General features: G+C 41.5%; 3 protein-coding genes across 6 annotated transcripts in view; all 3 read right to left on the minus strand.

The window, feature by feature from the left end:
• Positions 1–105, minus strand: part of cnpy3 (canopy FGF signaling regulator 3) — a 5,768-nt gene extending 5,663 nt beyond the window's left edge. Inside the window, exon 1 of the mRNA XM_028982756.1 lies at positions 1–105. This exon is cut by the window's left edge and continues 102 nt beyond it. Coding sequence (XP_028838589.1) covers positions 1–4 — 4 coding nt within the window. The 5' untranslated portion in view covers positions 5–105.
• A 4,595-nt stretch (positions 106–4,700) lies between these two features.
• trpc5a (transient receptor potential cation channel, subfamily C, member 5a) lies at positions 4,701–52,688 on the minus strand. The gene is made up of 11 exons (XM_028976560.1): positions 52,489–52,688; positions 39,828–40,222; positions 36,094–36,615; positions 20,300–20,636; positions 18,281–18,420; positions 15,958–16,280; positions 11,559–11,754; positions 10,866–11,075; positions 9,854–9,895; positions 8,174–8,263; positions 4,701–7,879 (listed from the first exon to the last, which is right to left on the minus strand). The coding sequence occupies exons 2-11, from the start codon at positions 40,212–40,214 to the stop codon at positions 7,019–7,021; spliced, it is 3,108 nt and encodes a 1,035-aa protein (XP_028832393.1). The 5' UTR covers positions 40,215–40,222; positions 52,489–52,688; the 3' UTR covers positions 4,701–7,018.
• A 9,101-nt stretch (positions 52,689–61,789) lies between these two features.
• The window catches only part of rpgrip1 (RPGR interacting protein 1), a 26,193-nt gene continuing 15,893 nt past the window's right edge, over positions 61,790–72,089 (minus strand). For 2 of the 4 annotated variants that reach the window (XM_028983800.1, XM_028983792.1), the window contains exons 19-28: positions 71,960–72,089; positions 71,405–71,574; positions 70,701–70,931; positions 70,472–70,556; positions 68,634–68,731; positions 67,390–67,579; positions 67,212–67,296; positions 66,608–66,729; positions 64,113–64,196; positions 61,790–62,289 (exon numbers count right to left, since the gene is read on the minus strand). The exon at positions 71,960–72,089 is cut by the window's right edge and continues 216 nt beyond it. In XM_028983800.1, the coding sequence (XP_028839633.1) occupies positions 62,033–62,289; positions 64,113–64,196; positions 66,608–66,729; positions 67,212–67,296; positions 67,390–67,579; positions 68,634–68,731; positions 70,472–70,556; positions 70,701–70,931; positions 71,405–71,574; positions 71,960–72,089 (1,452 nt within the window). In that variant the 3' untranslated portion in view covers positions 61,790–62,032. Of the gene's footprint in view, positions 62,290–64,112; positions 64,197–66,607; positions 66,730–67,211; positions 67,297–67,389; positions 67,580–68,633; positions 68,732–70,471; positions 70,557–70,700; positions 70,932–71,404; positions 71,575–71,959 lie in introns of those variants that run through there. The other 2 variants (XM_028983809.1, XM_028983816.1) reach the window with 2 other exon arrangements.

Here is a 72,089-nt window from a genome sequence, read left to right on the forward strand (position 1 = left end):
CCATCTTAGCCCTTTTTTTAAAAAAAGAAATAAAAAAAGAAAACGGCTACGGACCGTGCAACAGAACCACAGACATGCCGCTAAGGACGCAGCTTATTTTGGTGAGCGTCTCTCACTTCCGCTTTAAAGAAGGCGTGGCCTCACAGCTGTCAGTGAAGGAGCCAATCATATACGCAAAAGTGGCACAAAGCGACGAATAGGAGAAGAACATGAGGGCGGGGCTTCCTAACCTACGGTTCACGTTCACTCGTTTGTGCTAAAATGTGACCATGTTTATACTGTTTTAGACTTTTTATACGAGGCGCTCAACTCACGATATTCTTTCCCACTGACTTTATATAAATTAAATTCAGGCAGATTTCAAGAAACCAATCTGCACATCTGGATATTTTGTAGAACAATTTAATGAGTTAAACAGGATCATAAAACCGAGTGGTTGAAAATCATATGGGCGTAAGCGATATTTTGGGCAAAACAGAAATATACACATATTAAATAAAAGTTTTTTATCATCACTTTCTTAACAACTTTACTGTTATTAAAAAAAAAAAAAAAAAACAGAAGTAGACGAGTTGGTGCCAAAAAAGACTTTGAAACTATTGTTTACAAAGTTAGATCAAAATATGGTGTTTTCTCGCCCGTCGACAAGCCAGTGTTGGTGTTATCATTAAAGTTACACATGACCCGCCATTAGTCACTTTTAACCAGCAGGTGGCAGCAAATACAAATGAACATTTCAAGGGGCACGAACAGATCTGATATTTTATGAATGTAGAGTCCCTAGTAGAGTCCCAAATATTGAGTTCATTAATGTCCCAGTGAATTTACAGAATAAAATATATTCATTTTTAATTGGTTATTATTTATTTTCCCTATTCAAGCGGGCGATATAGTATCTAAGGCGTTGGCTGAACAGTGGGTCTGCAGATATGGCACCACTTGTTCTGATTGATACAGACTGATCGGGGTAGAAATGTATAATTTCATGTTTTTAAAGACCTGGCTACCGGGTGCCCCCTTCCCTCCTCCGGGGTTTGCCTCTGGCCTTTTCTAGTTGTGTTCACATAATCACAGGATTTAGACTTCAGAAGGTGTTTTGCACTCATGAAATGATGACCTGTTTTAAAAAGGATTTCAGAAAAAAAAGGACAAATAATTTTAACTCACGGTTAGTTAAGGGACTGAGACATTAACTCACCCACTACTATAATTCATTCTTGTTATTCACACACTCATTCATACCGCTTATTCATTTATTATTCTTACACATGCAGTCTTTGAGTCAGCATGAATAGTATTATGAATCTTTTTCTTGCAATCACTCATATTTTTAAAGCATTTTCAGACCCTTGTTGCTATGTGCTTGGTGCATTTGGAAGCAAGGCACACAAGGATACAAGTATGTATTATAGGCAGACTGACGTGGTCCAATAATTGTGGCATGCTGAGAAATTATGTGAGCCAGTGATCTATTTAAGAAGCACAGTAAGAAATACTGACGAGAAAAATCACAGGCTGAATCACCGAAGAGCAGACAGATTTAGAGGCCTACATATATTGTGAATCAAAAGATACATACAAGGTCCAACAACATTAAAACAGTCTTATCTGATAATATGCTAAAATCTGAAAGCAAGGGGAGTTTCTAAAAATGACTGGGTCTTCACTAATCCCATGCAAACGTACACCCATCTGGAACAACCCAGACTACTGCAAAACAATAATATGATAAACCTCTCAAGTTTTGGATATTGTCATTGATGTGGGGGTGTGTATGGGCTTGGGGCATCCGGGGCTTCCCTGGGGGGTTTGGTGCTGGGGCTGCGGTCCTGGCTGGGATGGTGCTCTGGAGAGTCTGGGGGGCTTGGCCTGGAGGACCGCCCCAGTCTGGATGGGTCTAGGCTCTCTGCCCTGGGCAGATTTCAGGAAGTGGGGGTGTCTATGGGTGTCAGCAGATGAGCTGGCTCTGCAGTGGGTGCCTTGCTCGCCGATCCTTTAGGTGCAGGGGCGTCGCTGGGGTTCAGGGGAGGTGTTCCTCCTCTGTCCCCTTGTGGCCACCTGCACTTCATCACAACTCATTACTGACTCTGTCATTATACATACATGTCATTATATATACATATAGAACCTTGGGTGTGAGCACATTGAATGGCATCCAGAGGGCAGACTTTCCTCTAGTGCCAGTGCCCACTTCTCAATTTTAATTGCACATAGTGATTCTTGCACTTAGTGATTCAGGGTTTGGCAACTCAAATGCCTCCCTTGTTTTAAAAGCATTTTTAGAACAACACCACATTTAAGCGGATGAGGGGAGGCATAGGTTCTTCTCACTGCCTTGCGCTCTGTTTGCCCTCTGGGGCTGAGAGGACAACCTGGCCACCCATTCGAGGTTTGGGCTGGTGGGTTTTCTTGCTGCTGCGGACTCACTGGCTCATTCCTGAGGATTGCTTGGTGGGATTGGGTCCATCCTCCACCCCTGATGCATCCCCCTGCCTGTAGGGTGAATGTATAATCTCCCTTCCCGCTAAAGAGGACCCCAGTTCCACCAGGTAGTCACCTGAAATGGTTTTCCAACAGTCTTGAAGTTCCTTCAAGAGGTGTTTACCAATTGTTGGCCCCTTTGCCTTCCATTGCAGTCCAGCTCACCCCAATCCATCTCAATTGGGTTCAGGCCTGGTGACTGTGGACGCCAGGTCTCCACTTTTTGTTAAGTACATAACTCCACATGTGTTCATTCATAGTTTTGATGCCTTCAGTGAGAATCTACCAATGTAAATGGTCATGAAAATAAAGAAAACTCACTGAATAAGAATAATAAATATTCTATACATAATAAATGTTAGTATAAATTATGGTTTCCTTTAACACTTCTTGGAGTACATATTTAATATGCTCCAGTCTCATAATTGTTCCATGTACTGAATTGCGAGCCACCTCTGCAGGACAAACATTATTAAACTCAGTTGGGGTTATTTGTCATGGATGTAAAGCACATGCCACAGGCACCCCAGCAGGCAATTTGTTTGAAAGCGTTTACAGCAGGTCACTGCAGTGGTGCAGGTGTAATGCCCTCCAGCGTAATGGAACAAACACAGCTCACCAAATGTGACATTAACTGAGATTTAACTTTAACCCGATATTGTGAGGGAGAGGGGGGAGACCAGAATGATGAATGTTGAAGAGTAAAACCCTTTGGAAGGATTCCATGCTTGACTTCTGTTTGTGAACAGTAGGGCTCATCATATATGGATGTTTTATGAATAATGGCACTTATCTGTTTAATTTTGCATTGCTAATTACAAGTGAACAGTGCTGTTCTACAAAGGGATGATTCTGTGTTTTGCTGGTGAGGCCTTGAAGCTTTAAGCAAGAATCTTGCAGATCCATCGTCACACCTTGCCCACCGCAGCAATTTTCCACTGCAATGCAGGGACAGATCTACCAGAGGAACAGAGAGAACATGCTGAAAATCACCATTGCACCAATTCTTAGTGTTTTTTGACTGAAGGTCTGAATAGCCTTTCTAAACCTTAAACATCCAAACACATTCCTTACCAATTATTTATGTTTTAAATACATTTTGCAACCCAATTTTTAAACATTACTCAGTCTCTGTAACCATTTATCCTGAACCTCCAGAGAACCTGGAGGAAACTCGCGCAAACATTAGGAAAGCATGCAAACTTCACACAAACTGTTACCCACTAGGCGAAGAGCTGAGCATAGACCCCAGCCCTGTGAGATGTGAGGTGAGCATGCTGCTCAAGTTTGCATAATGGCATATTCTAAAAACAATCAGGTGGCTGCTCTCCATGGTGCTGAATAGTGAGTTCAGACTACTATTGGAATGACACCAATTGCTACACCTTGCAACACCTTGACACAGATATCAGACTTAGCTAGAGCTTACATAGACTTTATTTGTACTGGAACAGGACAGGAACTGTACAAAAATTTTATTGCTAAATGCAATAGGAAAAAAAGTCAAAGTAAAAAAATAAATGCATACCTTTGACCAGTATTGGTTTGTACATTACTTTTTAACAAAAGCAGCTGTTGTTTACTAGATATCAGCAAGCACTTCGCCAACACTCAATACATCTCAAGTAATGATTTTATATGCTTCTGTAAGAGAGTGATAGACCAATTACCACCTTATGCTAGAATGCACTTCTATCCAACAAAACCTCCATGTCACCATCACCATTAAGCATCTCTCTCACTGCCATTCCACCCCCATCCTCTCAAATCCATCCATCTAATACTACTCCCAATTACAAGAGCAGGCTGCAGAAAGTCGACGACCAGGACTGATGATCCAAAGAAGAAGGCCTGCAGCACTTCATTTAAAAAAAGTTGCCACTCCAGGAAAAACACCCCCCTACACCCCCCCCAAAAACAAAACAAAAAAAAACAATAAAAATAATAATAATAAAAAAAAATATTTGAGTTGTGCTAAGGCCTTCTCCTATCATCTCACTTCCAACCACAAAGATTCATTTTCTGTCCTTGAGGGAATGATTCACATCCTATACTTAGATCAGTGTTAAGACAAACACCAGCATACACATGCAGAGGAATCTTGCCAGGGGCTGAGGGTGCATGCATTTGTACGCATGTCTGTGCGCCTAGCAGAACTACATGTGCATTATATCACTCTTGACCTGTGGTCATGGGAACGAATACTGAGATGTCTGAAGAGGCTGATTTTATCTCACCACAAAATGTGCAAACAATATTTGGGTATATGTGTAGTGTGTAGAGCCAGTGTGTGAAGCGGGTGGTGTGTAATGAGAGATTCTGGTCAACTGGGTGGATCAATATTATACTCTGCTGGGAGCCCTAAAGGGAATGAAAAGGAGTGAGGGAGAAAAGAGTGTGGAGTGAGAGAAAGAGAGAGGAACAAGGGGTAATGAAAACATACAAAATGTGAAACAAACATCAGAAAGTGCTAACATAACAGAAATGACACACTTAATCATCGGATCCCTCTCCTTAATGAAATTGATCATTTTAGCACTACTCCTTTACTGCATACATTTAATACTTATAATGGATTATGTATTGTGAACCCATTCTTGTTGCCAGAATACATACGTAGGCATATGTAGGCATCAAACAGTAAAAAAAAAAAGTCAGACAGAGGATTATTTGTTTAATTCAAGTTTTATATAATCAGTCATATGCATGTCATTTATAGTTAGCATTCTTTTATCGTTGCATGTGGAGCTGCCTTGCAGTAGTGGCACTGATCAGTAATTATCCCTGCATCTCTGGCCTTATTAAATGTCTTTCAAGGAACAAAATAATAATGAAAGAAATATATTATTCACAGGAGCACTGTGAAACTCAGTTTCACGAATTCTGGGTTGCAGGCCATATGTCGTTATTAGGGGACAAAGCTAGTTTTTTAAAAACTATTCAAGGTAGTTTAAAGACAGTGTACATATCATCATTATTCACATTCCTCATTCCCAAGACAGTTCAGTAATGAATGCAGCACTGTTCAATACTCCAGTAATGAATACACAACCATTTGTTTGCAAGAGATGAGCAAATGCACATGCATCTTTCAGCCCTGCTTTCTCACTCTGGCCTTGCTCTAGCAAAGAGTGGAAACAGACTTCAGGTCTCACAGATCTCCCCGGACCATTTTGCTGGGTCTGAGACTTTAAAATCTAGATGGAGTGTCCCACTGACCATTTGCTACTTAGGAAGGACTAAAATGAAGAAACATTTCTGTAAATGTTGTAAGCTTAATACAGGGATCTCAGAGGGATGCATGTAACACGTATTTGTACATTGTGTAAAATAAAGTTGCTTTATTCCAATTAAAGTGGATGATTACATCTGAAACACTACCTCTGGAACGAAAAAATGTGCTTTTGGAGCTCACTTGCTCTGGTTTGTTAGCAGAATGCTGAAGGTGTATTAAAATGTAATGAATTTAAAAGTAGATCTGCAGTCACTGCTGATTCAGCTCTGCAGCTCTCTGCAGCAAAGAAGCCAAACAAACAAACTGCACCATATGGACACTGTTAAGGCCCAACTGGTCACAATCCACAGTACAAGAATGGGAAACAAATGTATCCAATGGATAGACATTGACAGAAATTGGTGTTTCTGCTGGCAGATTGTAGGGGAGGGACCTCTTTGAATAATGCATGAATACTGCAATACTTTTATATATCTTCCGATATGTCATGGATCTGCTACATTTATTAATATCTCTGCTCTCAAGCTCTCTCTCTCTCAAACACACACACAGTATTGATCCTCCTGAGGCTAATCTGATAAATATTATTTTCATTAAACACATTCTTTATGCATTTGGTAAAAATGAACCAGCATATGGGTGATTTTGCACAAGTTGTAACCTTCAAATTATAGACCAGTAAGGTCTCAGGCAAATGAAACCGTGTATGCAAGCGTGTATAAAGATTTGGAGAAACAGAGGAACTCCCTTGGGTCCTGGGGGATACTCAACCTGGAGGCAATATCAGTGGTAATATACATAAATAAGTGTGACAATCCTATTGGAGGTCACAGGTTAAAAGACTTGTAATACATGGTAAGGGGGAGGTAAATAGGACTGATTTATTGTGAACATGGGAAAGAGTGTTTCCTGTTCTTAAAGTAACATACGTGTTTATGTCAATGTGTGACTATTTTTTTTCAACCTATAAATGTCTTAAATGAAAAATGCTAACTGTCTAAATGTGACACAAATGCAGTCTGTAATGGATTGCAGATGCTGTGTCTTTTTTTCTCCTCACAGCCAGTTCAATTTCCCATGAGCCCTTGTGTTTATTGACATGATCAGTTTGTATTCATGGTCCCCCATTTTAGGAAACTTTTCGAGTTTGCCATATCAACTTCAGGTATTAAATAGAATAATAAAGATGATTATAATCTTGAATAACAGATTATTAGTCCTTATTATTATTAATATAATTAAGGGTAGTCTTATTATTGATGTTGGTAAAGTGCTTTGACCATGTTGATAGCTGATGTCTCTCTATAATTGCGTTGTTACAGACTCTTCCTGCTCTCCAGCCCAGTAGGCGGAGTCTAGTCCATCACATGGTCCCACCCACCCAAGGAAGACATCCTCATTGGAGTCCAGGAGGCGAGAGCTGGATGCAGTGAAACTGGAAGCACAGTGTAGTGAAGAAGGTGGGCAGATGGCTAATGGGTCTCTCCCATTGGCTCTCAATGTACCAGTCGCTGTATTAACCCCTCCTGCTGCCTCACTGCTGTCGACGCCCACTCTGTTAAGGTGAATCTCACTGCGAGTCACCTGACTGGTTCCTGCAGCAACCCTGAGGTCCTGCCAGGTGCCTGTTGATGTTTGGGGGAGGAGTCCGTCAGAGATGGTGTAGGTTGTCATCGTGGAGACATGGGTGGGCTGTGGTAGATGACTGCTCATGCGTGAGAACAGTAGTCCCAACTGTTTGAATGAGCCTTTCTTGGAACTGGAGAACCTTTGAAGCCGGTTCCGTGTTCTCGACAGAGTTGACACTGTCAGTGGAGAAGAAGAGGGTGGAAGCTTCCTAACACCATTGCTCTTTGGTTTGTCTTCATCTGCTATCAATGATGGAGTCGCCCCGATCCCGGAGATTGAATGGAAGAGGGCAGAAACACCATAGTTGGACTTCAAGCCTGCCTTCTCATTGGTTGATGTAATGAACGATACACCCTTAGCCCCATCTCCTTTGTCCTTGGAACGGCGGTTGTTGGAGAAGTCGCCACTGTCATCACTTGCCTCGTCACGGACAGTGGCCTCACTGCTGGTGGAGTAGCTCCGACGTGGAAGTTTACGGTTGCCCAACATGTCTAGAACCTCATAACGGAAACTAGAAATATCCTGTTTTAGCTCCTGCAGATAGAGATGAAAATAGAGAAAAATCAAACTAAAGAAATCACTGTTGCTTACTGCAAATTTTGACACACAACCGGCTACACAAAAACATAGCTATCCCAAATTCACAAGGACAACTTTTGCTAAATCCAAATCCACATGCTGCATTGCTTTCAACATGAGATGAACCCACTTGTGGAGGCAATGTCTTTCAAGTTATATTTTGTCTTCTTGGAAATGTAGCACAAAGGGCTGTCCTGACTCTTCCCCACCTCACTTTTATACTAGTTCTTTAAAAGCAAAAAAAGAAACCTTGAAGTTTTCTTCTGTTAAGCCTTCATCCGTCTTTTTACTGCGAATCATGGCTGCGATGTATCTCTTCACAAGGTTCCGGATAACCTCCTGAGCAGAGCAAATGACAGGAGGCAGAATATAAAAAAACAAATGGTGGTGGATGAAAGTAAACAAACTGTGGAGTTTAGGTGGTCCTGAGTTATCCAGCCATTCACATGTGTGCTGGGTTCTGTTGGTGGCTCTGTTCTGCTTGTAGAACTTAAGAAGCTGAACCAACTCTTGCTGATTCTTTTCTTACTTCCTGAAATTTGGTTTAGAGTAAGTATGCAACAACTGGGGACTTCTGTTCCAAAGGAAGTGGACCCGTAATCAGAAGGCTGCCGGTTCGAATCCCGAACCACCAAGGTGCCACTGAGCAAAGTACCCTCCCCTTACACTGCTCCCCGGGCACCTTTCAAGCAAAAAGTTTTTTCAATTTGGATACAATATTCATTCATTTTGGATCCAAGTCTTGTTTATAAAGCTGCCTACAGACATTCAGCAAAAAAAAAAAGGAAAGTTGGGACTGAGGTGCACAGAATGTGTAAGAAAATATTAGAGAAGGCATAATGTAGTTTAGCAGTTTAAAAACGGAAATACTTAATTACGAATATACAAAAAACAACTTCAGCTAAGTAACAAATTCTATTTGCTGTCCACCCCTATAATTAAACAAATGAATAAAATAAATAAATCAGCTGAGGAAATAAAGATATGGACAATACACAAAACAATCTCTGACTCACTGATGGGATTTCACACAAATCCCTCTTTGAAAGTGAACTCTTGAACCTAATTATTCCACAATGCATCAGCACACATATATTTTACTGACAAGTGCAGGTTCAAACAAACCATTCATTTTCTTACTGCTCTTATTAAATCCTGCAGCAATCCTTGTTATTAATGTTGGTCCCCTGTTTTTTTAATAAAGCTTGTGGGTTCATCTTCAGAGGTGACTCAGATCTCTGAGAACAAGAGCTATGGGCAAATTACTGATGCCAAGTTTGCCCCGAAAATAAACAGATGCCCATTTGGACGATTAGGAAAGGTAATTTAAATGAATGCCTGTGAGGCCTCTCTTAAAATAGGATAAAAAAGCAAAGAAACTGCTCCCATGTCTGAGGCTCATGCCCAACGTCCTTCACTGTAGCCTCAGATCCCTCACTAATGATGTTTTTCCTGTTGGCATACAGTGTGTGTGTTTGAACGCACATGATGATTCAAGATGCAGGGGGGGGGGCATGAATGTAAAGTACATTCCCTAATCTACTTTATTCACAGATTGAGCATCTGGATGTTTTGATGTAGATCTCTCATTCATTCTGTGCTCCATCAGTGCCTCTCAATTTCTCCCTCTGACTGCCTCCATGTCTTTTCCTCAATTTCTCTTGCTAAACACAATTTAAAGTACCACTGAAGATACATCACTGCATCTTCACTGTTTCAATATCAGAGTTAGTCAGAGTAAGTCTTTAAAAAAATCTAAATATGACAGAAAAATTAAATTACAGCTTGAGAGTCATAAATTGGGGAAAATAATGGTCATTGTCAGTAAAAAGACAACAATGGGGAACAGTAATCCTGTATCTCACATGTACAAAACAAAAAAGGAACAAAGTATAATAAAGATATAATTTTTTAGATAAAACTACGTACCTGATAGTGCTGATTTTGGATCAGCCTGTCCGCATGCCTCTCCTGCTCATTGAGAGAAATAAATAAACACAAACAATGTAAGTGTAGGACAAAAAAAATGTAGGACTGAACCGCACACCCATAAATTTGCAGTTCGTTGAAAGCATTGGAATGGGATCAAATGTAAAGATAGCTGCCTACTGTTTTTTCCCTTGTCCGTTCTCTTTAGCCCCTGCTTCTGCTTTCTAGGCCTTAAGGTAGGTTCTCTTATGTAATACCAAACAGGTTTGATCTCAACACACACCAGCATGTGTGTGGGAGTGTGTGTGTGTGTGTGTCCATGTGGGGTATTATAGCCAGAAAAGAGAGCGAGTGAAGGAGCTCTGGAATGTTGTGCAAGGGTTGCATGGCAACCCTGGACAGCCGAACACAAGTATGAGCCAGGACACCTGTCCTGAGGCTAGGATCAGACTGAATCACACCGGAATCAAACCACCACAATACTGCTGCACAGAAAGTTGTAACACTTTTCAAGATAATCATTACAGATGAAAAAAGGTAGCAAGAGGGTATCCACGGTTTGCATCGTAACATCAGTTCACATAACATATTTCCTGTTCATGAAATATATGTTAGTGGATATATAGTGCACCCTCATTCATATTGAATGTCAATCTTAAACTGGCACAAATTAAACAGTTTAAGCCCATTGTTGCGTCTTCATTCATATTGAATGTCAATCTTAAACTGGTACAAACAGTTTAAGACCATTGTTTTGTTTGTTTGTTTGTTTGTTTTTAGCTCCGCCCCTACCTGCATTTTGCCACAGGGGTTAAGTAGTTTGCTTGTGGCTCTCTGTCAACTCTCTGTCTCTCCTTGGGTATTTAAGTTCAGTCCGTTATATGTATTTGCTCAATTTTTCTCTGCCTGAACAGTAAAAATACTCATCCCAAAAACTAGTTCTTGTGAAAGTAGACTGACTCAACATGTGTGTGTCAGTGTAAGTCTGTATGGTTAAAGTGGCCACTCTTACAGTAAATTCTTTAAGGTTGTCATGTTTGTGAGAGTCTTCAGGTGGGGTCTGTCCTCTCCAACACACTCGGCTATGGACCCACAGGCACAGACACAACACAGACTTTGGGCTGGGGATGACGTTGAAAGGAGGGGGCAATGTCCCCCCCTCATCAAAGTAACTCATCCATAGTTTTGTCCGAGCAAACTTCCACTCGATGTCTGCATGGTCCTGAGAAAACAATGATTGGGAAGTTTCTAGCATTAAGTACAGTACTGTGTAAATGTAATACCATCCAGCCCTCCAGCATTACCTTAACCACATGTGTAAAAGCTAAGAATATAGTACTACATTTCTGACGTGATATGCTGTACCACATCATGCGGTGTTACAGTGTAACAATATTTTGTAAAATGAAGGATGACCAAATGGGGCATCTATTTAAAATCCTCAATTCATTTATTATTCATTTGTGACTTTTATTGAGTTTAGTTCAGAACACCTGGTTGAGCTTAAGTGACGAATTCTTCATTTAAACTGACATTTACTTACATGAAAACGTCAGGACAAATTCAACAAAGAAAAACATTCAAATATTACCTATCAGATCCACACATTGCTGAAATGCTCTGAATGACAGACTCAGCATAATGCGATGGTCTATTTGTGTAAGAATATTATGGGAGTTAACGGCGTATGTGTGATTATACTCACGGCAATGAGCTGGTAAGAGTTGTTCATCATGGCAATGAGCATGTTGAGCAGCACCACCAGTGAGATAACATTGTATGTGCCAAACATAGTGGCACCTACAAACTCTGTAAACTCGTGCCGAGCTTTCACGTTCGTCACATACAGATTCAACAATCCGAATATCGACCAGAACAGAGACTGCAGGGTCTCAAACAACCTGAGAAAGAAAAGAAGAATAAAACAAATTTTAAAATATTTTAAAAAGCCATGGGACAATACATAAATGAATTATTATTATTAATAATAATTGATTTATAGCCTTTTGAAAAACATTTATTATTCTACATTATGCGGTATGCGATATAACCGCTCCTCGTGAAATTGACAAAATTGCGTCACCTGCCTGAAACCAGCCTGAAATGTCTACTGGCATCACAAGATATTAGTTTTTTGGCGTGAGCACAGAGCGCACGGCAGTACAACATTTTTAAAAAAACTAAATTTAAACTAAGTTTAAAAAAGGCCTTAAATATAATTTTTAAATAACGAATTATCTGAAAAATCTTAAAAATACTGCCGACCCAATAAATAAAATAAAACAAGTCTTCAATCTGTCATTAATCCTCAAGCACTGCACACATCCAGGTTTACTACATGCAGCACGCTGTGACATGGTTGGATTGGCTTCACCTGAAGCACAGAATTCCACAGCAGATGAGTGCGGGCGGGTGGGGTTGGGGGGGTTCCGGGGTGTGAATGACCCTGCAGTGATCCCAGACACCCGGAAGATGGGTTTGCTGTGGGTGAGTGTGTGCACCACCCACCATGCACTTCCTGACAGGGCAGGAATCCTGCGTCATTCCCCACCACTTCTGGGTCTGTAAAGAGGTGAGCAGCAAGGAGGAGGAAGATGGCGACGTGGGGGTAAGCTGGTGGAACAGGGTGACAGGGAGTTGCCAACCAGCAATTGTGGTGCTGAGCCATCCTCACTGGGAACTCATCCCTCAAGTTCCAGTGCTGGAATCCATGTCCCTCTGCCCAGGTGTCCCCCAGCAGGTTGGTAGCGCAGCACCAGTGTCCCCGCCAGCTGCAGATAACTCTCCCAGGCAGCCACCCGTACCTCCCGCATTGTTCCCGCATTGTTCAGCCGGGGGGGGCTCTCTCAAAGTTTTTTGAAGGGGGTCGCAGCACGGGTTTGGGGCTCCTCCCAATGGGGGGACTGGGTGGGGAAGTGACTGTGCTGGACCCTACGGCAGCCGGTAAGGAGGGCGGGTACATAGGGGCTGAGCACCACAGAGCCCCCTCAGTGGCATGAGGGTTCTGCCGGAATGGGCAGGAAGAGGGCCTGCTCATTCCAATGGACGCAGAAGGGGCTGAGCCGTGAGGTGTCCGGAAAGCTCCCATACTGACGGAAGGGACGTGCAGTGGAGGGACTGCACGTCGCCAGAAGGGACCACCCTGTAGTATGGCGGTGAAGGGAGTGATGCAGGAAGCGTCAGAGGGCATATGCAGAGACAGGGCCTGCACGTACCTGGTAGGTTCGGCCCTGGTACTTCTGTGCAGGTCGGAGGGGCTGATGTCGGGAGGGAGGACCACTAGCAACAGCAGTGCCATATATACAGTCTACCATGTATGGTTACATTTATACTGTAATAAGAATGTTATGCCTTATCGCAGGCCCTAGTCAGAATTTGAGGGAAATACATGAAAAATAAAAATAGTAAACCTGAAATAAATATAGAAATATGAAACAAAAACCCTAAAACAAATTAATTACGACTTTACATTAGCTTAGGCATTTATTCGTGCATCTATTGTCTATTTTATTTATTTCTTGATTTATTTCATAGCAATATTTATATAGAGGGCACCTTATCAAATATCAATGAAACATCAATGCATAAATTTAAGATCTTAATAACAATAAATGCCAAATATAATATAATGAATGGAGCCGTCATCTAGCATGTAGACATCATGGGACATTCTTTGACAGACAGTGAAATTATGTACAACCACAATAGTGATCACCCTTCATAGAGTCCTCAAAAAGACCCATCAGAGGATGTACTTCCTGAAGCAACTGGGGAAGTACAGTCTTCCATAGGAGCTGCAGATCCAGTTTTACACTGCGGTCATTGAGTCTGTCCTGTGCTCCTCCATCACCGCCTGGTATGGAGCAGCCACTAAACAGGACAGGATCAGACTGCAGCGGACTGTACAGAAATGATCACCGGTGCCCACCTGCCCTCCATCCAGGACCTGTACCTCTCCAGATCCAGGAAAAGGGCAGGGAAAATCATCTCAGATCCCTCACACCCTGAACACAGACTTTTTGACCTGCTGCCCTCTGGCAGACGTTATAGAAGCCTGCAGACCAGGACCAGCCGACACAGGAACAGTTTCTTCCCCCTCGCCATCTCCCTCCTAAACAGCTCAAACTGTCACACTGCAAATGACCTTCAACATTGCACACTGCACTTTATGAACAATCTGTATATAGGATTTAGTTTTTTGCCTATTTATACGCAGTAGATCTAGTTATTTTTAAACAGTACAGACAAATTCCACAACTTGTACAATAACACTTACACACATCCTTGCACATTGTGGTTGTTTTTTTCTACACTGTACTCGAGAGACACCATCTAACAGAATCAAATTCCTTGTATGTGCTTGTACTTACTTGGCCAATAAATACGAATTCTGATTCTGAAATACGATTCTGATTCTGATAGTATAAACAAAGTATGAGGAGTAGGACAATTAGATGGGGAAATAGAATCTATTCACGCCATTAAAGTTAATAATCCAAAAAATAATCAGCCAGAAATATACAGTCTGTATATTTTTCAGCCAAGTTCCAGTGTAGATTGCCATTGTGTTCTTTCATGTAAATCAACAGCATAGATGTGACATCAGCCATGTTACATCAGCACTGCTTTTTAATGTGGACATGGGGCAGGAATCACTGTTGGGCTTGCGTCAGAGCTTTGTCTGCCTCACTGTCTGCTTTCATTTCTCAGCTACAGGATCTGCTAAATATTTGATGAGCCTTGAATTGGTTGTAAATTCACAGCATTTCACACAAACATCATCACAAATGCATACACACACACACACACACACACTCACACACCCACGTATGTTCAGACCCTCATTAATCTACCTGTCATTGCCATGGAGACAATACAGGAAAAATCACAGTGGTTCTAAGTGGAGCATAAAGGTACTATATGTCCCAGATGTGGGGAGGTCTGACTGTGTGGGTTTCAGTGCATGACACAAAGACACATCATATGTCTGTGATGCACCTGTGTGTGTGGGCATGCACACTTTCATATTCAGTGATTTGTACGTAGAGATGCGTTGTATTTGCCTTCTGTTCCTGCATTCCCCATCACAGCGTGATACTTACTGTACAGTATGAAGTATACAAAAATATTTTATAGTCTCTCAATCACCAAGAAAATTACTTTCTGAAAAAAAAATTCAAGGAAACAAAGAACACAGAGAGTGGGATCCCAGTGTAGTGGGATGAAGGCGGATTTGTAAATGGTTCAGAAGATGGGTAAATCCTTCAGAAGACAGGTGATGGCAGATAAAATATTACTATGGCAGGAAGGTTCTCATGATGGATAAAAGAAAGAAAGAAGACACGAAAGAGAAAAAGACCATAGTCCATTCTTTGCTTATATTTCTTCTTCTTTTTAATGTTATAATCTTGGTTTTAAAATTCATTGAGGAGCTCCTGCACCCTTGCAGACTCTTCTGTCTTTCTCCTGCAGAGTAACCTCTCTTCTCTTAGAAATTATATCATGCTAGCCATATACTCAGTGTCATACTCCATCTTGACACCCCCTGAACTCGCACCTTCTAGCCTCGCCATGGTTACAGCAGCCTTCATGTGGCCCTTTAAAAGCTTCAGATCTCCAGCATGATATACAGTTCATGCAAATTGTTCTTTGCTGACATTTTCTTTTTCAGCAGGAGAAAACCGAAAGCTCTTTCTCTCTCTCTCACTCGCTCCTCTCGTTCTAATCATAAATATTCATAGAGCGCTTCTTCTGAGGTTTTCTTTTTTTGCTCCAGCAGAATGTTTATAACCACTAGAGACAGACCTCCATAGATTATCGATGAAGGTGTGGTGTTTGAGGGAGAGGTGCTAATGCCAATCTGCACTTGGCTGATGCACTGCAAAATCAGCACTTGGCTCTTTGTGTGTGTGTGTGTGTGTGTGTGTGTGTGTGAGTGCTTCTGTGTATGACAGCGGCATTGTCTGGTGTTCTCTTTGCATACATTTAGAACACATATGGATCAATAATGTCGGACAATAAACAGTTATTATTTAGTTTTTATACATGATGATATTGTGTGTATTCATGAACATGTGCAGGTGGTGTGTGTATTGAAGACTCACGTGGAAAAAGCGTTGTTCTGTTTCTCACAGCGGATGCCCTTACAGTGATTGGGCTCATCAGCAGCCTGTGTCTCATAGTAGAAGTAGAGCTGGTTCAGCCCATTGGCGAAGGCCAGCAGCACCAGGCAGTAGATGAAGAGGAACTTGAGAATGTCTAGCAGCATGCGGCCCAGTGAGATTTGCAGCGGACCCAGGTGAGAGTTGGCCGTGAAGAGGGAGATGAGGCGCAGTGAGCTGAAGATGTTGGCAATGGCAAATAGGGCTTCAGCGATCAGTGTTGGGTGCCACATCTCCCATTCTTCACGTGGCCGAGAGCTGTTGTACTGGGGAGATGGATGGGTGTATAGGAAATATTTAAATCAGAGAGAACATGGACAATTTGGTGAAATTGAAGTGGTGGAGGGACATGAAAAAAAGAGAAGGATAAGAAAAAAAAAAGAAGTTCAAATGAGATCAGTATTCCTTCAACAAACGAAGCACAGCAAGTTAAAATGATTATGAATATTGCAGTGGCTTTGGGAAAATTGGCTTTAAAAGACTATTCTTAAGCTTCTGATGAACCTAAGCATGGGATCCAGGCAATGACATTACAACACATTCCGCTATCATTACAACCAATCATTCAAACCCCAGGAATCAGCACCATAGACAGCACCTCTTTTTATGCTAATTGAGTAATTAAATGGGAGTCTAGACGCCACTACATCCACTGTGTTCACTACATCCACTGTGACCAAAATCATATGCTGGGTCTGTCCGAGCATTCAATCAATAGAGATAATTACCAGCCACCTAATACCAACCTTTATGTTAGAATTGCACAAGCAACTAAAGTGCTGCTAGAATGTTTGTTTTCCATTACAATATCTGCATAAATATGAGATTTGAACACTCAAAGCAAATGTACCAAATTAGAAAACACATTACATATCAGTCAATGGAAACAGCTTGTAAACCTTTCCTTACAGTATCTGGTGTGACTCCAGCTTGCACCAACAACAGACCTAATAGTTATCTGTATCTTAAGAAATTAATGATCCACAATACACAGTATTTACTGATGCTTTTAGGAGGAGACTGATGATTGACAGCTACTTGTGCATTCTGGATGATTCAGACCCATGCCTTTCATTGTTTTGTTTACTTCTTTTCTTATCTATTTATTAATGTAGCTCCAGAGGAGACCTTTGATCTCACACTAGTAAAAAGCCCCATATGCAGGCTATGGTAACTGTTGGTCAGATATGCAAATGTTATTGAAGCAATTTAAGCCCATTCCACCATAAAAACAGCCTCAACACTTTTTACACAAATTTTTAAACTAACTAATACTATTTTACTAAGCTGCAGAGCAAAATATGTGGCAAGACATACCTGGTCACTTATTTTTGTGCCTGAATCCTCATTTCAGTCCAATAAACAACATCTTCATACTCAACAGACAAATCTGATTTGACTGACAGGGTATTATTGCTGCTTGTGTTTTAACTAAATAAATCAGTGCTGCATTAAACCTCCTCTCCTATTCATAACAACAGGACATCTTTTTGGCAACTTGGATCATGTCACAGCAAGATTTCAATATCTGACTCATCCAACATGCATAGAACTGTTCCATATAATAGGTCTAATTGTTCTATTTGCAATGGTTGTTGTCCTAAGAATACTGTGTAGTGCACTGAACATGTCTTGAAGATGTGTTCATTAACATTAAATTTTAATACGGGGGATCTGTATCTCATGCAATTAGAACAAGAGGGCACAATTTTTACTGGAAACTATTATAAGTATGTGTGATTTTGCTACCTTAACACGTTTTATAACACTGATCAAAAAAAGGGTTCATTAATCCTCTCTCCCGCTCTCTTTTTCCAATCTCTCCATCAGTCTACCCCCTCTTTCTTTCTCTGTATGGCATGGGTGGTTTGCCTCACTTGAAATTCTGCCAGTGTTATTCCTGCAGATCTTATTAAATGAAGACTACGTTCCCCTTTGCCTCGAAACCACCGATCCATGCATGCGAGCACACACACGCACCAATCTTACACACACACACACACACACACACACACACACACTCTAACAAAATCCACTCAGTTTGGAGCTTAGTGCAGTGTGGTCAAGTCAAACTGAATGACACACAGAGACACTCATATGAACATACTAATAGAACATACTCATATGAACATACTAATAGAAGCATGTGCGTCAGTGCTAACAACAATCCTACATAAATATACATTGTATTCTTTTCATTTTCCCACATTAAAAATGCTTTTACTCTGACTTAATTTCTGGTCAGTAAGGGTTAGATCAGGCTTACCTTTACATAAGCCACTATCTTAAGTGATATTGTGGCCAAGTACAGGGAGTTCATGGCAAAGTCCATCAGGTTCCACCAGTCATGGACATACTCATTAAATCCCCCATCCCACATCTCCTTAATCTCAGCCCAGATAAAACCTGTGGATAAGAAACATTCATGATGTGGAAGGCACACTCAGACATTTGTATTTGATTTTCAACTTAAATGTCAAGTGGGGTAATTGTTTCATCTTAAAATGAAAAAAGGACCAGATTATGATATCTAGATGACTAGGCTGGACTGGTCTGCAGTGGTTAGGATTAAAAGAAGTCCCATGAGAAAGCTCATCATGGGCAGCCAAGGCTCACTGATGCACAAAGGGAGCACAGACACCACACTAAGGTATATCAACATCTGATCTTCTACTCACATGTCTGTGGGAGTGTATGATATGGCCAAATGATACCATGAGGACTAACAAAACCAAATCTGGCATTTTTGGTTTAAATAAGAGATGTCATGTTAGGATAAAATGGACTACATTTAAGTTCCTGCAGCCACTGACTGTAAATCGCTGAATAAGGGTGTCTGCTTATGTGCAGGACTGAACATTTACAAGAGAGATCCTTAAGGAAAAATAGGACCAAGTACAATTTTTATTACAATATTCATTAGTTCATTAATCAATTCTTCATATACCTTTAGAAGTTGTTTTAGGATATGTATTCTGTAAATGATGCTGCAAGAAAAGACTAAAGGCAAACGGGTAACAGGTCAACAATGCCCAATGCTCAATGATGTATGTAGAGAGTGAAGGTTAGCCTACATAGTCCATTCCACAGAAAAAGCTATTAAAACTTAATGTTAGCCATGCTAGAGAAGTGTCAGAACACGCATAATGCATCTCAGTTCCTATGGGTCTTGTAGATGCAAACCACAGCAGAATACCCATGCAGACCCCTGTCCATGACTGAAAGCACCTAAAATGGGCACAATAATGTCAGAATTAGACTATGGAACATTGCGCTGTGCAATGTTCTGCTGGTCCATGTATTCATGTGATTGTTGCATATGTAGAATTCTACAGACTATATAGGCCCCATACAGTTGTGGCCAAAATGAGTAGCCGCCCTTATGAAATTAGACAACACTCTTCATTCTATAAATAACAATAGGCACAAAGTTTAATTGGGATTATGAGTTGAAACAAGAAACAGCAAAAATGTGACATACAAAATGATTAGTCCCTGGCCATTAATAGTAAATAGTGTACCCTTTCTGAGCCACAACTGACACAATCTACAGTAGTTCTGTATTAGGCTGGCACAGGTCTCCTGAGGGATTTTGGCCCATTCTTCCATTGCAAATTGTTCTAGCAGGTCTAAATTGAATAGTTTCTGAGCATGAACATTCACTTTGAGATCCCGCCACAGATTCTCAATAGGATTGAGGTTTGGGCTCTGTGTGGACCAGTCCAGAATCTTGGTTTCGGTATCCTTGAGGAACCCTTGGACTCAGTTTGATGTATGCTTTGGGTTGTTGTCTTTATGGAAGACCCAGCGACTTCCCAAGCCTAGACTATGAGCAGATTTGTGCATATTCTTCCTCAAAATGGCAACAGAATTTTGTTTTTCATGATGCCATGCACACAAACAAGGCTGCCTGTGTCTGAGGCTTCAAAACAGCTCAAAAGCATGATTCTCTGATCCATAATCATGGTGGAATCCACTACACATAAAAGGAAGTGACAGTTTAAAGAGCAATTGGTATGAGTTAAGACTTCACTTGATGTATATTGTGTGTGGGGGAGATTGGACACCACTTTAATGCCTTTTATTGACATCCAGCCACTGGTAGGTCAGCAGTCAAAGACAGCTGAAGAGGCTTTCAAGAGACTGGCACAAAGTGTGCACTGTATCTACTGCTGCAGCTGTTTCAAGGACAAAAACCAAAAGATCAAATATCCAGACATTTTTCCTGTTTTTATATTTTAGGGACACATTTTGTTCATAAATGATATAAATTTCATACACATACCCAGCACCCAAGGCAGAATCATCCACTCTACCACGGTGGGTGGAGGTCCCTGCATGTGAAGGTTGGTGCGGGCAATGTGCTGGGATGCCAGCAGCAGAAGGAAGAGGAAGGTGAGGTAGGACGCTGTGTGGCAGATAAACTTGATGAAGGGCTTCTTGATGAAAAGGCCCAGAGTGCTCCTGGGCGCCAGCAGGTAGACTATGGAGAAGATGGGAAACAGGAGGCCGATGATAAAGCACATGACCAGCTTGACCACCCAATGGCGACGCCGCCAGCCTGGAAAACCGTCATACCAGAGGGTAGCCAAAAGCTGCTGGCAGTTAGGCTGTGCAACAAACTGCGGGAGAGAGAGAGAAAGAGAGAAAGATACCGATTTATTCATACAGCACAAAAAAAATTTAGACCTTATTTCCCCCCAAGAAGAAAAGAAAGAAAAGAAAAAAATGGAACGGCAAGAAAGTAATAAAAACAGGGATGAGGAGAGGTGATCAAGTTGATAAGTAGAGGACACAGAGCACACTGCTGCTGAAAAAAGCAAACTGGTGCAGAGCAAGAGAATGAGAGGGATGCAATGAAAAAGAATAAAATAAAAGATAGCTCGGCTACAAAATTACTCACATTCCCATGGCAAATAAATTAGCAATGATATATTACCTGGTACTTTCACGTCAACAGTGAATGCTAAACAAACCCCATCAATCAGCATGACACATAACATTCAGTTGGGCTTTTGGGCAAAGCTGCCCTCCCCACCCAAGTCACCAATCCTGTGGGCTCTAATCACAGAGTTCATAATCATTCAGGATTATGGGCCCATATAGGGGTGACGATTGTTAAGAGGATGAAAGAGAGATGAAAAGATTGGGGTAGATTAGAACAAAGGCACACAATGCACTGTCCACCATGGAGTCATGGCATGCCATGATCGAATGTCCTGATGGGACACGGTTGCTAGGCAGCAATGTGCAAGTGTGTTTTTATATGCTGTTATACATTTTTTATGTATATACTTTCTGAGGTTATTGTTTTTGTTAGTATGGACAAACAGATGGATAATAAAGTATAATGTTTCAGTTTAATAACTGCCTACCCAGGTCTATAACTTAAGGCATTATGAGAAAACAATTGGAAGAATGCAATTATTCCAGATGGCATTAAAAATAAGATCATCTGAATTAATTGGAAAATCCATATATTCAGCATATTGTTAAAATGTCAGGTAGTTTAAATAGTGCAAACAACACTATACAACAAGGCAATATATATTATTTACCTTAACTTTGAAAAACTTGCTACTCCATTTGTTTGCATTCTCAGTGCTTTTGTGTTATGCATTTTCATGGGGGATTCTTTTTTTATTCACACAAAGTATATCATTAATATAATTACCAAGACATTTCTTGAGCTTAAAGGCAAAAGGAAAATATTACTGTTCTTAAAACAGTAAAAGTTCTAAAAGTCCTTGTAAAAACAGTTTTGGATGTCCCTTTACACAGCAATACAGAGCATATATCCTGTTCACAAACCATTAGCATAAGCACATTAGAGCAAATGATTACATGCAACTCTGAAGAGTTGCATGTAGAAGAACTCTTAGCCACTTCACCATTGTTAGCATGAAACAGGAGGTCATCTGGCTGATGTCAGATAATGACCATGTCATGTTACCCATGCAGCAAATATATATATAGCAGAGGGCTATGTCAATACTCTGTAAAGCCCCTTCACCTCACACACACACACACACACACACTTTCTTCCTTCCCTTCACTACTAAAGCAACCACAGCCAGCGCAATCTCATTTTCCTCAGATCAGGGCCGGATGTGATTTAAATGCTAATTTGCTCATTCTTCCCACATTCCCCCACTACACCCAGCATCACTGCCTGTGCACCATTTTACCACTGCCTGGAGATTATTGCTGCAGAACATGTGTATCAGAAACCACAGGATCAGACATATTTTATGCCAGTATCAGGGTCTTTACCCAAAGATCAGAGGCTACAGAAACAACGTAGGAACTGCAAAGGCTATAAAAACAGCGGCTTCTGTTCTGGTATCTCTTATGCATGATAAAGAAAAAAAAAAGTCCTTGGAAAAGAAGTCCTTATTCCATCCTCAGCAGAGCAATTCCATCTCACCTATGCAGATGATTTCACACTGCACAGTATAAATATAATTTCATTTCCACAACCTTTCCAAGGGTTCAGCTATCATATAGGGCTGAAGTATCTTAAGATGCATTAGCTGGCATCCTAACCAATATCATTTCCACAGGTCAGATGTTTTGTACTGCATAAGAATACCAAGTTAAGCAAACTCTACTCACACACACACACACACACACACACAAACACACACACAACCACACTTATATCCACTGAAGCTGCCACACACTCTATCAGACCTACACACAGTGTAAAAATAAACTAGTGAAAAGCGAGCTAAGGAAGATGGAGCCAAAGAGATGAACAGAAAAGAGCAACAGAATATATGTTAGCGTAATTGATGATAGGAAGAGAAATGATGAAGGAAGGACTAAGGGAGCTTGGGGATGGTTCTCATTGGGCTGCAAGTTTCTGGGCCATTGAAGGGAAGATTTTTCGCTAAACGATCCTTTGTTAGAGTAACCAGTCCACTGAGACCAACCAGAACAATGCAAAGGAAAAGAGAAAACAACGAAACAACAGAAGGAAAGAGAGGAGAGTGGGAGCAAGAGTCCCAATGTTAACACTTGCTTCTTTCCATTCTGTTAGATAAGAGAGATGGGATTTGAGCACAAAGACCACAACTGTCTTTATCTTGGTTCATGGGCAATAAAAAAAAAACAGTCAGACAAAGATGATTGGATTAAACTGAAATAAAAAATTTAACATTCTTAGCATAATTTTTATATTTTTGGTCATGTTTCAGGGCTCCAGTTGGATATACAATGATGAATTTCATTTTAATTTTTGCGTTGGCTAGAAAAACAAAAGCACAATTAGCGAATTATAATTACTCGCTTCATGAATCATATTCATTTGTACTGCATGATGCTCTATTACTTAAAATAAACCCCCCCTTTCATTAACACAGAACAGAAATGTTAAAATATTATCCCCTTTAAAGCATACACTTGGTGTTTTTAATTGGTTCTCCTCCACCAGTGGGCTATATTTTCTGTGCAATTTAAGTAGGTTCTGGCATTGCAGCTTGAACCAGCAAATGAGTGCTCCGCCACGCACTAGTCCTTATGTTAGCATCACCGTCTTTGTTTTGGCGTTAAGACAAGGCCTTGAGTCGAGTCAGCCAGACATCCATCTTTTGTTCTTTTTTGCAGGTGTGTGTGTAAGTTCCCCGTAATAGCATCAAACTTTCCTGTCCCAGTGTCCACTCCGCCTGTACCAAAGTAGAGGTCTATGTTTGTTCATCCAGTTTAAACTTATGGTGAAACTTACCCTCACCTGGGTTCTCCTCCTTCTGTGTCCTGAAAACCCACCGTTCTGTGCTGTATAACAACACTTGCTAATCCTCAAAGGGATTTTAATTTATTTGAAATTAATATGAAATATTTAGAACATACCACTGGAAAAAGGCCTGCATTTGTCACGTCAACAGCGTGTAACATCTTGCTGCCAGCAGGTAGTGCCCTATCTTTGTCTTGTCTAAATACCCTCATATGTACTTAATTATCCTAATTAAGCCTCTACTTTTCTCTTTCCATTGTTATTCATGGAAAGGTTGCCGGTTTGAATCCCGAGCAGCTAAGGTGCCACTGAGCACTGTACCCACACACTGCTCCCGGGCGCCTGTCATGGCTGCCCTCTGCTCACCAAGGGTGATGGTTAAAAGCAGAGGACACATTTCATTGTCATTGAAGCACAGCAAGCAATCACTTCACTTTCACTGTTTGGTTCATATAATTATCTATTGCAATTGTGCCTTCTGCCTGCAGAGCAGAAGGAATTATTAATGTTTTGGTTATGGAGAACACTGCATGACCCATATAATTAGTTTATTCTCATGCTTATTTAAATGATTATATTATATTTTCATTATTAGAAATGATCTGCACAGCCTTTACTTAACTTAAAGCTGGACACATTAACTTAACCCTTAATTAGTCAGCAGTAAATGTCTAGATCAACACTGGCAACTCATTAGCCAAAGAAAGGAGGAGTACATCCATAATATGAATATTTATACTAGTCAGGGAAATTAGCATATCTGACTGACAGCCTGAGACACAACTTTTTTTTTTACTCTCTGAAAGTGTACACATTTTTTTTTTAATTGAGTCATCCCTTACCACAAAGCTGTATTTATTCTTTCTATCCTCAATGGCCCTTGGTTGTTTTTTTTCTGTCTACATCTGTTCTTTCACACTTGCATTGTTGTGCCGTCCAGCTACAAGACTAGCTAATTTTCTTCCTTAGTGAGATACAAAAAAAATTCACACACCCTGATTTTTGCACAAAAATTGTGAAAGGGCCAGAAACAACATCCTGTTTGGGTCCAGTGGACTGCAAGCACTTCAACTGCGGATCTTCTATAGAGATCAGCTTGGAAATGTGGATAGAGCTGAGACCCTATAAATATATTCTGTTTAAAATACAACCAGTCAGATTAAGTTTGCAATGCAGAGCTGGTGTTTTCAGGTCATGTGCAGGCTGTGGTGAAGGCGTTTTACTGAGACTGGCACAACTGTCTCCTATTTAGCTGTCAGTGATCATCTCTGGAGAAGCAGGGAAGTCCTGGTTAATTCATGAAAAGCATGCTAAAATTCTTGCAGTCAAATATGAATTCAGAGAATGATACAAGCCATGTGTGAAAAACACACACCACACATACACTCACTCACAGAGTGTCTCATCTTGCACAGGATTGGACCAATCCAATTGTGGAGAGAATTAATTTACTTTTCTGGCTATAGAAGATTCAACTTTACAAACAGATTTATGATTGGTAATGACTACTACACTCATCATCTAATACCAGCTTGTGTAATGCTTAACCTTCAGTGACATTAAAAGTAGGCCATGCACCACTTTGCAATGCACAAATAAAGTACAAATCACCGTTTGAGACAATTAAACCTTTTTTGTTCTTTTTTATTTTTTTTATTGTAAGCAGCACCAAAGTGATAAAAAAATGTGCCGATGTGGTTTGGTTACACAAAATTTATATATACTATTTTTGTGTCTAATTTTCTGTGACTTATGTTACGACTATAAGGAAGGAGGGTGAATTTTGTGACCCCACTATGTGCTTTCTCTGCATGTATGCAATGTTGTAATCAACAGAAATCCAATTTAACAACCCATGTAGGCCTGGATTTGGAGTTACACTCAGAATTAAAGGAAATTACCGGGCCACTGTAGCACCAATATACCACTATAACCACATATTTCAGTATCGGTCGTACAGTGCAACCGTCTGCCGCTGCTTCTGTTTGTTTTTCTCCGAGACACGGAATCAAGCGCCCAGACTACTGGCAGACCCCAGAGAAGACACCAGCAAATAAACCCTGGTTCCTGACAACTGCTTAACAAGGACATAGCATGAAACAAACCAGAGGGTCACCACAGCCACCACCACCGTTACAACTACAGCTATAGGGATCTTCAAATGGACCAGTAACATCATTATGGACACGTAATCTAGACCATGACACTGACTACATCCTGGACTTCTCCAACCCTACAACTGTAGGACTTATTATTATTATATTATCCCCAACCCTGCACTGACACCATTTGCAGGCTCACTCTACCCTGGAAGGGGGTCCCTCTCTGTATCACTCCTTCCCAAGGTTTCTTCCTTTCTTTTTTTCTCTCTCCTAGAGTTTTTTTTTGTGGAGTTTTTCCTTGTGTGCAGAAGGGTCAAGTGTGGGGGTGTCAACTGTAGGGCCTGTCAAATCCCAATGAGACATACTGTGTGTGATTTTGGGCTATATAAGAAATAAATGTTGTTGTTGATGGTGGATGGTCACCATCTGAGACATGATGTCCCAGATGTGCTCAATTGGATTCAGGTCTGGGGAACAGGTGGGTCAGTCCATAGCATCAATGCCTTCATCAGACTACCTCTTGAAAGCACATAGAAAGCTGAGTGCCCCCCCAAAGAAATGCCAACCTAAACCATTACTGACACACTGCCAAACCTTTCATGCAGGAGGGTGTTGTAGGCAGCAGAACATTCTCCATGGCATCTCCAGACTCTGTCACATGTGCTCAGTGTGAACCTGCCTTCATCTGTGAAGAGCATGAGGCACCAGTGGCGAATCTTGGTTTTCTCTGGCAAATGCCAAAGCACAATCCCCCCACATATGAACATCGGGCCCTAATACCACCTTCATGGAGCCTGTTTCTGACTGTTTGAGCAGAAACATGCACATTTGTGACCTGCTGGAAGTAATTTTGCTCCTGTTCTTCCTTGCACAATGGCAGAGGTGGCAGTCCTGCTGCTGGGTTGTTGCCTTCCTACAGTCTCCTCCACATCTTCTGATGTACTGGCCTGTCTTGTGGTAGCACCTCCATGCTCTGGAGACTATGCTGACAGACAGAGCAAACCTTGATGTGCCAGTAATGCTACAGTATTGTGGGTTGTAGACTCTCGTGCTACCACTACAGGGTGGGCCATTTATATGGATACACCTTAATAAAATGGGAATGGTTGGTGACATTGAACACATTTAATAAGTGGTCAGAAACTTGTAAATAACTCATGAAAGAATAAAGTTACGTTAAAACCTTGTGAAATTACCAATAAATTTGATGTCACATGACCCTCTTCCTATTGAAAAAACAAAAGTTGGATCTAAATGGCCGACGTCAGAATTACCACTATGGTCACCAGCCATCTTGAAAAGTTTGCCCCCTCACATATAATAGTTTGCCACAAACAGGACGTTAATATCACCAACCATTCCCATTTTATTAAGGTGTATCCATATAAATGGCCCACCCTGTAGAGTGAAAGCATTGCCAGCATTCAAAAGTGACCAAACATTAGCCACAAAGCATAGGAGCAGAGAAGTGGTCTGTGGTCACCACCTGCAGAACCACGCCTTTGTTGAGGATGTCTTGCTAATTGTCTATAATTTCCACCTCTTGTCTATTCCATTTGCACAACAGCATGTAAGCTTGATTGTCAATCAGTGTTGCTTCCTAAGTTGACAGTTTGATTACACAGAATTGTGTTGTTTTAAGTGTTCACTTTATATATATAACCAGCTGACAGAACACAGTGTGTCCATGAATGGTCCATATCTCAACTTGGCCATTTTATAAACATGGATATTTTATCTTGTCATTACATTTTACCTTGTAATAAAGGTCTCATCTAAAGGCAAGCACCACTGTTTGAGGGTCAAAATCCAGAGTGGAAAATGTGGTTTGGGTCCAGTCTGCTATTGTGTAAACATACAGACTGTTATGCCAGTCAAATCCTGGATCTACAGGTATTTAATTACCAGAAAGTTTCCAGAGAGTGTCACAGAAATTTAGCAAAAACAATCACCTTAAGTGCATCCACCATATTAGAATACCCTTTCCTGGTGATGACAGTGATGTCACTTGTTTTTTTTTTAAAGAGAAAGCCTGTGTGGAACTGAAAGCATTGCTAAGTGTGGTGTGCAGTGAGGAAGAGATTGTCTGTTTTTCATTGTTTCAACAGAACCTGTGAAAGCAGACAGGTGCTGCGGAGTGTAGGAGAAATGGATTGCACCATTGTATTAGTCACAAACTATTTGTTTTCCCTGCAGTATGTACTGTAGCACTAGTTCTATCTGTGTTTGACTGCAAAGCTTGTTGAGAAGGAAAACATGAGGTAGAGAGATGTTCGGAAGTTATTTTCTCACAGTGCTCAATTAATGCATTAGATTAATGTTGCTACAAAGACTAATTGCATACTCTTTTAATAATGACTGACATTCAACTGTATTGAGAAATTTGTCGATTTCTTCAATCTGTGCATCAATTACAGTGCATCTGGAAAGTATTTCACATCTTCTTATGTTATAGCCTTATTCAAAAATGGATATGGCAAATTTATTAAAAATAAAAAAAGAGAAATCACATGTGCATAAGTATTCACAGCCTTTGCCATGAAGCTCCAAATTGAGGTACCTCCTGTTTCCCCGATCATCCTTGAGATGTAATATGAATTCACCAGTGATAAAAAAACAGTGGATAGGACCTGATTTGGAAAGGTACACATCTGTGTATATAAAGTCTCACAGCTGACAGTTCACGTCAGTGCACAAATCAAACATTTAGTAATGTAATTGTCTGTAGAACTCTGAGACAGAATGATCATAAAGCACAAATCTGGCTAAGGTAACAGAAACATTTCTGCTGCATTGAAGGTCCCAATGAGAACAGTGACCTCCATCATTCATGGAAGTGGGAGAAGTTAAAAAAAAAAAAAAAAAAAAAGTTCCAAGAGCTGGTTGGCCACCTAAACTGAATGAGACCATGAGAAATCCTCAGGTCTGATGAGACAACTATTTGGTGTGAATGCCAGGCATCACGTTAGCAGGAAACCAGGAACCTTTTATCTCCAGGCCAATACCATCCCTACAGGGAAGAATTGTGGTGGCAACATCATACTATGGGGATGTTTTTCAGTTGCAGGAACTGGGAGACTAGTCAGGATAGAGGGAAAGATGATTGCAGCAATGGACAGAGACATCCTGGATAAAAACCTCGAGAGCGCTCAGAGCGATGGTTCAGGACTACGACCCCCTAAACAGAGTCAAGATATCAAAGGAGTGGCTTCAGGACAACTCTGTGAGTGGCCCAGCCAGAGCCCAGACTTAAATCTGATTGAACATCTCTGGAGAGATCTTTCAATGGCTGTGCATCAAATCCATCCTGATGGATCTTGAGAGGAGCTGCAAAAAGGGAAGGGTGAAACTGTCCTGGGATAGGTGTGCCAAGTTTGAGGCATCATATTCAAAAAGACTCACTGCCAAAGAAGTGCATCGACAAAATCTTGAGCAAAGACATGCACATTTTTTTCTTTTTAATAAACTTGCCAAACATTTTTTCATGTTGTCATTATGCAATGTTGTGTGCAGAATTCTGAGGGAAAATAATTTATTTAATCCGTTTTGAAATAAGGCTGCAACATAACACAATGTGGGAAAATAATAATCTATAATAGTCCCATTGATATGATGCTACTACCAAACATTTCAAGGTAGCTATCACACACAGTCATTGAAGATGAATAAATAAAGACTAAATAAAACAAGCCCAAATGACTTAAGAAAATAATGCAATCAGCCTCAGAGACGAGAAAGAGAAATGACAAGGTTTTTGTGTGATGGGAGAGTCATTGTCTGCTACTGTTCTGCCGCAGAGAATAGCTGAGTTCAGGTTCTTGCCTGAAAGGACATTGATTCCATTGCTGGCAGGTGTATTGGATATGCAATCTACATTGATCAATGGGCACACAGGAAAAAACAAGAATAAAAAGAATGGGGGTGGGGGGGCAATACATCAATTCCAGGACTTCTTGTTCGCCATTACATTGAAGATATGTGTGACCGTACATATCTCTGGACAGTAGATAGGTAAACCTGAGTCCCACTGGTTTACACCAGTTTTGAACTGCTGAACATCTTCCATTTCGAAGGGAAATAATCTTGGTATTTTTTCAAAATATAATGCAGGTATATTCCACATTCCCACATATACCTGCCTCACCATGAAAGCCCTCGGCATAGCAGCTGATCCCACCCACCCAATGCAAACCTTCTTCAGCCTGCTGCCATCAGGGAGGAGACTGCGGAGTCTCCAGGCCAGGACCAGCAGACTGAAGGACAGCTGTACATGTGGCAGAATTGACAATAAAGCTGACTTTGACTTTGACATACTGACATGGTGCAGCCATATGGTAATACGGCATATCTGAAAGTGAAGTGATTATCATTGTGATACACAGCAGCACAGCACACGGTGCACACAGTGAAATTCATCCTCTGCATTTAACCCATAAATAATGTATGAGCAGAAACACCATTTTCATTAGTTTAATATTTATTGCTTTGACCTCAGGGTATCGCTCGCCTCGCCTTCTCCAGCAACGCTGATGACCTGACACTCATCAGTGAACAGGATGGTAACCCACTGCTGCATTGTCTGTGTCATATTGTTTTGCGCATTCACAGCGGTGTCTTTGTGTCAGTGGAGTCACCTGCAACGATCGTCTGGCATTCAAGCCAAACGGTAGAGTCAGTTGTGAACGGTTTGTCTGGAAACCCTAGTACCCTCGCATCTTGTAAATTGGCCTGCAGCTGTGTGGCAGTTGTATAACGATGTATGAGTGCATAAGTCCTGGTTATCATTGTGGTCTGTCACTCGTGGGGCTCCACTTCTGGGTCTTTAATGAACTCTGCCAGTAGTTCTGTGTCTTGATGCTGATGACACTTTGAGACACACCAAGTTCACGAGCAACATCTGACTGCCTGCCACCGACCCAATACACCGTATGACACTGTATGATATCCACTAAGTCTCTCATAATATCCCTCACTTAATGTAAGCAGTGTAAATAGTTGGGCACTAGTGACTATGCATGGATTGCATAGTCAAGAGATCTGGAGATCTCTTGGGGAGAGGGATTGATCACATAGGAATTGACACAATTGTGCCATTGGCCCAACAAAACCTTGAAGCTCAACAAAAACAGTGCTTGCTGATGATGTTAATGCACCAAGACTGAATTTCAATAGAACTGTCACCATGGAACCAGGGAGCACAGTTGCCCACAATTTCACATTATTTCCACAGCTGTTTGCAGGTTAATTAAATTAACTGCAATAAGGGTGCAGGCTGCAGAGTTCACAGACCAATTTGGTGGAAAGACTGTAAATATTTTCATACATTAGGTTGGTAGTAGCCTAGTGGGTAAGACACTCGACTACCGGATGACATCCACATTCTCCGAGTTAGAATTCTACCCAATGCCATGGCCAGCATCTGCATGCTTCCTCTTTTACCTGTCTTGCATCATGTGGATCCACCTTCCTGTGTTCTTCCATTTCCAGTGTGATTGCCAGGTCCAACTCCAGTTCCCTTTCCACAATGCCTAGACCTGCTTTCATCCAGTCCCAGCAGCAACTCCAAGGTCATGTCCAATTCCAGTTTCATGTCACCTGCACCAGTCTTCTGCCATCCCATCCCAGCTGGGTTGACAGGTTGATGCCAGATTCTCTCCTCACTGCTTGACTCTGCCTTCATTCCTGCTTCCAGTCCCCACAACGTATCTATGTCCTGCTTCAATTCCGGCTTCACGTAACCTGGCCTTGTCTCCCATAGTCCTGTGAGTCCCTGTGAGGCTGGCGGATTCACAGCCAGATTCCCCTGCTCATTACCTGGCTCTGCCTTAGTTGCCAGTAATGCCAGTCCCAGGCCCACGACACCTAGTCCAACCTTTTTCTGTTCTTACCTTTCCAGTGTGGTGGTCAGGTCCAGTGGCAGATTCTCCTTTGTGTTTTTTCTCACTTTCTCGTTGTTACTTTCTCACTCACCCTCCATGGTTTGCCTGTCTCTCTCCATAATTCTCTACCCTGTCTCCCTGTCCTCTTACATTGACTCTCACTCTGCCAACAAACCAACTGAGTGCCAATATGCAGTTCTTTTTTCCTTTATTAAACACATTTGTTCCTGTGGAGCGTCAGTGCTTCCCTTACCTACTGGTGTGGCATGACACACTGCAATACACTCTTTGAATGCTGAAAATGTGCAACTTACAGAGCTTAGAGAGAGTATCTAGTTTAAAAGGAATAAAAACATATTACATTTAACTATATGCATGTAACACAGTCTATGATTTTTTGTCTTTTGTGCTGTTTACCACTACCTGTTTTCTCTCTTTTTTCACTCACATCATGAGAAAACTTCATACAGAAAAATAAATGTATCTATGCAACACCAAGTAAATTGTAGAATTCATGTTTGGTTGGCTGTGCAGAGTACACATTTCTGCTCACATAGCCATGCAGGTGGGCTTTTGGAACTGTTAAACATTTTGGTTGACTGATCCAATTCAGTGTAATTATTTTGTTCACCTGTGTCTATGCCTTATTTTCTCTGCTCACCTGTGTTTTGTCCCTCATCCCTTAGGAGAGGACAACCGCCGAGGTGAATCCAAGGTTTGTGCCATTGTGTGGAGGAGGAGGAGGACAATGACTGCAACTGTGTAAGCGCCTGGAGCATTCCTTCCACCATATGGCTGCAAAGTTGGGGAGGTTATGAAGAAGAAGAGAGGGTGGCTCCATGGTTACTCCATGGTTAGCTGGCATGTCAGAGAGTTTTCATGCATGACTCTGGGTTGTTTAGGACGACTGGAATTGCCATGGCTGAGAAGTTGGATGGCCATTAAACCACCAAAGACAACACCATGAAGAAAGTGAAAGCGGACCAAGGCATAGCCCCTCAGTACAAAACCTCAACCACCTCTATCCTCAACCCAGTCAGAACTGATCCCCTGAAACCTGGCTGGTCCTCACCTGCAAGTGCCTTCTCCTGATATGGCTTCTTGTGCAATGTGATACCTACTAGGACATATCTGCTACTCGCAGAAGGCTTCTTTCTTCCTTGAAACGTCCGGCTTCCCAGCCGGCCTATAGTACATGGATGTGGGTGGGTGGTAGTAGCCTTGTGGGTAACACACTCGCCTGTGAACCAGAAGACCCAGGTTCAAATCCCACTTACTACCATTGTGTCCCTGAGCAAGACACTTAAGCTGAAGTTAATCCAGCAGGGGACTGTAAGTCGCTCTGGATAAGGGCATCTGATAAATGCTTCAAATGTAATGTAACCAGCTACATGGAAACTGGCCTGCCTGGCACATTGCCTACAGTCTAGGCCAGGGGTGGGCAAACTTTTAAGCTCAGTGGCCACATTGACTTTTAAAAATTGTCAGTTGGACCAGGCCAGCACAAGATGCATACATATCAGACATAAACATAAAAAAGGCATTGGTGTTTCGTAGAGTTTGGTGTTCCACAAGTTTCTGTTCTAGGTCCGTTACTTTTTTCCCTATACATGTTACCTTTAGGTGACGTCATCCGCAAACACTGTATTAGCTTTCATTGCTACGCTGACGACACACAGCTGTATCTGTCAGCAATGCCAGATCAGAGGCAGCAGCTGAACAAAATAGAGAATTGTCTGAAGGACATTAGACAGTGGATGCTCACCAACTTTCTCCTGTTAAACCCTGACAAGACAATAAGCTAGCTGACTACACCATAACCCTGGATAACCTTTAAAGTAAAGGATCTAGGTGTCATCATTGATGCAGGTCTCTCATTCAATTTTCACGTAGATAATGTCACTAGGATAGCATTCTTTCACCTCAGAAATATTGTGAAAATAAAAAATATCATTTCAATGCATGATGCAGAAAAGTTGGTCCATGCATTTATTACATCAAGGTTAGATTACTGCAATGCATTACTGTCTGGATGCTCTAGTAGGTGCATGAGTAAACTCCAGCTAGTACAGAATGCTGCAGCCAGAGTTCTAACTAGAACTGGGAAATTTGACCACATCACCCCAGTCTTACAATCACTGCACTGGTTACCCATCAAATTTAGGATTGACTACAAAATCCTGTTTTTGACCTATAAAGCTCTAAATGGTCTCGCCCTGCAATACCTGAGTGAACTTTTAGTTCTTTACAACCCGCCACGCCCCCTTCAATCAATGGGTGCTGGTTCCTGACAACTGCTAAACGAGGACATAGCATGAAACGAACCAGAGGGTCACCACAGCCACCACCACCATTACAACTACAGCTTCAGGGATCTTCAAGTGGACCAGTAGCATCATTATGGACACGTAATCTAGACCACGACACTGGACTACATTCTGGACTTCTCCAACCCTACAACTATAGGACTTATTATTATATTGTGCAAATCATCACTAGCCCTGCACTGACACAATTTGCAGGCTCACTCTACCCTGGAAGGGGGTCCCTCTCTGTATCACTCCTTCCCAAGATTTCTTCCTTTCTTTTTTTTCTCTCTCCTAGAGTTTTTTTGTGTGGAGTTTTTCCTTGTGTGCAGAAGGGTCAAGTGTGGGGGGTGTCAACTGTAGGGCCTGTCAAAGCCCATTGAGACATACTGTATGTGATTTTGGGCTATATAAGAAATAAATTTTGTTGTTGTTATTACAGTGTTAATATTCTGCCAACTGTGTTGCTTATCAGCCTTCACTTTGGAGAAAGGCTTGCTAAACTAAGACAGAAAAGGAATTGAGTGAATGAGCAATACGCAAATAGTGGAATGTTGCATGTTGAGATGTGTGTTACATGTTTACACAGTTTAGTGTAGGTGGGCGGTTATGCACAGTCTCCATTGTGTGGTGCCAGAGAGTGAGAGCAGCCACGTTCTCGCAAATCAGTAAGTAAAAAATGGGCATGTTATAACGTTGACTCCGGCTACCAGTTTGTACAAATAAAAAGCTTCTATTCCAGCCAAAATGAGCGCACCACATTATTCAAATGTGCGCATGCAGAAAACTCTTTACTTTGTCAAGAATATGTTGTTAATACATTTTTTAACATCATGGTCAAAGTTGTGCCGCACCCCACACATTGTTTTCATTGCCGGTACAACTAAAACATTGCCAGAGGCTAGAGTAAGTTTCAAAAACGCGCCTCCTCACGTTTTTGCATCTTTCCACTGGTCAAAACACATCACCTGACTGCTCATTTACTGCACAAAATAGTGTTAAAACTTTGGGGTTTGGGCAAAGATATTCAGCGCCATCTACGGCTAATGCGCCACATGGTGGAATGCCAAGCATTACAGGACGAGTTCAAATGAGAGCAGTCATAATTCTTACTTTATTTCAGCAATTTTTGCCAATCTTCAGCGGGCCGGATTAAAAAGACTACCGTGCAGGATGTGGCCACCGAGCCGTAGTTTGCCCACCCCTGGTCTAGGCTATTTGATTCTTGGATCAAATGCAAACACTCTGAAGTTGTTTTATTAATAAAACTATTAATTTGTAAAGATAGAAGCTTGTTGTGCTATGGTTAGTGGAATGATAAAAAGTATTGATGTATTAAGGTCCTTTTTGAAAGCTTAGACATGTATATGAAAAAAGTACTACATTAGCAATAGTACATGCAATTATGACAAATTCAATATTGAAACTATCTGTGTTAGCAGTACAATTATTGTGAGAAACATTTCGTGATGGTTTTGTTATTACTCTGATTGCAACAGTCAGAAATCAGACCAGACTTTCAACAGCACTCAGATGACTGTAGTTTGTAAAAATGTACAATTATGGAATGTTCAGTTGTGTGGTTCAAACTGCGGGACTTTAATAATTGCTGGGTTTAAACTGCAAAATTTGATCAGCAATGGGGTATCACATATGGGATATCACCGTCTTTGACTCCAAACTCGTTTTTTCCTTTCTTTCTTTAATTGAAACTAGGTTTTGCTTTTTGTTATTTGCTTTTTGATCGCAACAATGAACACACAGCAACTTCTGTAACCATGTGTCTCCAACCCAAGCGGGGAAACAGAAAGCCATGCTGAATTGTGCCTCATTCAGATACAGTTTTAGATCTTTGATGTGTGTTTGTGAATCTTAAAAGGTATATATCAAGTGAAATTTGTTTCAAACTACCAGTCAAATTCTATTCTGCATAATTGAATAATAATCATAAAACGCATCCCATTCAAGAGTCAAACACTCAGCAGCAGCAGCTTGAAGGCACAGTTAAATGTGGAAAGATCTGATGCAACTCAAACTAGTAGACAAGTGCCTCATACCTCTTTCTGATGGTACTTGATGGCCAGCTTCAGCTTGGCCAAGTCCCTGCACTCATGCAGGTCAGGCTCCTCGCTTTGGTCATCTCTGTGGTTGAGAATGGTTTCCAGCTCACGAGAGCTACGGGCCTGGTCCAGCAGGTCTTTGCCAAAGAGTTTGCATTGCTGTGATAGCTCCTCGTATTCCTGCCGGAACTCGTTCTCCACCTTGCTGAGCTCCTTCAGCTCCCAACCTAATCGGAAGGCCGTGAGGATGGGGTCCTCACTAGACAGGGCAATGAGAGAAGGTGAGGCCAGGGCCTTGTAGATGTTGAGGCGGGAGCGCGAGTGCCGCAAGCTGTCAACCTCTGAACTGGACACACACTCCACACAGTCACAGCGGATCTGGTGTGGCCGTGGGATGGTGACCTTGCGCTGCACCAGAAGTTTGATGATTTCATAGTTGTTGGTGTGGGCAGCTAGCATAATGGGTGTGATGTCGGGGGTGAACTCGGAGAACTGAGTGTCCATCATCAGGGATGGAACCTAAGGAGTTAGATAAAAAAATATTACAGGTTAATTAATGATTAAATTAAGAGCACTTAGTTTTTCACTTTTCATCAGTAAATTGGGGTATAGTGCAGAACAAGTTACATAAAGGCAGGTCTGGCCTGAGGTGTCATGACGAGAAAGCCTTGTTGTGGGGGTGGATGATGTCTGCTTGGAGAAGGCGGAAATGTCTGTTGGGGCTCGTCCCCCCTCAAATGCTGGGTTCTCCTCCAGTTTCTGGGTCTGTTTATCTCCCCCCCTCTCTTCCCAGGGCCAGGCTCCCTCTCTGGTTCCAGGGTTTCTCTCACTTTCTCTATTTCTTTCTCGTTCCTTTTAATTTGGGTTTTTGTGAAAATTGGTAACATTTTTACATACAATATTTACATGTAACTGCAATAGTAACTTGTAACTTGAAATTTCCATTGTGCCATGCCTCTGTATGTCCAGGTAAGATCAGATGAGTTTAAATACATTGCTAATAATTAATGGAGTCAGATAATCAAGGTCAATGCAATTCTCTGATGTCTACCCCTTCTTCATCACTGGATTCCAATCTTCGGTACCTTTTTAACACATAACATCAAATGTGCAGCAAGTGTGTGTGTGTGTGTGTGTGTGTGTGTGTGTGTGTGTGTGTGTGTGTGTAAATTCGGACATAGATGACTGTGTGAAAGTGGAGATTTCTATTTTCTTTTTGTTTAATGAGTAAGAGAAAATCCAGCAAAGTTCTATTAATGTCTGCTGAATACAGAACTCACTGCTAACTTTACTGAAATCTGAATTCCTTCTCCTCTCGTGTCCCATTTTTTTGCCTCAATATTAATGAGCAAAACAGGCAGAGAGATAGTAGGGAAATTGAAGGGAGATGTACAGTGCTGTAAAACGTAAACAACCAGTTGACCAAGGTGCTGTACAAGGTAATGTGTACATGAAAATTGACAGCTAACAACGAATACAAGTCATCATAGAACATTTAGAACATGAAATAATAGAAATATAAAAACAAGACATAAAACAATACAAGGTACCAAAACTACTAATATGCTAATCAAACGTGCCTGAGAAGGTTGTTTCACAGCTTGGGAGCTGCAACCCCAAAGGCTCTATTTTCACGAGTCTTTAGTCTAGTCCTAGGGATGGTCAAGAGCAGCTGATCAGATGACCAAAGTTGTCTTGCTGGACCGTTGGTGTGAAGAAGGTAACAGAGGTAATAAGGTGCTGACCCGTAAAGAGCTTTAAAAACAATCAACAAGATCTTAAACTCAATCCTAAATTACACTGGTAACCAATGAAATAAGGCCAGAACTTTCGCTTGCCAGTGAGTACCTGTTCTGCACCAGTTGCAGCCGATGGGTTAAGGATTCACTAGTACCAAAGTATAAAGAATTACAGTAATCCAACCATCAGGTAATAAATGGATTACCCATTCCAGTTGTGAACTAATGTGAACAAGGCCTTCAGTTCAAAATTGAACCACAAATTAAAAAAAAGAAGGAAAAAAAAGGCTATGCAGATACAAAGGCACATACTACAAAGAACCGAAACACCAGCCTGTCACCAGTCACTATGAAAATACTTAATTTTTTATGAAAGATGAACATTAGATTTCGCTCGTTATTACAGCCATACATGGTTCAAATGTCACAGTACTGGTCAATGAGTTTGGAACCCTGTCCAAATATGACAGCGGTATTGACACATGTGAATTCTGGATTCTGTACTGATTGCTTGGGACATATTGGGACATGGGACCCAAAAATGCAGCAGGGTCATCCATTCTTCTAAACATCCAGGACTGCACAGCACTCATCAGTAAACAAGGCTGCTTGAAAATTATTCTTCATGAATTTCTGGGGTCACTGTAGCCATTTATGCTAGTGAACAGTGGTAAATAAATGGATAAGTGCAATCCTCTGAAGGATCTACACCTTGACATTCACGAGTCTGAATCAGCCACATATCTCTTTATAGTATGATGCTCACGGATACGTTTTCACACACATAGCACCCCCACCCCTGCTCACATTCTTGGAAAAAGTTCAGGCTCAGGCTTTTTTTTCACCATCAGCCTTGTACTAGTATATGACTCATCACACTCCAGTGGCCAGAGGCGACACTGAGTAAGGTACCATCCCCACACACTGCTCCCCGGGCGCCTGTCATGGCTGCCCACTGCTCACCAAGGGTAACTAAATGCAGAGGACACATTTCATTGTGTGTACCGTGTGCTGTGCTACAGTGTTCCACAATGAAAACTCATTGGTGGAATATCTGCTGTGGCCTTTGCCCCCAAACGTGAGGTAGAGCTGTAATAGGGCTGTAATTCTTCAGCATTCATTTTCGCATCTCTCTTGCAATAATTAAAAGCAATAATTGAAAAAAAAAATTACATTTAAATGTAATATTTGAAAATAATGACCAAAACAAGCAGCGAATCATATGGAAACAATATAGACCAGAAATTTGTGTTTGATGGCTGCTCCTTTAACGCGTGAGTTTGACACATTGCAACTAAAATGATAGAAATTGAGGCCAAACCCACCAAGATTTAATGTGAGGTGTGTTGCATTGGACTGCTGCTTTATGACTAGGGTCTAATTCGTGCCATGATACAACTTTCTTCATGACCCACCTCTTCTATCCAAGTCCAGTGCCATTTATTTCTTATGCTTTTATCAACATCTTTGCTTTCTTCCCTGGCTTTATAAAAGTGCTGTCCATGACTTACGATTTGCTTTGCCAGTATGAAAACACGAAACACATTAGTGGAGGAAACTGCTGGATCTGTACCTGTTTAGACCAGACCAAGGGCCCGCCCCTTCCCTAATCTGATTGGCGCCTGATTGCGCATTTGGATATAGTGTAAGATCACTATATCCAGATCAGGGTGAGCCTGATTTTTTATTTATTACCATAGTGACCATCTTTCTGAGGTTAAAAGAAGCAACAGCTTCACATGCGCTTAGGCTTAGCCTCCAGCCATGTAATGGACAAAACAGTAAAAAAGAAACACACAAACTTGACAAAATACATACACCCCAATCATGTGCCATCTTAATTTCCTGACTTGTTGCACTAACCTTGCACGTCTATCTATAACACACATACAGTGCATCTGGAAAGTGTTCACAGAGCACCACTTTTGCCACATTTTGTTACGTTACTGCCTTATTCTAAAATAGATTCATTTATTGCATACACCAACATACCTGTTTCTCGCCACTTGGCCGTCGATGCGACAACAGCAACTCCACAGCTCCCACCACTTCCTTGCGGATGGCATAAAGGAGGCCATCACCTGTGGCGACTCCATGGTTCAACAGTAACTCCATCACTTCCAGGTTCTCATTCTCAATGGCAATGAGAAGCGCACTCCGTCCGAGAGGGTCCACACAGTTAACATCGATGTTATAATAGACCTGGGCCTCACGTAACGCATGCTGTACTCCTGCATAGTCGCCCTTCTCCACTGCAGACAGGAAACAGCGTTCTTCAGGTGACAACTCCACCTCAGCCCGCACAATCTGCAGTGGGATCCGGTCGCGGTACGGCGAGTAGCTGGCCTTCTTGTAGTACAGCTGTGACATGGGGTTCATCTCAGCAGCTAGTGCAAAAAGATTGAAAATAAAACACTATTATCATGTTAGAATGACAATGTTCAAGGGTTTGGGGTACCCAGTATTAGGCATGATCTGGAGAGTTGATGTGTCAACAGGCATAAGCAGAAAAATAACATCTTTTTAAGTGAAGTGATTGTCGGTGCACACAACGAAATGTGTCCTCTGCTTATAACCATTACCCTTGGTGAGCTGTGGGCTGCCATGACAGGTGCCTGGGGAGCAGTGTGTGGGGACGGTGCTCAGTGGCACCTTGGCAGACAAACTTCTGATTACAGGGACCCCTTCCTTAACCGCTAGGCCACCACCAAATAACATTTAAATTTAACATGTGAGCAAATCACCAAAACCAATTTACAAGCAGCAAATAACATGGAAACAATATAGACCAGAAGTTCATGTTTGATGACCGCTCATTTAACGTGAGTTCAACATGATGCAACAAAAAATGATAGAAATTGAGCCTGAACCCACCAAGATTTACAGCTGTAATGTGAGGTGTGTTGCATTGGACTGCTGCTTTATGACTAGGGTCTAATTCATGCCGTGATACAACTTTCATCACGACCCACCTCCTCTATCCATCTCCAGGTCTTTTGGGCCATTCGCAGTATGATGTTAGTGACACGGTCAAAGCTAAGGAAGCACATGTCGATTAAAGGATTAATGTCCCACAAACAGAAAACATTAATGCTGGAGATGACAGAAACGTTTCAGAATACACAGGGCAGAACTGCTTGCAGTGTATGGGGTTACATAGCCACAAGCCAGTTTAGGTCTGGAGACAGGTCTTGGTCTTAGCCAGTCCATCCCCTATACCCTCACTTTCTTAAGCAAGGCAGTGGTTGCCTTGGAAGTGAATTTGGGGTTGTTATCATGTTGGAATACTGCCCTGCGGCCCAGTTTCTGAAGGAAGGGAAACATGCTCCGCTTCAGTATGTCACAGTACATGTTAGACAACAGGACATGGTTCAAGGAATCCATATCCTTAGTCTTCTTGTTTTCAGAAAACTGTTTGCCGGCATTCTTGTGCATCATCTTTAGAAGATGCTTTCTTCTGGGACAACCAATTTGACGCAGTGTGTAGCATATAGTCTCAGCAACGACAGGCTGATTGCAAACCCCTTCAACGTCAGCAGCAATGCTTGCAGAACTCATACATCTATAGACAACCTCTGGATATGATGCTGAACACGTGCACTTGGTCAACCATTGTGAGGCCTGTGAGTCCAACCTATCCTGTTAAACCACTGTACGGTCAGTTTCAGGGTGTTGGCAATCTTCTTATAGCCTAGGCCTTGTAGAGAAACAATTGTTTTTTTCATGTTCTTTGCCATGAAGTGCAATAACTACAGTGGCCAGTATGAGAGTATGAGAGCAACAACATCAAGTTTAACACACCTGCTCCCCATTCACGCCTGAGACCTTGTAACATTAAAAAGTCACATGATACTGGGGAGAAACAAATGGCTAACTGTGCACAATTTAGATATTTTCACTGGGGGGTGTACTCACTTTTGTTGCCAGCAGTGATTAATGGCTGTGTGTTTAGTTATTTTGAGGGGACAGCAAATTTATTTGTACTGTTATACAAGCTATACACAGACTAGTATCAAATAATTCAAACCACGATCTGGTAACAAATATATGGATTTATGAGCATTGTTTCTTGATCAAAGTGTTCAACCCAAGAATCAAAACGGGATTGATTCTCGTATAATTACATAATCTCAATAGACATTTTGAATAAAAAAATGTGTCTGTAGCAAATATTCAGTTTTCAATAGATTTCTGATTGTTAAATTTAACCAATCAATTAGATTTCATGAAATAATCCCACAGTATTTCCAAAAAAATAAGTTCAAATGAAGACAACTGGACTTATATTTCGCTTTTTCATACGAGGAGCTTTGTCAATTCTAACTGGAATATGGGAGTGTCAAGCTTATAAGCTGTAGCTGTTTGTTGTTGCTTAATGAGCTGATGATGAGCTGATACTACCTGTGAATCAAAAAAGGTGTGAATTAGACTGCATTGTAAGTGCTGGAAAGATCCTGAGGCCTCCCACTCTGTTTCTTGTAGGTCTTTCCTGTTTGACATGGATTGAGTCCTTTCAAACCATCTATCTTTTCTGTCCATTATGTGGACATTGTCATTTTCAAAAGTGGGGCTCTCCTGTGTTGTGCCATGCGCTTGTGTAATTGTTCGTCTGTTTCTCCTATGTAAAAGTCTGGACAGTCCTCCCTGCATTGGACTGCATAAACAATGCCACTAAGCTTCTGTTTGGGTGTCTTGTCTTTGGATGGACCAGTTTCTGGTCCAAGGGTGTTATTAGGTTTGAGGTTTACTGTTTTCAGCTACTGTAAATTTTTGTCCATATTCAGTTTGTCTGGTTCATTAGGACCCCCAACTATGAATATAATTTTTTTATTCACTCTGTTGTAGATTCTGTACACAAGTTCGACAATAAGAGAGTTACAAGTTAATCTAAATATTCTTTAAAGAGGAAGGTCTTGAGCTGCCATTCGAAGGTGCTCAGTGACTGAGCCGTTCTGACCTCAAGGGAGAGTTCATTCTAAAGTGGTGGTAGTAGCCTAGTGGGTAACACACTCGCCTATGAACCAGAAGACCCGGGTTCGAATCCCACTTACTACCATTGTGTCCCTGAGCAAGACACTTAACCCTAAATTGCTCCAGGGAGACTGTCCCTGTAATACTGATTGTAAGTCGCTCTGGATAAGGGCGTCTGATAAATGCTGTAAATGTAAACGGCGTCTGATAAATGCTGTAAATGCTGTGTATCACATGTGATACACAGCAGCACAGCACACAATGCACACAGTGAAATTTGTCCTCTGCATTTAACCCATCACCCTGAGTGAGCAGTGGGCAGCCATGACAAGCGCCCGGGGAGGTGCTTTGCTCAGTGGCACCTTGACGGATCGGGAATCGATGCGTGCAGCTACTGGGAGCCAGTGGAGGGAACGTAGCAGAGGGGCAGTATGGGAGAATTTGGGAAGGTTGAAGATCAGTCGTGCTGCTGCATTTTGTATGAGTTGTAGAAGTCGGATGGTACATAGAGGTAGACCAGCTAGAAGGGAGTTACAGTAGTTCAGTTTTGAGATTACTGACTGAACCAGCAGCTGGCCTGTGTTGACAGATAAGGGCGGATTCGTCTGATATTGTAGAGAAGGAATCTACATGAGCGGGAAAGACTGCTGATGTGAGTCGAGAAGGAGAGTTGGTTGAAGAATCTGCTGGAATGAATATTAGTTCAGTTTTGGTGGGATGTTTGTTTAAGAGGCGCTGCCCCCTCTTGCCGCTGGATCCAGGCGTGAACACCTGAGGACCCAGCAGATGCCATACTAGATTGTGGCATGCTGCAGCTCTTTGATTACCAAAATGTCATCGGAAATGCCACTGGGAGAACAAGCTCTACATGTTCACAGAACTTTAAGGTAATTTGTGCACCATCCAGACTAAGACAGGGGCCTTTAAAGAAACAGTAATTGCATTTGTGGCCAAAAAGAAACTTGAAGCTGTTCATCACCTTCACAGACAGGGGTGTCTGTACTGTGATATCAACACCCCAAATATTTTAATAAGTGATGGCAGTGAAGTAAAGATAGCCGACATGGGTAAGGTGACCCATTAAAGTGAAGTTGCGAAACATATGGCTATATCACACCTGGGTCAGAGGGGGCATAACCGGTAAGGAAGCGGACCCATAATCGGAAAGGTTGCTGGATCGAATAGCCAAACTCCCAAGGCGCCACTGAACAAAACATCGTCCCCACACACTGCTCCCCGGGGCCTGTCATGGCTGCCCTCTGCTCACTAATATGATATGTTAAAAGCAGAGGACACATTTCATTGTGTGCACCGTGTGCTGTGCAGCAGTGTATCACAATGACAATCACTTCACTTTCTTACTCTCTCCTCAAGAAATCGTGAGGGATAGGAAGGGATAGGTCCAACGACCCAGAGGAAGAATCCGAGGAAGACAAAACACAACAGAAATAGCAGCACAACAAACAACTCATCGTAAACTCATACACAACTAACCGCTCATATTTGTAAGTTGTTTTTCTGGATTGCCTTTGTATCACACCGACTGCTTTGTTTCCTGATTACTCTCCTGGATTATTCCTACCTGTCTGATGTTCTGACTCTGATGTTGCTGATGTTTTGTTCTGTCCTCGACCAAGCCTCCCATGACACAAGCCTGAAGACCACGAGGTTGGTTCCACTGGCCCTCAACACCAAGCACTGGACATCCAATGAGCCTCCAATAATTAAGGGCCACCAATTTGCCCACAGTAAACATTAGAGTGAGGTTTAAGGTTTTGTCACTTACATGAGTCTGTTCTTTTATTTTTTTACTTCCACTTACAGAGTTGCAAAATACAGCAGAATTGTGGATCTCTTTTGGGCAGTTAACAATTATCCATTATCATGTATGAAAAGAACATCTTTAAACAAGCAATAAGGACTAGAGCTGGGACCCATAATTACTGTTCTCACAATTACACAATGATATTAAATATGTAAGACTTTGCCTGAACTGTTCAGATAAATAGAGAATTTAAGCAGTACAGATCTGCACGATTTAATTGGTCACAAAAGCACAAGAGCTAAACTGAACTAAGAACAAAAAACTAAACGAACTGTTTGTACTTTTGTTTCTTTGAGCCTTTCAAGTAATTTGACATTATTTTAAAGCCGGTTGTGCTTGGAGGAGGTGGGTTTAGAAAAATACATTTTCTACAATCGGTAAATGGCTTGTTGGCCTGATACCATAAAACATACCAAATCAGAATTCCATAACATTGGGCTTTAAATGAAAACTAGATGAAAAAAATATATTTATTTAAGATTTTGTGATCTGGATTTAGCTTTTCAGGGCCATATTAGCTTAAAGTGCATGCACCAGATTTGTGTTGCGGGTACTGGTGCTATACAAAGACAGCAAAGTGGAATTACTCAGACGTGCCTAAAAACAGCTCCAAAATCTATCTAAAAGCCATTTCATGTATGCAAAGTGAGCTACATGGAGAAAGATACATTTCAGCTACCATTTCATGCAATTCAACAATGTACGTTTCTACATTGTGGCATATTTGTGTGTATTAAACAACACACTAGAGGTTAAAATGGACATGTATTATTAAGTCAATGCAGATAGAAGGAAGAAAGAGAGATGTGAGAGAACGTTTGTATGTGCATAATATCATGAGTCGTGACCGATCAATTGCACTCCCTTCCTACCCTCCTCTGTTCTTTTTCCTTATGTCCACTCTTCCTTTCCCGCATCAACTTCTCCACTTCTCCTCCTGCCCTCTGTTTTCCCAATCCTATATCCATACCTTCACCCTATCTTCTTCACTTCTGTTTTGAGCTGTGGCCTCCATTGCAATCGTCCTTTTGCTTTTTTCCTTTCTACTGTCCTGAACTTGCATCCCTTATCCCTTCATTTGCATCTTTCCACACTTTTCTTCCTTTTCTCCCCTACCCCCTTCTTGATTAAAGCCTTGGTAATTATGAGATGAACAGTAATTGAATTCGCCACGCTACATCAGCCTTCTTAATTGGCCTCAACTTCCTTAGAGAGAGAGAGCAAAAGAAATAACAAAAGGGTGCAGATCTTTTCTTCTGCAGAAGCTGAAGTGAGAGTGAACGTGTGTGTGTTTTGGATCTGTTAGAGCTCTGGTGAATGGGGCTCATAGGAAAGGGGAACATATGGAGGAGACCACCTGCTGTTTCTGTTCACACGCCCCTGCAAAAAAAAGGGAGGGAAGGGAAGTTGGAGAGATGGGGTAAGAATGATTTCACATCAAAGCAAAGGGCTTCATCAACCTGCAATCGCTCTCACTAATTACTCAACGTGACAGAATGTGTGTGTGTGTGTGTGTGTGTGTGTGTGCATGCACATGCACCTGGTCCTATCTAGAGTTAACTATTTTTTATTCATTTCTTCGGTAGTCACGGTTACCTTACAATGACACTAACTGTGTTTGTGTGTTTAAGAATTAGTCACATTTTAGGACATAGATGCCAGCCCAACAGGTTCTACAAGAGATTTCTATGCATGTAATTCCAATTATTTATTACACGTAATATATAAAAAATCAGATCATAACCCAACTCTGTGACCCTAACTGTTGGGTTTGGGGTACACTGAGACAAAACCATATTGCAGCTAGATTACTTCACAGCTGTGTCTGGTTTAATCCAGGCACACAGCATACGTGCAGCTGGAAACCATCCACGTTGGACAACAACGTCACTAAACTCAAACAGTGAGGGGCCCTGTCTCTCCTATGTGAGCCTGTCCAATCATCATTCCAGGCTCACACTGCAAGACATATGATCAACGTTTGCAGAAACTGCCTTGTGGTGGATTGTAAAGGGCAGTGGACTCTTAACTGAAGGGTTGCGGGTTCAAATCCTGAACCACAAAGGTGCCAGCAAGGTCTGTCTTAACCAGCAAAGCAATAGTCTCATAGAGACAAACAGTGACCTTAATTTACTTAATTTATGTGTATATGTATTTCACTCCTCTTTTCAGTCATTCAACACCTGGAGACTTAGAATGAGTTACTAGACTAGTACTAGTAAGGTAGTAACAGGTACATGTGGGGTTTCCGTATCAGTAAAATACTGTAAATGTATTCTGCTCTGTCCACATTTTAGATTTGTGCGTGATTTTACATCCGTTAGGCTCTGCTCTGCACTGAAAATTCCGCCATATCACACATTAGCATGGCCTTTCCTATAGAAAAAGACATAAAACTAATGCTTACAAAGCAGCAAAAAAACACACATATTCAGCAAGAGAGCCATTAATTAATGCAAAGTCTCAGTCTGACTACAGCACACATGCACCAGATACACAAGCAATTAAATAACGACACACTCTGGCAAAGAGAATGCTTTATTATATTCCCACGATCACTTTGGTCACAAAACACACACAAACACACTTTGAACATTTACTAAATTATCAACAGCTTCAGTTTCAGCCCAGTCTTTTTCAATCTAATCAATAATGCCTGTGCCCTTCAAAGATTTCCAGTAATCACCCTGCCAGCACACCTCTCTCGGGCGTTATGTAAGGCAATGTTTGTCTAATGCATCAGAGTCCCACATGCTTTTGGCATCTGGGGGTTTCTGTAGGGAACATCATGACCCTCATTTGTTTGGTACATGCTACCGATTTGAAATGCAGTGTGTACAGGAGGTACCAGTACACAGAACAAAATACTGCATGTTTTCTTCATTGCACAAAATTATAAATGGCTACACAGAGTGATCTGATTTTGCAATTCCAATGAAATTTCATCAATTCATTTTCTTGTTTAGATTTTCATCTCAGGTAGAGGACAGAAATTGACTACACAGCAAAAAACTGCTGTCACAGCATCAAAGAAACCTGACTGAACCATAGGTATTTTATTAACCTATTGTATATGCATCGCACAAATCAAAGCAAGATTTTAAGCAGGGTCATACAATTTTAGAAAATGTTTAACATCCATTAGAAGAAAGAAGGATTGAATTAAACTGTACATAATTCTTTGGAGCTGTCGTGCCGTGACAAGAAGATTCAGACCCAAGCGTGAAAATAGATCTTTGTAAAATAAATATTTTAATCAACACATGGAATTAACAACACTTTTAGACAGATAACATACACAAACAGGTCAGAGGTAATGCCTGTTGAATATCTCCCATGTAAGAGACAGCAAAACTGTTTACTCTTAATGCACATAAGCAAGTCAAGACTGTGGCACATGGATTGGATCAGGATCCTTTACGGTGGTGGTGATCAGCAGTTGGGTGCGTTTGTAATCTGTAACTTGGCGATTGGGAGTGAGTCAGGGAAGACGGAGGTGTGACAGCAGACAAAAAACTTTTCACCCCCAACTCCACCCACTATACAATAAAAATATATATATATTGTTTGGTATTCATTATCACCATTATGTTTACTGCTCAAACCATAAAAATACAAATTCAGTTCCGCTTTAATGTTATTTGTACTAACATAGTTACAAGGTTTAAACTCTGACCCTTGGCCTGTCTTTGCCTCTTTCTGACTGGTAGTAGCATTAACTATAACATTAAAATCCATAATTGAATCCTGACCTTTGCCCCCCCTCTTTTACTATGCCCATTTGGGAATAGTTTGTCAATTGTTAGCTCCTTTATTTGGCCCTAATCACAAAGTAACATACAGTAATATATGGTAATTCCCTTGAATGCAGGCTTTGTTGCTCTAGCATCTTCAACTTCTCTCTCTACTGCTCTCTGAGGAGTTGGTATAGCCAGTTGTCCGTGGATACAGGCATTAAAAGCATAATAGCCCCTAACCTAGCCCCCAACGTGACCCTGCATATCTAATCTCATTTCACCCAAGTCAGTGCCAACACATCTGAAGAACCTGTTTGAAACTGGTGCGGAGAATGAGGGGCACACAAGGGCACCCTACAATAATCCCTACCATACAACCTGCCGTCATGCCAACTAACTGTCATGTGGGTGGGTGTTACCCCAGGTGGGTGTTACCCCAGTACAGGGAGCCTGGGGTGGTCTTCAACGGCAAGATGCAGTTTCATCTTAGAGTGAAAGTGAGGAATTCAATTTAGAGACTTTTATCATTCCTGTAGTCAATGTGAAGTTAAATGACAGTACCGAGGCAAAGATAAGCCCAATTCAACATTTCATATGCTGTCCCACTCTCATGAGAAGGACTCCCTCTTTTAGGAGTAATCTACAGTAATCTACATTTACATTTTACATTTACAGCATTTATCAGACGCCCTTACCCAGAGCGACTTACAATCAGTTACAGGGACAGTCCCCCTGGAGCAACTTAGGGATAAGTGTCTTGCTCAGGGACACAATGGTAGTAAGTGGGGTTTGAACCTGGGTCTTCTGGTTCATAGGTGAGTGTGTTACCCACTAGGCTACTACCAGCCATTTTTAGTAATTGTTATTATCTTTAGTGTAGGGCTGAAACCATTAGTCAGTTAGTCCACAACTTTATTCAACAGTATTTACCTTAATTCTATGTGTGCAATATTGCACACTCTTCTCTACTCTATATGGCCCCAGGACCACTGCGTACATTTGCTCGATCATGATCTTACCTGTACTTTCACAGTAGGTAGTAGCCTAGTGGGTAACACACTCGCCTATGAACCAGAAGACCCAGGTTCAAATCCCACTTACTACCATTGTGTCCCTGAGCAAGACACTTAACCCTAAGTTGCTCCAGGGGGGGACTGTCCCTGTAAATACTGACTGTAAGTCGCTCTGGATAAGGGCGTCTGATAAATGCCATAAATGTTCACTCACAGCTTTCTTTATATTGCAAGTATTCTAGACTATTTCTTATTTAATATTACTTACATTTTTATTCATCTTCATCAAACCTAGTCTATCTAATGTGCATCTGCTTTTTTGTTTGATTCAGATTTTATCTTGCTACTCTTGTATAGTGACAATAAAGGCATTTTTTGTTGACCCATCATATTGCAAAACCATATAAATGGAATATTTGCTGTATACCTTGCCACATTATCTCCACCAATGTTCATTTGTAACTGCAATGTGCTACTACAGAAAGTCCTGGGGACAGTGGTAGTACTCCTAGAATGCAAAAGACTGCATTCTGAGCCAAAGAAGAATCACGGAGCATTGGATTTTTCGTTCTGTGGCAGCCTGACAGCAATTCAATTCAACAATTGTAACAGAGTTGTGGTGTCTACTAAGGCCCCATCCATACATATAACAGTAAAATTTTTATGTGATCTGGCCTTGTGTCCACTCAGTGTAAAGAATAGGTGTGGTTTTCTAAACTCCCAGTAAGTCGTATTGTACCGTAGTTTTTTTTCCAGTCAGAAAGATAGTAAATTGGTGAATTGCCAGAAAACATTTCGCATCGCAGTTCACTGCATGTCAACCTACTTAGATTTAAAGCATTCAGTGTTGAACTGAATGCCAGATCTCAAGTAAACTACCAAAGATTGAACTTTGCTGCGAAAAGAGAAGGACCCGTTGGTGAGACTGCATACACACATGCTTGGCGATGTCACTCCACTACATGGCTCTCCCTTTAGGGAATGAAGGCGACCCATGCACATCATACAAACAGGCGTCCCTCAGGGATACTCCAACTATAATTCTCTCCTCACACAAAGGAGTCAACCTAACATGGCTCAAGGCAGTAAGGATATCTACAGTGACCTGCTCCTTCTGACACTGCATGTAGTGAAGGCATGACCTTACCCTGTCTTGAACCCACTTCAAATACCACTTGACCACATCAAAGGTTCAGATCAGGTAAGCCATTAAAGTGTCACAGGTTGCAAAACCCTTTTCCTATTTACAATCAGTTTTACTGATTACTCACGTGATTTTCTAGCTTTATTTCATAACAGATAATATGAATAAGTCAGATTGAAAAAAACATCTCACATCTTATTGTCTGGCGTCTTTGCATGTGGTTCAGAGTTAATCCTTTGGAAGGGGATGTACTTGAAAATGTGTTGTGTTTTCCTCGTTGCAGAAAATGAGCCAAAGATATTAAATCTCAGGGTCTCATTGTTCTTTTGGTAAACAATAAAATGGGTAACACAAACTCAAACAGCACACAAGGGTGAAGGGTAAATTAAAAAGCCTGTAGAAAACATTTTAATGCGGTTGAAAAGGCACGACTGGTTTGGATTCTTACGTGCCCTATACGTGCCCATACTGTGTGATTTGAACTCACACAGGCTTCGTTAAGTTTTGTTTTGTTCTTGATTTAATGATCATGACACAATCACAGTGGCCCATAGAGACAAAAAAAAAGCAAAAGACATTAAATTGATTATAAGAAAGATTGATTATAAGAAATCTGTCTTCTGGGGATTTTATTGGGGTTTATCTAACCAAGATTCTCTCTCTCCAACACACAAGTAAGAGATTGCAGGACTTTTCCAAATGGAAGATTTATATATAGTGGGGGAAATAATGATTTGTTCCCCTTCTGATTTTGTAAGTTTTCCCATTTCCAAAGAGCTTTTCATGGATGTCAGGGACAAGATTGTGGACCTACACAAGGCAGGAATGGACTACAAGACCAGCTGGGTGAGAAGGTGCGATTATTCGTAAATGGAAGAACCGTAAAATAACTTGGCATGGAGCGGTCAGTATCGAGGCAGCTGGGACCATAGTCGCCAAGAAAACGGTTGGTAAAACACTTTGCCATGGAGAACAGAAATACTGCAGTGCCCACAAGGTCCCCCTGCTCAAGAAAGCTCACGTACAGGTTCGCCACTGAATGTCTAAATGATTCAGAAAAGGACTGGGTGAAAGTGTTGTGGTCAGATGAGACCAAAACGGGGGGACAACTGCACTGCATCAAAAGCAGGACGTCATGGGGTCATGCACCGGGGTGGGTGAGAAAGGAGTGGGATAAAATCCTCCCCGAGATATGTGTGGTCAACTACAAGAAACATCTGACCTCTGCGATTGCCAATGAAGGTTGAGTCACAAAGTATTCGCAAAAGGGTTCAAATACTTATATCATTCATGAAAATGAATTTATAACTATTTTGAAATGCATATTTTTGGTTTTGTTCTCTCTCACTGTTCAAATAAACCTAGTAATAAAATTAGAGATTGGCCATTTCTTTGTCAGTGTCTGTTAGCAGGGGTTAACACTGTCAGTGGATTCCAGGTTTTGCAGAGCTTGGAAGGATCATTCCCACCAATATTCACACAAATAAACACACAGGTTTTGTGAGTGAGGGAAAGGGAATGTGGTGAAGAATGCCCTGACAAAAGTGCTATACCTGTTTAACATGATAGAACAAAAGAATGACAATGCACAATGTCACCGACATCGCATCTGACTGGCAGATAAGCCCTTTTCGCAGGAAGTCTTATTGATTACTTTTGGATTTTAGACACCATCTGAGTTTGTTTAATCGTTCGCTCTCCTATTTCATCCCCGCTGCTGGCCTGACCAGGCTGCCCATGTTGCGCGGTTAAATCCTCCATCCAGCCTCTGCGAATGAGAAATTGATGGAACCTGCGACCAGCGATAACGCAGCTACAGGGTCTCTACTGGGATTCATACTGACTGCCTTGTTATAATAACAGAGAATACAACTGATGGCACCTAACAGTTCGATATTATATTTATCATCATCATTATTATTGAGTAGTAGTAGTAGTAGTAGAGTAGTAGTAGAGGGCTTACCGTATCGTATATCTGGCTTGGCGTGTGATGCTGCACCCGGCGCTGGGCTCCGGTGGCTCCCCGTTTGCGCTAGAAGCGCGGGTCCGACCGACCAGACGTTGCGTGTGACGCGCGCAGGGACGTGCGGGCATGTTCCTGTCACAACCGCCGCCGCCGCCGCCGCCGCCGCGTAAAAGGACGCATGCGGCAGCTCGCGGGAAACTCCGGTAGGCGCAGCGCGACGGGAGGGGCGTTCCCGCCGCGACCCCTCCCCCCGCCGCGACCCCTCCCCCCGCTACAGGTGCCGCGTGTGTTGCCAGGTCGCGGTCATTCGCGCCAGGCGCACACGAAACGTGTCGCTGCGACGGGATCCAGTTGGATAGACCGAGTTCGGTGACGGCGTTTTGAATGTAAATATAATGTAAATAATTCTGCAACAGACCAGAACCGCTGCATTTAGGCAGGACGTTTTTGTTCATTTCAGGATAATAGGCTAAACCAAATTTTACGGACCTGGTCATTCGTCAGGAGACTCCGTTATAATCTACGCGATTGTCTCTTCCGATCGGCTATGATGTAAACTAAACTCCCTTTATTGCTCATCACTGCAATAAACATTATTAATCGAAACTGTAAAGTTGAATCGTGGTGCTCTGAATCGGACTGACTCTGACAAGCTGGAAACGTCTCTGCTGCGTGTGCTGCGGTTGTCATGGTGCAGGACGGAGTTTGTTGCCGTGGAAGCAGCTAATTTAGCCACCCCATTCCACCTTCCCTGCTTTTACAACGTTCTCCCTTTTCCTCTTGCACTTCCACCCGCCCTGCTGTCCATTCATCTTATTCCTGACCCTTCCTGAGCCCTTCTGACTCTCAAAAGCACCTGCCAATCAGCCAGGACATGACAGCAAACCTAAACCAGTCAGCACAAGGGCAAACAACTAATCTGAAATGTATGTTTTAAATCACATGCCTTGATGCAAGTTCCAAAAAAAAAAAAAAAAAAAAACACTGAAAAACTGTTAATTTCGTCTAATTTAAATGACTGAACATTTAACATAATCACAGATTTAATGTTTATGTGTCCAAAAAACCTTTCAAAACACGCTCTACATATGATTGTTAAAATTATTGCATGCACTAATCGTGTATTGGCAGCAGCATGCTAGATACTAGCAGGAATGTCTTATATGTTAGGTAGAAGATGCAGTCACAAAACAAGGGAAGAGCAATAAGGGAGGATCAGGAGGGAAATCCTTGGTGTAAACTTAAATATATAAGAATTGAAAAGTGTACAAAATAAAAATGCATTATACATCTACAGACCTGTACCACAGCTGGTTACTGAATTTGAAAGCCCTTGCCATGCAACCAAAGGCCTTGTAATTATTATTGACCAAAGTGAATAGATGCAGCCAAGCTGGAGTGGCACTAATGTCTTATTTATGTAGAACCATTAATGGTCTCCATTAACAAAGCACTGTTTGCCAGTTTAACAACATGATTTATGATGATAACGACCCCATGTTGCTCTGTATAATAATTAATTAAACTAAATAATAAATTAAATCACATGCATGATCTGAATGCATGTGGGCAAGAATAAGCTGGGTTTATCACAATGACATCCAATTAGGGGAGGGGAGATGGCAGGAGAAAGACGAAGACAGAGTGTAAACTGCTCAGCTGAAATTAAACATCAAGCTCCTAATAAATAGCCTGTACACCACAACAAATAAATATTGTTCATATGCTGAGTCCTATTAGACTAAAGGCTAGATACATTTACAAAGCTCATTTTCCGGCAGAAGGATCCTTGTTGAACCTGTATGTGCGAATTGTCTGAAACTACATACTTCTGGGACAATGGACGCATGGAAGGGACTCACCCAGGGCAGGGTGCCTGACCACCTCAGCACACACACACAAACTGGAATATCCCTCAACACTTACTTAGACAATTTAGTCACCAATCCACCTATTTTAAGATGAATGTGTGCATTTGGATAATTTCAGAAGGCTGAATCACTGCAGATTGTAGGCGGACATTAGATTTTTCCCTTTCTTTATGTGCTTCATCTTTATTTTCTCTGACTCAGTAACATACATATATATGGTCATTCCTACACCTTTGCAAAAAATGTTGTCTTAATTGTTGTAATTGTTGTAATTAGAATAATTGCCCCTCTAGTTTCTGAGACACTCAAATTATTTAGGGTGTATAATTTCAAACACGGAGGTTTCTCCTATTGCGCTAGCACACGATGCTGTATTACACTGCACTCTAGTGGTAGAAAGGAAACTACATCGGTAATAGGACACCTCTTTTTTTTAATATTGTAATGATTTGTCTGAAACTGACGCATAATAAAGAAAATGAACAGAAAAGCACGAAAAAATAGAATTGCTTGACCAGTTTTGTGACGTTTTGGACATGTGCAGTTTGATATTTCTCAGGAACCACACTAAAGAATTGTTTTTTTTTACTTACTTGTGACTATAGTTATTCATTCCAACTAATTACTATTTTGAAAATATCACATAAATCATATATTCACCATATAAACACTGAAAAAAATATTTATAAATGCAACATTTATTTTTGCTCTCATTTTTATGAGCTGAACTAAACATTTCCTACATACACAAAAGACCTATTACTCTCAAATATTGTTCATAAATCTGTCTAAATCTGTGTTAGTGAGGCCACTCTGAAATGTACACAGTTTAGCTTTACTGGGGGAGGTCAGAAAGCCAGGCAATATGAAGTTGCTGTGTGAAGTTGCTGAATATTGGCAGGAACTGGAACACGCTGTTGTATACGCCAATCCAGAGCATCCCAACAGAGAAAACCAGGACTCATCCATGAACAGAATGCCTGTCCAACGTGCCAGATGCCATCGAATGTGAGCATTTGCCCACTCAAGTTGGTTATAAACAACGAACTGCAGTCAAGTCCAGACCCCAATGAGAATGATGATCATGCAGATGAGCTTCCCTGAGATGGATTCTGACAGTTTTCACAATTTCTTTGGTTATGCAAACCGATTGTTAGCTGTAGCTGTCAAGGTGGCTGGTCTCAGACAATCATGGAGGTAAACATGCTGGATTTGGAGGTCTTGGGCTGGTGTGGTTACACGTTGTCTGTAATTGTGAGGCCGATTAGAGGTACTGCCAAATTCTCTAAAATGCTTATAGTAAAGAAATGAAAAATGTATTTCACGGCAATTGCACACTCCCTCAAAAGTTGCAAGATTTGCTGCACTGTGCTGCATGGTCAAACTGCACATTTCAGAGTGGCCTTTTATTGTGGGCAGTCTAATGCGCACTGGTGCAATATTCATGCTGTCTAATAAGCACCTTGATATGCCACACCTGTGAGGTGGGATGGATTATCTAGCTCACTAACACACATTTAGACAGATTTGTGAAAAATATTTGTCTTTTGTGTATAAAAAAAACCCTGAATTGACTGAATATCAATATTTACTGATTAGAAATAAAAATGTAAATATACATTTCCAATAATCAATGGAATAAATGAGCTATATCTACATTTCTGGGTATCATGCCATTGCTTGACTCATCTCTTTTTGGAAGCAAGGCACAGTGGTGCCTGGCACTTTCTGCAAGATTCTGCATTCCTGTAGATGTCAGCCTCCTGCAGTATCCTGTCGGCACTTAGCAGAGAAATATGACATTATTTCACAGAAATAACGTTATCAACACCATTTACCAACAAAAAAGTGCAATGGTAATGTGTTTGACGTTTTTGCTGGCTCTTTTGTTTATGTGCATGGTGTTGGAATTCTTTAGCCAGTTTAGATTTTTGGGCCTTTTGTCTCCATGTTAAGATGATACGCAATATGCATGATTTGGTACATGTGTAGTGGGTGTAAAAGGGGCACCAGTACTGAGGGACCGTGTTCCAGAAGTGATCTCCCCCAGCCTCACCTGCTGCTTCCTGTCTGTCAGGAAGCTGGTGATCCACTGGCAGGTAGCAGGTGACACGCTGAGCTGGGAGAGTTTGGAGGTTAGTCGTTCAGGCACAATGGTGTTGAACGCCGAGTCCACAACAGGACATCCACAAACAGAATCCTGGCGTAGGTTCCCGGGTGGTCGAGATGTTGCAGGATGTAATGCAGCCCCATATTCACTACATCATCCACCGACCTGTTTGCCCGGTAGGCAAACTGCAGGGGGTCCAGCTGGTGTCCCGTGATGTTCTTCAGATTTAAATGGTCATGAAAATAAAGAAAACACATTGAATGAGAAGGTGTGTCCAAACTTTTGGCCAAACTGTATATTATGTTTTTTTGTCTTGACAACAGAAAATCTATTTATGAAAATTATTTATAGAAATCTTTTGTGGGATTACCATATTTCTGACTAAATGTCATCAAGCTACCAACTATACCAATTTCTATATTCTACACACCGTTGCTTGCCCAGTTTTTGAAACCTGCTCAGCTTTCAGCTTTGAAAAATGTATTACACAAAAGTGGATATGGGGAGCTGTATCATTTTAATCTAACATCTGTCTACATTTGATACGCAAAACTCATTTCAGCCGCTTGTATAAGCAATCTCATTCTTTCGGTCATTACACAAAGCTCATTACCATAGGTGAGGATTGGGACGTAGATCGACCGGCAAATCGGGAGCCTTGCTTTCTGGCTCAGCTCCCTCTTCACCACGACAGATCAGTCCCCAATCCAGGTGACAAAGGTCCAGAGACTAGCTAGGCCAGTCCAGAATTTTGTAATGATTTTTATGTAGCCACTCAATACACGATATGAGACAACTAATTACCTTCATTGCCTGGGAAGTGTGTTTGGGTTCATTGTCATGCTAGAAGATTGAGCCATGTTTCATCTTTAATGCTCTCACTGATGGAAGATAGTTCTTGTCCAAAATCTCATGATACATGGCCCCATTCATCCTTTCCTTAATATGGGTCAGTCGTCTGGTCCCCTTTGCAGATAAACAGCCCCAAAGCATAATGTTTCCACCCCTATATTTCACAGAGGGTATGGTGTTCTTTTGATGCAACTCTGAATTTTGTTCTGTTTTGTCTCATCTGACAACCTGACATTTTACAAAACCTTTCTCTGGATCATCCATATGGTCTTTGGCAAATTTAAGATGAGCCCGGACATGTGCTGGCTTAAGCAGAGGGACCTTTTGAGATTTTAATCCATGATAACTGTGGTTTCAGGTCATTGACCAACTCCACCTGTGTAGTTCTGGGCAGTTTCCTCACCATTCTCAAGATCTTTTTTACCCCAAGAAGGACATTGTCAGTGATTCCATTTTCTAATATTTTGTCCAACAGTTAATCTCTTCTCACCAAGCTGCTTGCTTATTGTAGATTGGTTCATCCCAGTCTTGTGCAGTCTTGTTCATCTGGTCTTGGCCATTGTGGAGGTTGGAGTCTGACTGTTTGAAAGTGTGGACAGGTGCCATTAATACAGGTAACAAGTAAAGAATAGAAGAGCCTCTTAAAAAAGAAGGAACAGGTCTGTGAGGGCCAGAATTATTGCTTTTTTGTAGGTGCTATGGTAGTAGCCTAGTGGGTAACACACTCACCTATGAACCAGAAGACCCAGGTTCAAATCCCACCTACTACCATTGCGTCCCTGAGCAAGACACTTAACCCTAAATTGCTCCAGGGGGGACTGTCCCTGTAACTACTGATTGTAAGTCGCTCTGGATAAGGGTGTCTGATAAATGCTGTAAATGTAAATGTTATTTTCTGCAACATATGTAAATAAATGTACATTCTGTCTCAGAGTTGAATTGTACCTATGCTGAATATTACAGACCTCTCATTTTTTTAAGTGGGACAACTTGCACAATTGGTGGCAGGCAAATACTTTTTTGCTCCACTGTATTTTATGTGGTTAAATGTAAATCACTATAAAATCACTATAAATCACTATACGTTCACAGGCTGTAAATATGTTCTTCAAATCAGTGTGTTTGTAAATAATGAGTTATATGTTCTGATTAAATGTTTATATGTGCATATGGTTCATTAGCACACTTGGTACGAGCTCTGTCGAGAGGAAACTAACGTCGAGAGCCTGAGTATATTGAAGTCTAATTACAAGCATTTTACAAGTTTCAAAGGTTTTCATTGACAATTATATTACCTTTATGCAAAGAGTGAATATTTGCAGTGGCATTCACCCTGTTGTCAATCGACTTCCGAGGCAAATCCTGATTGATGACAACCCATTCTTTCAATTAGTGCTTGGAGTTTGTCAGAATTTGTGGGTTTTTGTCTGTCCACCCACATCTTGACGACTGACCACTAAATTGGATTAATGATGGAGCACCGTGCTGTCTGAGGATGTTTTGGTACCATTCTTTATTCATGGTTATTTTCTTGGGCAAAATTGTGAGTGAGCCAGTCCTCTACCCCAGTCCTCAGCAGTCCAGTCCAGTCCCTGTGTCTTCATCTGGAGCAGGTGAGAGAGAATCGAGCTGAGTTAAAAAGCGAGCAAACGGATTGAACGTTATACAGGTTGACCTTGATCCTTTGCGTTTTTGGTTCATGCCTCCATTTTTGGTTCGCCTAGGACGCCCGTGCTTCCCACGGTGGCGTGCCAGTGGCCATGACCAGTGCTGTTCGAATAGGCCAATTAGTCTTCTCAATGTGCATTACTAAATTTTCAGGAGATTAGAAAACCAAAAATTATTAATCCATTTTGTCATTGTAATGGAAAATTATAATGTTTAATTTGCTTGCAGGATTTTATTAGAGTATATCGACAAATTGCATTCTTTTGAAAGGTCAGCTTAATATTCTGCTTTGGTTAAAAAAACAACAGGACGGGAAACCATGCTTATCAGGGTTTCGACCCAGCTCTGTGAGCTGGCCACAGAAAGAGGGTAGGGGTGAGATATAAATACATGTGTGTACCTTAGCCAGACAGAGATTTTCTGCTGTGCAGCAGAGGTTCTCAATAAACTTTTTTCTGACCAAGTTGGGTTATTGGAATTTTTATTTACAGTCATAAATAGATTTGTCTTAGGCAATCTGTGGAGACACTTTAATATACTTGTCACAGCCAATACACCTCCAGCCCACCAGAGAGCACCAGACCAGCCAGGGAGATGGCGACCTGGCAGTGGAAATGAGAGCGGGCAGCGCAGAGTATAAAAGTCAGATAACCCTGAGGAGACGCTGCCCACTCTTCATTCCCAGAGACGCTATCTTTATTTACCCACGCCCAGCTTATTAGAATCCACAACCACAACCTTTGCCTGTCCCTGACCTCGAGCCTTGCCTGCACCCTTTGCCACGACGATCTCCGGACGGATCCTACATCATGACCACGACCTTCGCCTGATATTGACATTGAGTTTGCCTGCTCCTTTTGCCAAGACGATCTCCCCACCTTTCCACCACCCCTGACGTCCTTCAGATTAGCCTCCTTCCCTCGCCTCCAGCCCCGCTACCCCCCACAAAGCCCGAGTTCCCTCCTCGCCACGGCACGTCCACGGCTACACTCCCGTCCCAACTCACCTCCGGCCTCCCTCTCCTCGACCAAACGCCTCCGGTCCTCCTCCCCAGCTCGTCCAGTGCCTACTCCCCGTACGACGACTTGTCCCTTTGCTCCAAGCATGCCTGCAAATGCATCCCCCAAATCATCCAGCGACAATACTGTATCAGGCCACTTCCAGCAAATCCAATCCTGTTAATTTTGTTTAATGCAGAAAAGGTATTTCATGAAGTGGAGGGGCCTTTTTTATTTCCCCTGAAATTCCAGAACTGGCCATCTGAGCTGCAGCTCTTTGAACAGCAGAGCAGGATGAAAGCAGTCATTTTACCTTTTTAAATAGTCTCTAGTCACTACAGGACCGTGGATATTAATGTTACATTTTCATGTCAGGGGATCTTTAAAGTAGGCCTAAATTTGATTAATCTCATCAATATAGTGGCCCTACAGCAGTAGTCGATACAACTGGTTTATTGTCTTTTGAATTTTTTTTGGGGACTTAGACGTGTTAAAATGCAGATGTTCTGGAAAGACTTACATGCTGATATACAATATATGATTGGTAAACAATTGTCATTGTCTCCTAGCTCGTATTTTGCTAAATGGTTTGAATAGTTTTTTGTTCTGGCTAGAAAATGTTTCTTGTTCTTATAACTGCAAATGTGCTTATGTGATAGCAGTTTTCAAATAAATCACCCTATTGCAAAACAATACATATTATTCAAAGGCAGGATGTTAATGGGTGTCATGTTGGAAAGAAGTACATTTAGTAGCCTTCATATCAGTGATCTACCTGTTGAACCTGGGTTGATTGCCCGCGGAGCTCAGAAGGGAAAGCTTGCAAACTGATGCTTCATTCTTGCTGATGCTGTCGAGGAGGATATGTTGTCTCTTTATAATTTAATTTAAATATTTCCCCCTGTAAACAGGTATGGCTTGAATACTTTTTAATTATTATTATATTATTTTGTTTGTGGACTTTTGAGACACTTGGAATTGATTTTGCCCTGTAATATTACCTGGAGTACTAGACTGTGTGTCTGTGTCAGCGTCTCGTGTCGTGTGTAGCCGCGTGCGCCCTGGTGAGCCCCAGTTCCCTAGTGTGCACTTGGTGTGTCTGCTGTCACATTTCTGGGTTGTGGGTTCCTCAACACGTTCCCTCCCCAGGGTTCCTCGCGGGATGAAGAGTGTCAGGTGCAGCTTGTTGTGTCTAATCTGCTTCCCCATGAAAGACCCGCGTGATCCGGAGCCTGCAGAGCGATTCTCCAACACGAATGCTGAAGTCTTCCCCTCACGTGTTGAGTTTATGTTTGAAGGAGACTGGTGTTGTTGCCATGAGCCTGATTGGTGTGAGTATTTCGCAGGAGCATCTGTGAGTGTGTGTACTACCCCGACGGTCTCGGCATCAGCCACAGGACCAAGCAGAGCCCCTTCCCTGTTTTTCGGCGCAAGGCGTGGTGGCTTGGTTCTCAGTGTTTTTTGGACATCTCTCTGGTTTTCTTTTGGTTGCAAAATAAACTGTTTTCCCCCTTGCCCCTTCGCAGTCCATTGTCTTCCTTAAGCCATCCAGGCGTGACATAGCTGATGAAATGGTGACTAGCATGTATGTTTTGGTTCAGTGAATCACACATGTACAATGTTCATGCCTGTCTCTTTTTATGATTGCAAATGTGTATACTGTATTTTCCTTTGATGTCTGTGTGTTGCTTTATATGTGATATATTTCTACAACATTCACCAACATTCAGTGGAAAACAATTCAGTGGCGTTAAGGTCAAAAGTTTCTCCAAAGGGAAGTAGAGATCCATGAAAAAAACTACAGTAGCGAATTACATTTAATTTGTTACTGTCCGACCTTCGATACAATAATATAATGAGAAACAGTCAAAACATCTTAATCATATATTTCTCATTCATGTTTTATCAAGCTAATCAGTTGGTGCTGGTAATCCTCAAATAGGACATGTTTTTTCTATAGGTCTTTTTTCACCTAATAAATATTAAACCAACATTGGTATGAATGAGCATTGGAAAATAAATTTAAAAAATGGCATACTGTTTTAAAACAAATCATCATAATCAGTCACTTGAATTACTGCATGTTGTTTTGACACACTTGGCTCCTCCTCTTCTCCATTCTCTTCCTCCTCTTTTTCCTCTTCTGATTCCACTGGTCTGCTTGTAACATCCTTCCCAATTTCCTGTTGTCCTTTTCTTTGGTGAAATTCCCTGTATATCCCAGTGAGAGCTGTGGTTGCTTCCAGGGATACTTTCAGTTGGCCCATAACTTCTCCATCTCCATTCATATCACTGACAACTGTGCATGGAATTTGACATACAGCATTACATGGAAAATATTTTTCAGGATATTATGTGATAAAGAGGATGTAAAAGTATGACATTCAGAACACAAATACAATTTAATCTTAGAGACATGATGTGCGAATTCAACAGGCAATGCCACATACCTTATAATACCACCAATTTATGTTGTTAATGAGTAAAGGTTTTAAAATCACTGCCCTATCTCTTAAAATTACTATTATCATTTTTCAATTATTGCAGATAGCTGAGATTTCTAAACTCCTGGTGAGACAACAATGTCGTGTTTTAGATCTCTGGACACTCAGAGACTGATAAGATCAGCGTTTCCTTCATTTCTGTTTTGTGCGTTTCGAAGGGAAAAGCTGTTTTCAGACGGAAAGTGGCATGTGCTGCCACAAGGTTTGCACTTCATTGCAAAAAACAGCAAGTTGCTCTCAATGTGCTGCACATGCTGCAAGTCTCAGCACAAATAGTTTTCTAAAATCTGGGTAAGACTGGGTAAATGTCGTGTTGTTGATAAAATCAGCTTTTCCCTCTTTGTGTGTGTGTTTTGTTGCAGGACAAAAACTAGCCTGCTTCAATGCTTTGTCACAGCGGTCAAATAAATACCGCTCTTGCGCCATGGTTTCAGAGCATAGCGCAGCACATGCCACATTTGGTCTGAAAGCGCCTGAACAAACAAATTTCAACTTCGACTGCAGTGCACACGCAAGGCTATGCGAAACACTAACCATTGCACATGCATGTACGGAATTTATCAGGCAAGTGGTTCGGATTCGGCACTGACAACCGCTCTTTCACTACACAAGCCATTGAAAACAATGGAACACGTGCCAACCCCCGAGTGATGAATGATATTTAATTCCATTTTTATTCCGATGACATGCAAATCTACCTGCCCTAAAAAAGACACATAAAAGCTTTTTTAACCATTACTTGACTGCCTGGATGCCATAAAAGAATGTATTGCTTTGAACTTTTTACATTTTAATGAAAGCAAATCATAAGTTTTAAATTTTAAGCCTAATGCCACCATCTTGTGTCCTAAATTGGACCTTGGTTCCCTAGAGTCCTACTCTACGTCCTCGGTACGCAACCTGGGAGTAATCATGGAAGGTGATTTTAAAATGGACAAGCAGATAAGTTCTGTACTCAAGTCAAATTTTTCTCATCTGAGACTTTTAGCTTAAGTTAAGCCACATTTTAAAGATTTTGAGAAGGCCATACATGCTTTTATTACATCGCGGCTTGACTATTGCAACGCTCTCTATTTTGGTCTCCCACAGTCACTGTTATCATGGCTTCAGCTGGTCCAGAATGCTGCAGTGCGCTTGCCAGTTCATTTTCGACTTCAATTTAAAATCTTATTGATGGTTTTTAACATAACAGATCTTGTTCATTTTCAGCCAACTCTGAGATCCTTAAGATCAAGCGGCAACGCCGTCCTCCACGTCCCCCGATCTCACCTTAAGCAGAAAGGTGACAGAGCCTTTGCAATTGCAGGTAGGAAAGTTAATTAAAGTTAATTAGGCTAGGGAACTCAAATTATATAGCAGCTAGTGATGGTAAGGCAACTGAACATATTTTAATGTTTTGTATTTGTTTGAAATTTTAATGCGTTTTAAATGGTGAAGAGAAAATATTAATAAAGACTAATCTTTGTTAGAATGATTATGCCTCAGCTTGAGCAGTGTTGGTGCTGTACAAAGGGTGTGATCCAGCTTGAAGGTTAGGCCTTCTTAGACTTGAGTCTGCTTCCACACTTCACAACAGCTGTACATTGTTACAATCTCTCATTTTCTCTTCAACACTTACAGTATTCATGCGCTTGTGCTTTTACGATACACCTTCCCACATGCCAAACTACAATTAAAGTTTTCTCGTGAAGAAACTGTGCTTCTGTCACATACAGTGGGGCAAAAAAGTATTTAGTCAGCCACCAATTGTGCAAGTTCTCTCACTTAAAAAGATGAGAGAGGTTTGTAATTTTCATCATAGGTCATTTTGTCTATGAGAGACAAAATGAGAAAAAAAATCCAGAAAATCACATCCTCTGATTTTTAAAGAATTTATTTGCAAATTATGGTGGAAAATTAGTATTTGGTCACTAACAAACAAGCAAGATTTCTGACTCTCACAGATGTATAACTTCTTCTGTAAAAGGCTCCTCTGTCCTGCACTCATTACCTGTATTAATGGCACCTGTTTCAACTCATTATCAGTATAAAAGACACCTGTCCACAACCTCAAACAGTCACACTCCAAACTCCACTATGGCCAAGACCAGAGAGCTGTGTAAGCTGTGTAGACCTGCACAAGGCTGGGAAAGCCCTCGGCATAGCAGCTGATCCCACCCACCCAATGCAAACCTTCTTCAGCCTGCTGCCATCAGGGAGGAGACTGCGGAGTCTCCAGGCCAGGACCAGCAGACTGAAGGACAGCTTCACCCATCAGGCGGTCAGGAAACTCAACTCCCTCCCGGCTCTGCCCCCACTCCCCTCACTCCCCTCTTCTGCTCCACAAACTTTCTGAACTCTAAATCACACAAACTGACCATGCACCAGTCACTCTGTGCAGCTCTGGTCTGCCATCTACCTCACTTTCACTTCGTCACTTTAAACTTAAAACTCTGTTGCACTATTGGTTTTTGCACTCTCCTGATGTTGCACTCTCCACCATGTGCCCTTATTTGTATATGGTGTTTTTAAAAATTGTATATTGTGCCTTTCTTTTTAAATTGTATTTATACTCTGTATTCGTTACTGTTACTGTTTTTGTATTTAATGTTATTTTTATGGGTCAGAGAGTAACGTAATTTCAATTCTCTGCATGTCCTGTACATGTGGCAGAATTGACAATAAAGTTGACTTGACTTGACTTGACTTGAAAACTGAATCTACAATAGGTAAGCTACTTGGTGTGAAGAAATCAACTGTGGGAGCAATTATTAGAAAATGGAAGACATACAAGACCACTAATCTCCCTCGATCTGGGGCTCCACGCAAGATCTCACCCCATGGGGTCAAAATGATTACAAGAACGCTGATCAAAAATCCCAGAACCACACGGGGGGACCTAGTGAATGACCTGCAGAGAGCTGGGACCAAAGTAACAAAGGCTACCATCAGTAAAACATTACGCCGCCAGGGACTCAAATCCTGCAGTGCCAGATGTGTTCCTCTGCTTAAGCCAGTACATGTCCGGGCCGACCTGAAGTTTGCTAGAGAGCATCTGGATGATCCAGAAGAGGATTGGGAGAATGTCATATGGTCCGATGAAACCAAAATATAACTTTTAGGTAAAAACTCTACTTGTCGTGCTTGGAGGAGAAAGAATGGTGATTTGCATCCAAAGAACACCATACCTACTGTCAAGTATGGAGGTGGAAACATGATTCTTTGAGGGTGTTTTTCTGCAAAGGGACCCAGACGACTGATCCATGTAAAGGAAAGAATGAATGGGGCCATGTATCGTGAGATTTTGAGTGAAAACCTTCCATCAGCAAGAGCATTGAAGATGAAAAGTGGCTGGGTCTTTCAGCATGACAATGATCCCAAACACACTGCCCAGGCAACGAAGGAGTGGGTTCATAAGAAGCATTTAAAGGTTCTGGAGTGGCCTAGCCAGTTTCCAGATCTCAACCCTATAAAAACTCTTTGGAGGGAGTTGAAATTCCGTGTTACCCAGCGACAGCCCCAAAACATCACTGCTCTAGAGGAGATCTGCATGGAAGAATGGGCCAAAATACCAGCAACAGTGTGTGAAAACCTTGTGAAGACTTACAGAAAACGTTTGACCTCCGTCATTGCCAACAAAGGGTATATAACAAAGTATTGAGATGAACTTTTGTTAGTGACCAAATACTAATTTTCCACCATAATTTGCAAATAAATTCTTTAAAAAATCATAGTTGAGGTATACCTATGATGAAAATTACAGGCCTCTCTCATCATTTTAAGTGGTAGAACTTGCACAATTGGTGGCTGACACTCACTCAGCTTCTGCATCTATAATTATTTCAGTATCAGCCAATCAATCAGAAACTTGAGTCTGCAATAAAATTGCTATTGGTCCATCCCTAGTTAAAACCTACTACCATTGTGTCCCTGAGCAAGACACTTAACCCAGGGTTACTCCAAAGGGACTGTTCTCATAACTGCTAATCAGTATTGAAATCACACAGGAACATAAACCAAACAGCGTGTCTGTGTCTAAAGTTGCATAACATAATTTTGATGAAATATTACCTAACTAATAAATCCTTTATTTAAATTTGAGGTGTAACTGAGTTAGAACAGAGAAGTACTCACTGTCAATCTCTCGATCCATGACATCATTTCCTAGCAACTCTTTGAGGTCCAAGAAAGCATAGCCAACATCCACACACTCCTCATAATCATTCAGTGGCTCACTAACCACAGTGAACTTTAACCTGCATAAAAAAGTTAGTATGAAGGCTATAGCTTTCCATATGCATTTCCAAAGACTTTGACTCAGACTCAAAGGCTTTTGTCTCACACTAAAACAACATATTGTTTGATTACCATATGTACTCCAGTACAGCATCATGGAACGATAACTCACTTAATATTCATTGTTATAATCTACAGTATTATGGAGTCCCTGGCCCTAATGAGAATGTTCTGGCAAGAGGCCTGCAGGTTCAAAACAGATCACCTGTGAACGGAACCAGGAGTGGTAGTGGCCTAGTGGGTAACACACTGGCCTATGAATCAGAAGATCACAACATCACTAGTTCAACTGGTACTGTTTATGTACTGAGTGTAAGTTGCCATAGTGCTGGAAATACAAACCAGTTTGAGTATAAAAATATATTGGGCTGATTGGTACATGAATAGTTCACATCTTATTTCAACATGTGAACTCTACAGCCAAGATCAAGCTAGCACTTACCTGCCTTGGTGGGGGTCTGTTCCCTCAAGAATTGTGTAAAGGTACTGCCTTAAAGGCCCAGATTCTGTACAGTCCACATAGATCACTGAGAGACAAAGAAAACCAAATTGTTAAAGAAGCAGTATGTTATTAATATATTAAGTAAGTGCACATTTATATGACATATATAAATGATGACCTCTTGTAAAATTGTAATGAATCTCTTCTCCTTTGGTTGGTTTACGTAAAGACATGGGAGTCTCTGTGGTTTCCATAGGAACACCCAAAAGGCAGTATTCCACATACACACGTTGCACTGACTGGTCCAGTGCAACCTGGGAGGTGGGGTCAAATGAAAGTGACAGGATCTCCACCCTTAGCTTGTCCCCCTTTGGACAGAGAAGAAAAGTTAAGTTGGTTTCTACTATACTTCTTGTAGTAAATGTCCATAATTGAAGAAAGTATTGCTGGATGGAGGCAGGTCAAACTTGTTGTCCGGTCTTGTATTTCTCTTTGGATAGTGTAGTTTATTCATTGTAATTACTAATGCTTAACTGTGAGAGTCCTGGCAATTTGAGAGAAATTGAGGTCCAATAAATATGCTTAAGACTAAAATATACAAGTGCAGGCACTGTACTTCAGAACAATGTACACCATTATATAGTATATGGTCAGCACAAATAACAAAAAATTCATAATTTACGTACTGCTTTTCAATTCTGTTACCTTTTTCGGAATTTGTACAGAAATGTAGCAATCTACACTTTTTTTTTTACTCAAGCTTTTGCAGTTACTCAGAACAGAAAAATACCCACCCATACCTCTCATGCTTTTGTACATAATTAACAAATAAATAAACAAAACAAAAACAACAAAGGCTAATTAAATTATATTGTAGATCATAAAGAACTGTCATATTTCCAGGTTCCTTTTAACAAAGGCAAGAAATGGCTGTCAGGTACTATACATTTTGAAGAGCGTCCTTTTATTCCGAATTTACTTTCCATTGTCAAATGGAAATATATATCTGTGGGATGGTTGGAACTGAGCTATCGTTCCATTTTAATAGCACCAGTCTTCTTGCTATAAGAGTTACAAATCCTACAGTATTCGGTTAAGGAAGCGGCCTCTGCCAAGGTGCCATTGAGGTGCCACCGAACAAAGTACCATCCACACACACTGCTCCCCTGGTGCCTGTCATGGCTGCCCACTGCTCACCCATTGTGATGGTTAAAAGCAGAGGACAGATTTACAGGGGCAGTGGTTGCCTAGCGGTTAAGGAAGCGGCCTCGTAATCAGAAGGTTGCCAAAGGTGTTTGTTTACATCGATCGCAGTCTGGGGTAATATTCAATATAAATTTTAGCACTCTACACTTTAAAAACAAAACACCAGAACCACCCATTTAACCCAAAGACCAAAACATGTGAGGTGAATGCTTGTACCTTTCTCCATTCCTTTGAAATTTGTGGGATGACAATGACATCACTGTCACTAGAAGCCAGGGATTCATCAGAATCAATGAGTTCACTTTCCTCATGACCTAAAACACATGTATAAATTCTTCTTTTGATTAACAAACCTATGATAATACAGAATCTGTCACAACCCCGACTTTGGTCCCACCCAGCAGAGGGGGAGCGGACATTCCCAGAAGAATCAAGCACCAACCTAACACAGATGCAGCCTGGACCCTATATAAATCCTCATTCATAACTGTGACTCCACTCTATGCTTCTGCCGATTTCCATGACTTATACCATTGTTCCTGACTTCCTTTGTCTCTGGCTCTGAGTCTTGACTCTTGGATTATGCCTTGGACCTTGATTGGCTGGTTCCTGGAAACAACCCTTCCTCGTCTAACAATGCTCCCTGCTCTGCCCCATGACTTTGAAGGACTGCTTTCTCACTGCACCTTTTGCTCGAACAATGTGCACCTCCGGGTTGTTCAACAGATATTCCTTAACATGCCCAATGCAGCTTGAGGTTACAGGCCAGTTAATTCCCCACAAGGCCCAGGTAGCCTTAATCATCACCAGCATGATGGGGAACATGAATGGGACACCATCCTTTTGTAGACAGAACAGAAGACTTCTCACCCTGCAACAAGGCACAAGGTCAGTCACAGATTATGCAGTTGAGTTCTGCACCCTGGTCATCCAAAGTCAATTGGCCAGTAACACTCTTCCTGCAACATTTTACCACAAGCTGAGAGGCATGTAATGGTAATGGTAAGCCATGACTGGGGAGAAGTGTTGGAAGGTGCTGGCAACAGACATTGACCACAGACAACAGGAAAGGTGCCATGAGCGCTGACCAACCTCTGGACTCTGGGTCCCAGGTCATCCTTCCAGAGCCATGCTTTGGTTGAGCCATGCTTTTGGGAGCAGCCTACAACCTTATGGACCTGGGCATGGCACAACGTTTCAGCTTCCCCTGCAAACTGTGTGAAACAGTTTGAATCTGCCATCAAGGGTCTGGATGGCTAACCCCTGGTCACAGAAACAGTTTTGCACCCCCCTCGTTGCACCTTTGTGTAGCATACTTCAGTCCGTCGAGCTTGTGTTGGTAGACCATTTCACCAAGACGGTCGGCTGACAGCCATGCCGACCATGGAACAGGTGCTACTCGAGGTTCTCCGGCACCATGGACTGCCAGAAGTCCTCTCAGACCAGGGCCCCCAATTAATTGTTGACTTCTGGAGGCAGTTCTGATGGCAGTTGGAAGTGCTAAGCCTCACATCTGGCCTCACCCCAGTCCATTACGCAAAAGGAGCACATCAACAAAGAGCTGGAAAAATAGTTATGGTGTTATTGCTCAGCCAACAATGCCTACTGGTCTTGCCACCTCCTGCTGGTTGAGCTCACCCATAACCAGCTCACCATGACTGCCACGGATCTTTCCCCTTTCAAAGCCCAGACAGGCCATTGCCCAGCATGGCTCCCGGAAGCATGGATCCATATTCCAGGTCAACCATGAAGCGAAATTCAGATCATCGGCAACAAGTCGCCTTGATCTGCCCCACTCCGGCGACCAGACCTGAGTTTCAACCAAGAGTCTACTGATGCCCTCTGATGCCAAGAAGCTGATGCCCACAGAAGAACTGAGCACCAAACTGAACCACAGAAGCAGCCTGGACCCTATATAAATACATTGAGGATGGATCAAACCCCTTGATACACCATCTCACCCACCTCACTTCCTTCAATGTGTCTATGATTGCACACTCCCCCACAACCCCTTACAGAGTACTATTTGAAAACCTAATAGAACAAAATGTTACCAAATCCATTGCTTTCCAGGTCTTTGTTATCTCCCTGTTCTTCTAGTTTTTCGACTTGTTCTTTCCACCGTAACACCTCTTCATTCTGGACATTAAACAAGTTTGAAAATACATCAGCCAGCAATATGCAAAATAGTACAAGTCTGAAATATCTGAAAGTTAATACATGCATTAATATTTCGGTATACAAGTTAAAGGTAATTGATATATGTAGTCATGTGTTTCTCACCTGTGTGAGACTGTCCATCTGAACTATGTTCCCAGATGACTTGTGATTCTTGTCATAGTCATGTGACTTTACCATTATGTTTTTATGCAGGATTTGTTGGTGAGAAGCAGTGTCTTCTCTCATAAACTGTGTCAAGGTAGACAGGATTTTCTGTTTTGCTGGCAGTTGAAGCCCTTGGGATGGTTTTGCCTCAGTAGGCTGTCGAGCTTTAATTGTTGGTGTTGAATGTGTCTGAGAAAGAAAATGTTTTCACATGAGATTAGCATTATAGTGTATCTCCACTATAATTTAATCATTTAAAAATGTGATAATTATTAAGCACTGGGATAAAGCAGTATTACAACATGCATGCCTACTTATCATTTACTCAATGGCACATTAAAAGACAGAATAGACAGGAAAAAAATATTGATATCAAAGAAAAACATACACAACTGGCTACGTTTTTAGAATGTAATTGAGAAAGAATTTTGTGGAGATTTCAATTTCTGATTCACTACTGTACAGAATATTGTATTATGAATTCATTAGTTTCGTTAGGATTTGGAATTTGCACCTTGAAACAATAAATATTTTTTCAAAGTAACTGTCTCAAAGTAACTGTCTCAAAAATCTCAAACCAATTGTTTTCAATATGACTTCCATACTACTACAAGATCTTCAAATCAAATCTTTTACTGCTGAATCTTCCTTCTCAGAGTTACCTTTAACCTCGGTTTTGCAATTGGCCTTTGCTCAACAGCCATCTTGCTCTCAGGCATACTTTCTCTCTCCATTGATCTGTGATCTGGTGGTTGGAATGGATACTTCCATCTCAGGGACACCCGGACCATTCCCCTGGGCACACCAGCAGAGTCCCGCAATACGTAGTCACCTAGTTTAAAAGAAGCATGTAGCTTAATTATTTTATTTATATTTGTATTAATCCCGAAGGAAATTGCTTCTCTGCTTCCAACCCATCACCCTTGTTGAGCATAGGGCAGCCGCGAAAGGCGCCTAGGGAGCAGTGTGTGTGGACGGTACTTTGCTCAGTGGCACCTCAGTGGCATCTTGGTGGATCAGAACTAGCAACCTTCTGATTACAGGGTCGCTTCCTTAACCGCTTGGCCACCACTGGCCTATATCTATATTATTTTGTTGGACATAATTTTACCCCATTTGAGTCTTCCAGGCATTTACAAGTAGTATTGGAATATCACTTGAAACACAGTAGAGAAACATAATTTTTGGTTTTATTTTACTCTGCCTACCATCCTCACCTCTGACTGGTCTACCAGTTGACAGGGCACGCAGTGGGATGGGTGTCTTAGCCAAATAGGTGGGAGGAGTCTCTTGCTCACTCTCATCAAAAATGTACACCCAAAGGCTGGCAGCACGTAGGTACTTGCA

This window comes from Denticeps clupeoides, chromosome 1 (genome assembly GCF_900700375.1).
Source record: "Denticeps clupeoides chromosome 1, fDenClu1.1, whole genome shotgun sequence".
NCBI lineage: Eukaryota > Metazoa > Chordata > Actinopteri > Clupeiformes > Denticipitidae > Denticeps > Denticeps clupeoides.

Coding starts and splice junctions, on each gene's coding strand:
- trpc5a (XM_028976560.1), bottom strand. CDS start 40,214: ATGAACCCCATGTCACAGCTGTACTACAAGAAGGCCAGCTACTCGCCG. Junction 11,076..11,558: donor ACTCTTACCAGCTCATTGCC/GTGAGTATAATC, acceptor TTGTTTTCTCAG/GACCATGCAGACATCGAGTG. Junction 7,880..8,173: donor TAACAGAAGAAAACTTCAAG/GTTTCTTTTTTT, acceptor CTCTATCTGCAG/GAGCTAAAACAGGATATTTC.